General features: G+C 39.0%; 1 protein-coding gene and 1 pseudogene across 3 annotated transcripts; both read right to left on the reverse strand.

Moving 5' to 3' along the window:
• Nucleotides 1-8,755: 8,755 nt before the first annotated feature.
• LOC122645847 (protein EXPORTIN 1A) lies at nt 8,756-46,707 on the reverse strand. Of its 3 annotated transcripts, none has more exons than XR_006330525.1 (33): nt 46,425-46,707; nt 45,584-45,700; nt 42,335-42,427; nt 42,138-42,209; nt 41,429-41,536; nt 41,220-41,302; nt 33,690-33,831; nt 33,404-33,472; nt 33,224-33,301; nt 32,963-33,025; nt 32,817-32,861; nt 32,516-32,623; nt 32,330-32,428; nt 31,673-31,876; nt 30,782-30,841; nt 28,000-28,110; nt 27,820-27,917; nt 27,613-27,721; nt 24,653-24,718; nt 24,184-24,282; nt 23,986-24,066; nt 22,327-22,416; nt 20,866-20,951; nt 20,656-20,736; nt 20,385-20,567; nt 11,802-11,868; nt 11,605-11,715; nt 11,300-11,407; nt 11,088-11,225; nt 10,870-11,007; nt 10,693-10,797; nt 9,197-9,405; nt 8,756-9,126 (listed from the first exon to the last, which is right to left on the reverse strand). XR_006330525.1 is itself a non-coding variant. In XM_043839241.1 (33 exons), exons 1-32 carry the CDS (start codon nt 46,521-46,523, stop codon nt 9,283-9,285), a joined length of 3,234 nt encoding a protein of 1,077 aa, XP_043695176.1. In that variant the 5' UTR covers nt 46,524-46,707; the 3' UTR covers nt 8,756-9,126; nt 9,234-9,282. The 3 variants fall into 3 exon arrangements, 2 of the variants coding, with proteins under 2 accessions (XP_043695176.1, XP_043695175.1); XM_043839241.1 differs by having other exon boundaries at nt 9,234-9,405; XM_043839240.1 differs by having other exon boundaries at nt 8,756-9,405.
• A 15,043-nt stretch (nt 46,708-61,750) lies between these two features.
• Nucleotides 61,751-64,052, reverse strand: LOC122645561 (annotated as a pseudogene).
• Between the last annotated feature and the right edge of the window lie 8,037 nt (nt 64,053-72,089).

Here is a 72,089-nt window from a genome sequence, read left to right on the forward strand (position 1 = left end):
ACAATAGAATCTCATGTATGCAGAAGCACCCCAAATTGAACAAGACACAATATCATGTAAAGAATCAAAAGTTGGCAACCTCACTTGAAAGCATGAGAGAAAAGCACCCCAAATAGAACGAGAGAATGGACATTCCACAAATAAGTGAGTGACCGTTTCTGGAGAGCCAACAAAGCACAACTCACATCTCGAAGGTAAAGGGATCCCCTTGGAATACCAAGTCATCCGATGGGAGCTTTCCATGGATCATCTTCCAACCGAAAATAGATTGCCTAGGAAGCAATGCTTTTTTCCAAATCATAGAACGCCAAGGAACCTCTGGGTTTCTTTTCCTTATCATTTCCCAAGAAAAATTCACTGTGAAAGTACCTGTTGGGGTTAGTCTCCAAAAACACCTATCAACGCACTCAAACTGTGAAATTTTCACCTCCAATGCCTTAATAAAATTACCCTTCATGAAAGATGATTATACTTAAGGAAATCTCCACCCATAATTAGCAATAAAATCTGAAACTAGACATTTTGAATCAAAAAGCCTATCCTCCAGATTCGATAATTCCTCAATCGAATTTTCCCCCAACCACTTGTCCAGTTGTCCTTCCAAAGACAAATACTCTACCCATTTCCCACCAGCCACCGCTCCTGCTTAGATACAAAAGACCAAACTTTTTTAATTCCCGAACAATTCAATGATGATTTATAACATCTTCTCAACAAATCCGCATTATTAAGAAACCTAGCACAAAAAAACTTTCCCATCACCGAATTTCCATGTTTAATCTGCCAAGCCAACTTACTAATAAGGGCAATGTTAACATCACGAAGCCTGTAAATACCCAGACCACCCTCATCCTTTGGTTTTCAGACATTCTCCCATTTGACATTGATTTTTTTTTTTTACAGAATCAACATGACCCGTCCAAATGAAATTTCGCATCTAGCCTTCCGTTTGTTTAATCATAGATGAATGCCACCAATAAATTGAAAAGTTGTGTAATGGCATACCTGATATTACCGATCGAACCAAGTCCACCTTTCCTGCCATTGATAGTAATTTTCCTTTCAAGCCCAATAATCTACTCTTGACCTTATCCATCAAAAGAAGGAACGACTCTTTTTTTCACTCTACCCTTAAAATTTTCCACTCCTAAATAACAGGTAGGGAAATTACAAATAAAAACCCCCAAGACTTGAGAGATTCCTTAGTTTCTAGAAATAGCCACATTTCCAAAGAATATTTACTTTTATCAAGGTTAATTCGATGGCCTGAGTAATCCTGATATAAAGAAAGGAACTTCTGTCAAATTTCTGACATATTTGATGGAGGCATTCATAAATATGAAAATGCCATCAGTGAATAGCAAGAGACTAGGAACAAGAACTACACGAGGACCAGATAGTGATTTTTTTTTATGAAAAAAAATATATATATGAAAAACTACAAGTCTTTACAATAGATGAGGTAGCATCAGTATTTGTAGTGGCTTGCAGAGCCAAATAGTGATTTAATTTTACTTTCTACCAATAAATTCTTCAAACCCCTATACAAAACCACTTCCGTCAAAATAAACAAGAGAGGAGATAATGGATCTCCCTGACGAAGACCCCTTTGCACAACACAGTAACCAACAGGGCCACCATTTAACAGAATAGATATTTTTTTAGAGATAAACAATTGGTGCAACCATGCGATCAATCTCTCACTAAAGACAAATTTCTTTAAAATAGCAAGAAGGAAATCCAAAGAAAGGGAGTCATATGTCTTCTGCAAATCCAATTTGATACCCACTCCTCCCCCACTAGCCGATGAGAACATCAAATTTGCAAGTTCTGAAGCTATGCTGATATTATCTGAAATAACCTTACCCTTTTGAAAGCCCCTTTCTCATCTGACATCAACCTTGGAAGCAAAATAGGGAGTCTTGATGCCACATTTTTTTACACATTCTAGTAGAAAAAGTTCCCCATGCATATTGGCCTAAATTTATCAAGAGAAAAGCCCCTCCACCTTAGGGATAAGGGAAATAAAATAGTTGTTTACTCCCTTAGGAATAAATCCTATGGAGAAAAAAAATCTAACTGACACACAAAAGTCCTCCTCCACTATACCCCAACACCTCCTGAAATGGCCCCACAGAATCTATCTGGACCAGGTTCACTTCAAAGATCTAAATCCCACACATCCAATTTTTTCTCCTCATGTGATATAATTCTCCTCAGTCACAAGTGAAGGGACACAAGAAAGAGGCTCAGGATGATGAGACAATGGAACAGCTTTATGAAAACCTTCATAGAACTCTGCAACATGTCACTAGCTGACTCTGATCATTTATCACAGTACCATCTTCCTTAGACAATAAGCGAATCACACTTTTGCATACTTCACCTTAGTGGATAGGTGGAAAATTTTGTGAATTTCGATCACCACATCCCATCCATCTAATCCTGAACTTTTCCTCTTATAATTTTTCATGATTTTCCAAAGCCTTTACATAAACAGTCTTTACATATGCTTCTTGAGCAACAAGGAATCATCCATACCTGAGGGTCCAATAACACCCTAAATCTGCTCCAACTTTAACTTGGCATTTTGATGCTCCACCTCAAAATTAGGAAAAGCAATCTGTAACCAAGATTTAATAAAAGCTTCAAACGTTTCAGATTTTGGAAAATAGGGGAGCTTGTAACTTCAGGAACCCAAGCTTCTTTCACTACTTGCATAAAGTTCTCATAGTCCAACCAAATACAATAAAATCGAACTTCTTCCGAAATGACTAACGAGGGGGTATGGTCTGATGGTATACATGGTAAAACTCAATGTGCACAATCTTTGAAAAACGTCAACCAACTACTATTAGAGAAACTTTTGTCTAGCTAGGACTGCTGCCATATGACCTCTTATTTTGTTATTTGTCCAAGTAAATTTTTTGACCTTGAGATGGAACCTCTAAAAGAGAACAAGTGTTTGTCATAGCTCCAAACTCCACCGCTGTCCCCACATTAAATCTCCATGGGCTTCTTTTTCATGTGAAGCCAATGTCGCATTGAAGTCACCTACAATAACACTAGGGTCAGCACCCACTGGCAAGGCTATCAAATCTTTCCACAACTGTCTATGAGCCACTCTGAAACAATTTCCATGAACTGCCAAAACAAAAATTTTACTGCCACGCCATTCAACACTAAATGACAAATGTTAATCCCTTCCAATCATCAAACGCTTAAGGTATTGTTTCCACAAGACCCCAATATTTGGGACTTTATCACTTCCCTCATTTGCTAACAAATCTACTGCAAACTTCAATCTATTAAAAGATAGAGCTGGAAAATTTATAACATCTATCATCAGCTCTGCCAATCACACCAAATCTGGAGAATGTTCCTTCAAGAGAATTCTCAAGGACCTTCTCGCAGTGGCCTTCTTCACTCCTCTGACATTCCAAAAGAGCACACACATCATAACTTTCTAGAAATGGATTTCTCAAATTTGTGAGTCTGACCTTCCCCAACTCTCTTTTTAACCCTGCTTCCTTGTCAAGCTGTCAAGTTGACAGCGTCTATAGAAGGGACAACCACCACCAACCGGAAGACAAAGGTAGAGAGTCCACCACCGTAGCCTCCCCCACAAGAGACTGATTTTTTTCCTATGATGTCGAAAAGAAGCCACCACCTTTGCATTAGCCGATCTGCCACCACCGAAATTATTTCCCCTACCTCCAAAGACCACCCTGAACACTGCCTCTACCACCTTTACCTCCCCCTTCAATCGCATTTGACTGGACACAACTCTTGCGACCACCATTATTTTTCTGATCAGAGAATTAATCATCCACTTTTCTCAAGGGTTCTAAGCTGACCTGAGCATTGTTCGCATTTTCTTCTTCATCAGAATTATCCTCCGCAGTTAAATTCTGACTCCCACTCTCAACTGGTTCCTCTTCACGATCCTCAAATTCCCCCAAACATCCTTGGCCACATTTTTTTTATCCGTCCCATTCACCTCCAACCCATCTAATTTATCTACTCTACAACCCAACCCACCAAAGTCTTTAGACAGTAAAACCACCTCCTCATATACCACCTCACCCTTGTTTTGTTCGTTTCTCCCTTTTGTACCCTCTAACAGATGTTGATAATTATGATTTACCAGACCAAGTAAGTTATCACCATCTACAAACAAGGGACTAACAATTCCCTCTCTCCTATCGTCCAAAGACATCTAATGGTTTAAGGTAACTACCCCAGCGTCCAAAGGAATTTGAGGGCTTAATGTTATTGCCTCAGTGTCTAAACACACTTCTCCATCATGGACAGATAGAGTGGAGAGAAGTGGAATTTGAATTAACATCTGTGAGATTCATTCCTTGAGATGCCTCCACCGGATTTTGGCAAAGAAGCCTCCTATGTTGGATATGTGTGTCTAGCAAACCCGGTTTGACCCGGTTCATTATGTATTAAATATTTCATATATCTTTGTTTAATATGATCACATGTGATATAAAATTTTTGAGCAATGTAAGTCCATAAGTATTACTTTAAATTGGTAATCACAACTAGGATTTGGTTTGCCAACCCTTATCATATGGTCGTCGCGTTGGATATGCCTAAACATGTGTGATGTCAGGATACGAATGCGAGTACGCACATGTTGATGTGTGTATTGGCGAAGAATCTTACTTTGTCGAGTCCCTCATGTATTACTGCCAGATGTAGGTTTGGGATAGACATGTGTCACCGAGACCTAATACCTGAGAGGGTCTTATTACTGCATGATGTGAGCGTGTTCATTGGTTTACCAATGACTGCGATTCAAAAGAACTAGAGTCAGTGTTCTGGGAATGTGTAAATATTATGTGAGTAAAAAAGTTACTCAACATGGTCTCCATTGCTCGATTGAGGAACATCAAGGGGAGTTAGTCTGTGGATGGTCGGATTTTAATCAGGATCTTGTACTGTTTTATAAATGGTTTTGCAAAACTTATTTTCACATAAAATGACGTATTATACTTATGTATTTGATTAAAGTTTTAATGTTGTTTTGCAGATTTCGATCACGTACACAAACACTCAGATACGGACATATACCATTTAATGGGGTTTGGCAATACTAGTGTACATGCCCTAGATTCCATGATGAAGATGTTGTTTAGTGGAGGGTTGGTGCATATTTGTTATACAGAAATATTTTTGGGATTTGTTATTTAGTAATTAATTTATTTAAACTACTATGAGCTTGATGTCATTTATTTAAGGCCCATTAATGTTTAAATTTATTAATTATAATTTTCTCTTTTAAATTCTACTTCTTCACTAATTAGAAGCCCATCAGTGTTTCAGGTCAAACTTGAGAAGAGAGAGAATGTCAGACTCTCACTGGGAATGAGGTTCTAAATAAAACCTCATCTATTTAAACACACAAGGAGGGGGAACGTCCCATGGTTGGACGGATTTTACTTCCCTCTCTCTCTCTCTCTCTCTCTCTCTCTCTCTCTCTCTCTCTCTCTCTCTCTCCTCCCTTGCTCTCTTGCTCTCTTGCTCTCTTGAGTTTTGGGGTTGTTTAGGGTTTTGGGAAAAACAATTTTAGGGATTGGATCCAATGAATTTTTGGAGAAGAAAATTCTGGTTTGGCTTGACGTACTTCTATTGCATCAAGGAGATCCAAGTTGGGGCTTTTGTGAAGAACTCGTTAGAGGAAGAACCATCATCTGGAGGAGGAGCAACGCTTGAGGCTCAGTAGGTTAGCAGATCTTGATTTTATTTATACATAAAGTGTTATTAATTATTTGATAATCATGGAATGTGAAAGAAACCCGAATCAATCTACTTTTCCGCTGTGCATTCGGGTATGGGATGGTTCCCTTTTTCCATGGGATGGAAAGGAGATGATTTTCTCTATTCCTGTAGACCCCATATTTTTATGGGACAAGAAAAGAGAGCATTTGGTTATAAATTTTTATACCAAACCCTAATTGGGTTCTACCAGGGTTCTCATGGGCAACCATGAAAACCCTAAATTTTAAATATGGTACCCATGAACAACCATGGGCAACCCTGGATTTTCAATTATTGTGAACCCAACATGATAGACAATTGATTCATGTGTTAGATGATCCCATGGACTATAATTTGCCTTCTGCCCGAACACCTCCCAAGTCGACATACATATAGCCCCTGGAACACCCTCCTTGCTCCACCAAGCTTTTATGCCGATCAGCCCCTTGCTTCTCCCTGCAATCAGCCACCAAGTGACCCAGCTATCTGCAGAAGGTACATTGATGCATAGCATCCTCAAAAATAACACACTGTATAAAACTAAAAAGGTCCTCCGAACTAAGCTTCCCCTGTTCCACAATGATCTCCTTTACCCTTAAACCAGCAATCTCCAGCTCTACCAATACTTTTGCAAAATTTCTTAGCAAACCCAGACATGTACACCAATCCAATGCCACTAGTTGACCCAAGGCTTTGGCCATAGAAAGGAGTATCCCCTCATGCCAATACTCTATAGGAAGATCTGGAAAACATACCAGACCAACTTTGTTGTAACCTGATTCACATGAATGTCAAAATCAGGATGCCACCACAAGAATTTAATAGTTTGCTACTTGAACTGCACAGGACTCCTCCAAATTGTGGCCATACCAAGCTCAGAAACAAACTAGAAAATTACAAAGCCCTTTCCCAAGGGTGTCATGATCACACGATCCTTAATACGTTTTGTAAAAGCTTGCAGAGTAAGCGATTAAGGAGGTTTAAAAAGAAGGGAATTAAAATATGAAAATTTCTGATTGTTTTTGGCGCCAGATAAATCTTGCATCGTCGTCGCTGGAATAATATACGGCAGCAACAACAAGAGAGAGATGTGAGAGAGGATAAGACCGGTAAGGGTGCGCCGGCGTGAGTGAGGAGGGACGTGAGAGAGGAAGGTGTGCGAATAAACCTGAATAAACACATCAGTCGGATGATATTAATTATGAGTTTAATTTTGCCGGCCAGCCGGCCAACTGAAATTTCTTTTGGAAAAATAAAATGATCAACGTCCTACACAAGGCTAGAAGAAGTCCAAACCTACGGGGTTGACGTAAAAATAAAGGGTTAAACTGTTTGTAACCAAATTGTTTACAATGGATTGTTGTAATCATTTTTTTTCCTTTTTAGCCCTTAATTAAATTTCTCTCAATTTTTAAATGCAGGTCTTTTCTGTAATTTTATGTTTTCCCTCTCTCCCCCTCCTGAAAGAAATCTTCTTTAATTCCTTTAAGTGTGGTAGTGCAGCAGTGCTAGTGGAGATGTCGACACCCGGCAGTTGTTGCATCTAACGGTCCATATCAATGAGCTCAGGCCATTAGATGCAGCAACTGCCAGGTGTCTGACATCTCCACCTAGCACTGCCACACTTTAAGAATTGGTGAACGGCCCCACACTCCCTACAACTCCCGGCTTCCCTCCCCGTCCCATCCTTGCAAATACCTACTTTCATCCACTCCTCCCCGTTCTCTCAACCCACCACCCACACGACCTCTGCAACTCGAAACCCTCTTAGTTGTAAGAGATCTCTTGGTTCTTGTATAGGAATAGGTTCTCCAAAGGAATTTCGTTGGATGGTTTTTGGTTCTAACAACACTTCCCTCGCCAAGTAAAAACCCAGCCATTGCCTACACCATAACGCTAAGGTCAAAAAAAAATTGTTGAAAAAGAAGCTTTTAATGGGCTGAAAATCCCTAAAACAGAAGCACTACTGGTATACGCGACTTCCTAGTGCTTTTATAGATTCAGATCATGACAACCGACAGAGATGGTGAGCTGCCGGATAGTGAATTTTTTTCGTGTACGGTTCCTTGACCGGTGCGGTTCCCTAGTTCCTCTCACAAGAGGAGGGTGGATCCCACCTGACAGACTGTTTGGTCAGATGCCCCGGGTGGGTCCCACCCCCCTTGTGAGAAGAACTAAGAAACCGCACCAGTCAGGAAGCTGTAGACGATAATTATCCGCCTGATAGTACTTCCTCCTCTCTACCGTATGCAGACACCTGACCTTTTGAGGCTGGGTTTGAATTGTTCATTGTGTGTTTCGTTTTTTCAGTTTATCTTTTTTGGGGCTCTTTTTTTTTTTTTTTTTTTTTTTTTTATAATGTTCTGGGGTTTGGGTCTTCTGAAGAGTGGGATGAGAAGTTCGGTTGATACGTTTTGACGAGTGGTAATATGTGTTTGTCACGCTTACTATGAGTCGGGTTGGGGACTTGGACAGTTCGGTGATATTTTCGTCTTTGTTTTCTTGTTTTTTACCCCTTATTGCTCCTTGATTCGTGATTTCTATCTGCTTTCAGTCGTTGGGTGGTTCTAGTAGTACAGCTCTTCAGCTTTTCCCTAACACAAATCGTATTTTATGAACAAAGTCGATTGTTGCTTTGATTCTCGAGAGGAAAAGTGATCAGCGAGAGTAGGGGTATTTGCAGGGAATGGGCTGGAAAGGAGGAGGGAGGACTGCGGGGCAGGAATCGGCCAGGTAGCCACCAGATTTTAGCGCCTGCTGGCAAACGAATGGGGGAAGAAAGAAAGGGAAGAATGTTTCGAGAATACAAAAGTGGCACTCTATTATAGTGCCATGTCATTTACATGGAGGACCAAAGAAAAACCGGTTACAAATTCTGTTTGTAACCATCAGACCCTAAAAAAAATCCCATGCTGAGATGTTTCATAAAATTAAAAGAAAGCCATGTCCAGATGATTAATTTCAAGTGAAAAAGGATCCGAGAAAAAATGATTGAAGCATTTTCAACGATTACCAAAATACAGATTTTGCTCAATAGAGACACCACCATTACAAAATCTGCCCAAACTAGTATAAAGTAACCACTATTTTGAATCATTAAAAATATCTAAATGGGATATTACAAGAGTATACTCCCAGGAAATTTTTATCACCTCCAATTCGCAAAAGCACGATAAGGCCAGATTCTACTTGGCTGGAAAATGAAACTATATCTCTACATTAGCATCACTAGACCTCGCTCCCTGTGATGAGCCATCCCCTACTTCAACCGACAACACCATTGCCCTGTAAGTATCACCAGTAGTCCACAGACAGCCCTTAGCCCCTGGAGAGGCACCTTCACAACGCACCAATCTACCAAGGAAATGTTGGGGACGGGGAGAACAAGGAGAAAAAAAAAATTTAAGAGCACCTTCCCGTTCACCTCCAAAGAAAATTTGGGAACGATCTAAGGCACTCACTGAGAGAGCGAACACATGATATTAGCACCATCAAAGATCAACCTGTCAGCTATGAATCTACCATCTCATCCTGTAGCTCATTAGGGGCAATAAGCCCTGGAATGGTAAGCATCCGCTGGCGCTCCTTTTCTCTCTGAGCTGCAGCCTCTTCGGCATAGAGATCTTTGTTATCCTGCAACAGCCTTGAGCATTAGAATGAAAATCATATCAGACAGCCTAGAGAAATATGTAGGGATATTACTATTTCAATTGACCCCGATCTAAGTCAATCAATGATTAGAAAACAATGGACTGTAACAACAAACATAGAGATGCCACTTTGATCCTCTGGATTCCTAGGAATATGTATTCCTCAAAACCTATATGGCTGGATAGTACTCTAGGGCCACCCATAATAATTGACAAATCATTTCCCTCCACTCTCGCTAAAAAGGACCGTGTCCGGGAGCATGGGCCCCAGACACATGATGCAGCAAAATGACCACCCTGCTTCCAATGAAAGGTGGAAATTCAGCCCCCGTTGATGCCTCTGTGTGCACTCCCATTGGCCCCCGTGCTGGCGCAAGGGCCACACTCCCAGACATAAAACTCTTCCCCTTTTTGTTAAATACACAAGTACTGGGGTTGTACTAGAGAGAAAAAAAAATTGGCTCTCGCCCAACTCCAGCATTGTAAGCTTTTTAGTAGACATGCACCTGAGCCCAACCCGGATGATACCAGAGACGGGCAATGGGGTATGCCTGTTTACAGCACTCAGTAGAAAACCCGTGGGACATTTTCGTGGGAAAAAAAAATTAGTAGTGGAAACTGGAAAAGTATTTCTGCCCGATTAAACGCAGAAATAGAATTTGTAAACTTCATAAATAACTAGAATACCACTTTTAACTACTAACATAACTAAAATGGAAGATGAATCCCTTCAAGTAGAAGCAAGACAATCATGAATACAGCATTTGCTAATAGTGTATGATTACTACTGACATAACAAAAATGAAAGATGAATCCCTCCAAGTAAAAGCAAGACAATCATGAATATAACATTTGCTGCTCGTAAATAATCCAGCACATGTAAGAAAAAGGTGTCGGTGTGTAATATGAGATAGCACCAGACCAGGGGGAGTAGAGAGGAAAAACTTTAAACCTTTCGTCGATAGGTTGAAACACCCCCCCCCTTTTTCCCAGAAAAAAAAGGATGTTATTTACTCTCGATTGGAGACAAAAATTAGACAGTAAGCAAAACAAGACTGGTCTGCCTGAGCACAGAGGGAGAGCGGACACAGCTGAGTATTGAATTTGTAGGTGTTACGTATGGACAGTACATTCAAGATTCAGGTCAGCCGATGGATAATTGTGCAGTAATTCTTGTGTAACACACATGTAAGAAACAGATGCACCTTCAAGCCAACAGGGAAGACAGAAAGTGGAAGTCAAGTCTGATCCAACTACTTCATCACATTACCTGAGCTGAGAATTCTTTAGACTGCACAAGAAAATCTCGGATGTGATCCTTAAATGCTGAGAGGTCATTCCTCGACTCAAACAGTCCATTTACAAATTGCGTAACCTGAAAATCAACTTTGTTCAAACCAATGATCTATTGAGAAGAAAAGACTACACTTAAAGTTCAATTCCCTACCTCCATTGTGGTCATATTGGGAAATGATGTACCCAAAAGTTTTATGGTGTATTCACGTACAAACATAGGGTTGTTGGGATATGGATAAGGAACTGTAGAGGCATCCCACAAAGGTTCTGTTAATGATCCAGAGTCCACCTGAACAAGCATCAAAACTGTTATGATCCTGCTGGTGAAAACAATTGAATCAAAATCAGGAAATTTGAACTTTCGGTTACCAAGCAAAACAAGTGCTGCAGCACTGATACGTGCAACTTGAACCCTGGTTTATGAAATGTGTCTGTCAGAACGGCAAAAATCTCTTGCTCAATCGTCAAAAAGTAAGTCCGGTGAAACTGATTGCAGAACTCAGAAGCCTGTATAATCCATTAGAGAGTAAGAATCCACATCGTAAGCAGAAAAAGATGATGCAGTACAGTAAGAATCACACCTGAAAGTTCTTCAGCATCTCCAACAAAAGATTGAGCCCAGTTTCAGCAATATTTCTTTCAGTATGCCGAAAAGCCCAGATTATAGAATCCATTACAAGCTTCAATTGCTAGTATGGACCAACAAAAGATAATGGAAACAGATCAGCTCATCAAACAGTGGTCAAAAAACAAAATATTCCAAGAAAAAAGGTAGGTGCACAAATGCAAATGTAGTAACTTAAGAAAACCAATCGCATGATATTATGATGACAACAAAGTTAAGCATCAATCTCGGAACAACATTTGTGACGGTTCAATAACCAACCTGACTTGACAAGTGAATCAAGGCAGGAAAACAATGTGTAGCAATTGCACGCAGTAAAGAAAAAAATTTAAGGCGATGCTCTGGATAGTCTTCGAAGTTCTTTGTAATCATCTGCAATAAAAGGTGATTTGACAAATAAGAAAACCGGGAGGGCATACAAAAATGAATGACTCATTTAACACCAGCGACATATTCACCTCAAGTGTGCACTCAAAAATGGCTTCAAATATACGTGGCACATCCTCTGTCATTACACCCTTGTACCTAGGCATGGGAAGATAAAAAGTAACAATACCAAGGGGAATGGGTCACAAGCAGAAGTTAACCATAAGTCATAATTATTACACAGTGACTAGTAAAAATGCTTATGCTGCCTTCGCAATGGATTCTAGTAAAGGCTCTATTTCATGAACAATTTATGGAGTAAACAATCCCACTTTAAAAAAGAAAACCACAAAACCTAACAGCACAACTGTAATGTAATTGTGAAGCAAAGATCCAGAATGAAGATTTACAATATCAATATTCGAAGGAATGCACAATTAGACAACACCACAGCAAATAAAGCATCTAGAGTAGTCCCCATCTCAGAATGCAGTCAATTTGCCAGCAACACAATTACCAGGATCCATTGTGTTACAACCGCTTATACGTAAGTTCGAGCTGTTAAGTACGGTCAAAAACAATGTATATTAAACACCCCTCCCTCCCCCAGACGTGCAGGCCTGTACACACACGACCCTATATGTGACACGTACTCATGCCTGCACACCATCACGAGGCACCGGGTGAGAAAGTGTCGGGAACCCCATTGCACTTCCCATGGATCAAACACTTGACCTACCTGCTCTAATACAATGTTAAAACCATTTATACTAAAAGCTCCAGCTGTCAAGTAAGGTCTGTTAGAGTTTATGTCATAAGGGCACTTTGGCCACTGGTTATCATCTTATTGTCTTACATTGTATTTTTCCTAATACCATGTTAGTAAGTCAATATAAGGGAGAGGAGTCCATACTCTCTCTTATACGATTCCACTCTCTTTCTGTTCCTCTCATCTTCTCTACTTCTCTTCTCAGCTCTTACTTTCTTCTCTCTTCTCCTGAATCGGTCCTTGCAAAATTTCCAACTTGGTAACAGTCTAACAGAGCCAGGGTTGAGAGTCGACCAAGCATGTAAATCCTTTGTACCACTCGTTGGAACCCTACAAGAGTAGAGGGTTCCAATAGAGGCTATACTACATAAGAAAACACACTTAGAAGATCTAATCAAATTGTTTCATCAACTAGAAGACCTAATAGGAAAAAATTGGAGGATGTAGACGTTGTTTGAAGAACAAGAAAGCCTGTACACAGTTACAGACACCTTCTCCTTCAAGTTCTTGTTTCTCTTTCCTCCAGCAACATTTGAGAGTGGGGTTGGGTTTACTAGAATCTCCCAGGGGTTATCCTTTTATCCGCATAGTCTCGGTTGCTAAAGGAATGTATTGTTGGAGCACAACTCATCCCCTAGAAATCTGCCAGGTACCGCCAGTTTGGTTTTTTGACCTATGTTTTATCTGAAATGCTCAGTTTCTTTTTTTTTTTTCTGGTGTGTGTGATTTAGTTGTTATGGATTGGTGAGTTACATCATTTAAGACTTATTCATTCTTATGAGATGAAGCCACATCGTGAAAAGTGTATGTGATTTGTTTTTCTTCAAGTTTCTATGGTTTGTTTCCTTGCTGGAATTTTTTTCCGAGTACTGGGAAAAAAGAATTTGTGTAGAGTATACTTCCCATTTGCTTTGGACATCAAACTGGTTTTCTAAGTGCGTTTGGACATCATGTCAGAGGTTAGTGGACCTATGGAAACTTCGACTAGTGGTTTGGGTGGTATCAACCCTAGTCTATTTATATTTGAGAACCCCATCTCCCAACTATCCATTGTGAACTTGGACTACACCAACTATATGGATTGGGCTCACTCAGTGAAGTTGTGGTTGCAACGTTGAGGGAAGCATGGGTACATTACTAGTACCATTAAGGCTTCTGAATCAAGTGATCTGATGCATCTGAAATGGGAGGCCGAGAACGGCCGAGAACACAACCATTTGACCAACTGGGTGACTCGGCGAAGGTCTACGAAATCTTTCAGAAAGTCATCACAATGAAGTAAGGTGACAAGACTTTTTCAGAATATTATAAATCAATTATTAATCTCTGGGAGGAGTATGATCACTATCGGGACCCTCCAACTGTTCAACCAAACCCGAGGAAAAAGCAAAGGTATATAGGTGTTGCGTCAGGAAATCGTTCGGCGGTCCCTTGAGTGTCGTCACCTGCAAAAAGGACCAAGAGTGACAAAGGAGAACCGGTGTGGTTCCAGCCTAGGACTCTCCGATGCCAAAGTCAGACCTCGCTGCGCAAACAGATGAATGAATAGTAGTATTCAAGATGAGTTGAGGGGGTAGAGTACCTTCCCTTTTATAGTAGTGCGTGGCGGTGTGGAGAGTCCCAGTAGGTATGGAGTGGTCTTCGCTGCGGATAGAGTCCCTGAGCAGCAGGGCGTGTTCCTGATTGGTTGCCTTCCCGAGAGATGTAGTGTCCTTGATAGACTAGGTAGTTGTCTTCCAGGGAGATGTGGTGTCTTTGAAAGTTGCCTTCCTGTGGGACGTAGTGTCCGGGTGGCCCTAGTAATCTTGATGGATAGACTCATCTACGTGGTAGATGAAGTTCATGGTGTATGAGTCTGTTTACTCCACGTGACTCGATAGGCGGTGGCCTAGAGTCCTTGGCGATGTTGTCTTGTTGATGGCGATGGTGACTGCCGTGTTCGAGGGAGACGGTGCCCGGGGATGACGTGTTCAAGAAAACCGTGCCCGGGGATGACTTGTTCGGGGAAGCCATGCCCAGGGTCTTCGTCCAAGGGGGTTGGCGCCCAAGGAGGTCCACGCCCCCCAAGGGGTTGGAGCCCAGGGAGGTCCACGCCCCCAAGGGGGTTGGCGCCCAAGGGTGACCGCTCCCATGGGTGTTGGTGGATGGTGCCTACGGTTGGTCCTTCACTGGCCCTATTTTGGTTTCCTTTCTTGGTCCGAGACATGTGGCGACCTCTGATTGTTTGGAGTGAATTTGGGTTCATCAATAGGACACTTGAGAAGGAACAAGTTCTTATTCTACTTGGCGGGCTGAATCCGGAATATGAGCCAATCTAGGTGCAAATTTTGGGACAATCACCTCTTCCATCTTTATATGAGGGATGTAGCTCTATTTGCAAGGTGAGAAGACCTGAAGAGTTGCCATGGACACTATACCATATATGGAGAGATCTGCACTTTCCTCCCGCTCCCATAGAGATTAACGTATTGGAGGAAGAGGCCAGGGGTCACACCGTGGAGATGACAGAGACAGACTCAGATGTGATCATTGTGGGAAACTCAGAAACACTAGAAAAAGGTGTTGGGTGCTTCATGAACGTCCCTCTAGACTTGCACCTACTAGTATGCGGGGTGGCAGGAGAGGGGGATCCAGAGCATACACTGTGATGGCTGAAACTGAACATGTGGAGTCCCATCTAGACTACAGGTAGATCGCAGCTCTCTCACAAGGGAAGATCTAGAAACCTTTCAACGGATTATGTCACAAATGGATAGCCTTCTTTCCTCTACCATAATGCCAGCTTCTTCTGCTTCAGCCTTGCAATCCTCTACATTAGCTCCTCCCACTGCTCCTTGGATAATTGACTCTGGAGCCACCGATCACACGACTGGCATGTCTCAGTGTTATGATATATATTATTTCTACTTTGGTAGGGATAAGATTAGAGTTGCCAATGATTCCCATTCCTCTATTTCTGGTAAGGGTAGTGTTCATGTTACCTCTTCCATTTCCCTTGATTTGGTTCTTCATGTTCCTAAATTTGCCACTAATCTACTATATGTAGGTCATTTAATGAAATCCTTGAATTGTTGTGACTTGTGTCCCTTTTTTCCTTCTTATTGCCTTTTTTAGGATTTGATGACAAAGAGGATTATTGGCATTGGACGTGAAGAGAAAGGGCTCTACTTCCTTGAACCCCAAACGCCTTTTTTTTACTACAGCTCAATCTTATGTTTGTGGGCATAGCGAGAACAGCAATGTTGATTATGTGATGTTGTGACATCAACGCTTAGGCCATCCCTCTTTTAGTGTTATGAAAAAAGTTAGTACATCAATATAGGGGAGATGAGTCCACTCTCTCTCCCATACGATTCCACCCTCTTTCTCTTCTCTTTTTTTCCTCTTATATTCTCATTTTCTCGTCTCAGCTCGTATCTTCTTCTCTCTTCTCTTAAATCAATCCTTGCAATATTTCCAACTAGGGCAACAACAATGTATATCAAAACATTGCTGAGGTGATAATACCATGTAAAGAAACGAGGAAGGAAGGCAAAGGGGAATAACAGAAAGCCAGATCCACATTCCTTAAAAGGTAAAACCAAAACAGCTCTAGTTTACAACTGAAGCTCATGCAAGATAAAATATCTACAGCAAACCACTATCTAACATTTTGAGAAACCAATAAAACATACCCCTGTAACATATGAGATGTAATAGTGGACACTAGGAACGTGTGATATACAAGTCTTTTGAGAAATGAACTCTGAAACCATCAATTATATCAGCACCAAAACATCTCAACTTTGGCTACCATAATAAGCAAGTGTTCTAGTGGTTGGCTACCATAATACGCAAGTGTTCTAGTGGACACATTTTTGTTAGAATAGAGATCTAAATGAAAAACTTTAAGGCCAGTTCCTTGTTCCAGCACCATGCTTTTCATTTCCAATGCACCCAGAGTTTACCGTAGTAAGCCCATAGTCCACTCCCCAACACCCCCCCCCCAAAAAAAAAGAAAAAATACAAATATATTGAAGGCCATCTGCCTACCCAGTTGACAAGCCTTGTCTAAGCAAAATATTTCATCTCAATACTATCTATGTAGGAGACATTATTTATGCAGTCACTTTGATGCAGTAACACTAGCCTGGCTACAGAAACAAGACCCTGTTTTGAAGCCCACACCAAGGAGAGCCAGGCCTAAACTTGGCCTCTGGTTCCAGTAAGGATAGAATCGGAATTTTAGCAAATATTTAGGGTATATTAGTAAACTGAAATTTATTATTATAGAGTACGTAAATAGATATAAACATGTACCTACCAACCCCTCACCCAACTGATTAAATGAATAGAAGTTTTTGAGTTTCATGATTGCTGGTTGCTCTCACTGGAGATCAATTAGGCTGGTTCGATTGATCTTTCTTCCCCCTTGCTTAGTTTCAGCTCCAGGTTTCAAATCCCAGGTGTGATTATTCCTTCTCTTCTTCTTCTGCTTCATTTTCTATGCCTGGTTTCTATTTTTGAATGGATACCATAGTTATCTAGGCGACACCATGGCGTCCAGGCGGAAATCTGGGGGTATGGCGATGGGATGCCTTATGGTATGTAAGAAAGGCGACCGCCTTGGAAAGGCGACCGCCTTGGTCACCAAGGCGTCTCCTAGGCGACGCCTTGTGAGCAAGGCAGTCGCTTTTTGGTGTTTTTTTTTATATTTTTGTTTTTTAACTTTTTTTATGTACTTTAAGTTATTCTAATTGAAAAAATGTCATTGGTTGTAAATTTTTGGTTCCATGCTGTGAGAAGCATGGAATCATATGTTAAACTTACAAAAAAAAAAAACAAAACCAAACCTAAATACCAAACTCGATTCACCTAATCACCTTAAAGGGACATACCAAAATCAAAAAGAAAAAAATGAAAGAGAAAAGAAGCAGCGCAGCGGCGACTTGCAGAGACTCCGACAGAGCTCAGCTCAGACCTTCAAGGCCTCGACTCCTTCTCAGTCCACATCCTCCACCGGCGTCCGGCGAGGCTAATTGTAAGTTTCGTGTTTTTTTTTCCCTTTTTCCTTCTAAAATCTAAACCCCTTTCCCCTATTTAAGTTCTAACTTCTAACATCTCCTCTCCACTGACACCCCCATTTCCAGCATCCACCCCCACCGGCGACATCTCCAGCAGTCCAGCTTCCACGGTCCCTCTCAGTCCCAGAAGGTTCCACTGTCGTCCGGCAAGGCAGCGACATCTCCAGCCTTGTAAGTATTGTGCTTTTTTTTTTGTCTTTTTTTCCTTCTAAACCTAAACCCATTCTAACCTCTCCACTCTCCATCAACGTCTCCATCTCCAGTGGTCCAGCCTTAACCTCCACCGGCATCCGGCGACATCTCCAGCCTTGTAAGTATTGTGCTTTTTTTTCCTTCTTTTTTCCTTCTAAACTTAAACCCCTTCTAACCTCTCCACTCTCCATCGACATCTCCAGCCTTGTATGTTCTTTTTGTTTGTTTCTAAAGAGGACCGTGGACTGTGGAGTAACAAACAGTTCCTTTAACTTCATTCAATCTTGTCTTTCTTTCTTTTCCTCCTCTTTTTTTCACAGAATTGAATGATTTATTTATTGGACTAAAATGAAGTGATCACAAGACCAGAACTTGTAAATATTTCATATTTATGAATGGTTTTGAACTTTTGATTGGGCCGCTCTCTTGGCTGCATTTGGGTGGACTAAAGAGAGAGGTCTTTTCGTTTCGTTTTATCTTTCCCTCTTTTCCATGGAGGTCTTTAAGGTTTTTGTAGATATGCCCTACCCTTAGCCGACATGTCATGATTATGCTATTTTGCAATTCCTTGATTATGTACTTCAATTCTTTCATATTTATTTAGGATACAAGTAGAATTATATAAAAATTAATATGCTATTTATGCCTAATAAAATGGTTATATTAAATTTAAAAAAACTACAATGCCTTGTTCGCCAAGGCGCTTAGGAAGGCCCTCAAACGACATGGTCGCCTTGCCGTCTTGATAACTATGATGGATACCCTGTTTTCTAGTCTGGTTCAGCTTGCTTTCCTAGTTCGTATCTCCTCTATAACATTATAATTTGCCCTCGAAATTAGTAGTTACTCATCAGTTGCCAATCTCTTTAGAATCTGCTCTTGTTTTCCAGTTTATCCATCACCTTATAGACCTATCATACAACCTACTCTGTTCCTTATTCTTTCAGCAACTGACCACCAATTAATCCACCCAAAACTTCAGTTTGGGTTTGTTAAATAGACGTGAATGATACTATTGCTTGTGTTAACAGTCCAATTCACATGATATTTGAGAAGTTACAGCCCCTTCTTAAGTTCCAGCTTACCTTCTCTTCTTTCTAATTTCTGAATTCTGTAAACCATTTACTCATAAATACAACCCTCAGGTAGTGTTTTATAAATACATTGATTAATCAGGCTATCTGAAATTGCTTTAATGTCTGAAATTTATCCAGTTTCTGATCTTACTCAAAATTTCTGTTCAATCCCGGTTCTAAGTGTGGTCTCTACCTCTGTGATCTTCTACATTTTATTCTAGCCTTTAGAGCACACTATAGTTAATGTACTTTTGGTCTTCCTGCAAGTTAATAAGCGTAAAACACTTCTTTTACTAACATTTAAGACATATAACAAACATTTGGAATTTCAATTTACAAAAAAAAAAAAAAAAAAAGAGAGGGATATATTTTATCCCCGATGTGAGAATTAGAGTGAGATTTCTTACTCCCCACCTCAATCAAACAAACGGGTTGCTCAGCTTGATTGAGTTCCTGGCTAGTAACCTGAGAAATTACATGCCCCTTGAGGACTCGACGGTTCATTTCCAGGCTGATTTTAAGTCCATAACTGGCTTGTCAAACTAGAGTCGTCACCTTACCCATGTGACAGCAATTGTTTGACCCCCCCCCCAAGTTTTACTCCCATATAACAAAATAAATCATTCCAGACCTCCGCCTTAGTCCATCTTAGTTTGTCCTCAACTTCACAAGGACTCGCTGTCTTGTGTCAGGTTCCTTAAAGTCATTGTCAATGATTTATTCCTTATAAGAATGCCAACTGATCCAATACAATTCAAACTCCAGATTTCTCTGCACAAGTTCTTATGAATGGGGGTGCAAGCCAAGCTGATATCAGACTCAACTTTGAACCTCAAATACCTTGCTCAATATTCATACTGGTATTAGATTAATTCTGCTTTAAAGTATATGATAATTCTAATGTGGACAGCACTGAAGTGGTGATTAGTTCAATAGAACCTTTCACCACCAGCAGTCAAGACCAAAGAAATAAAGAAAATTCCTCCACTAGCAGTACAGACAAAAGCAACTACATTTTCACAGTAATTGTCACTCCAATTGACATATGTCCATTTTGAGAATCATTTTCAGAGACCATTGAACTGCACTCAAATTGTCGATTGAATGGTCCACATCACCCCAAGGACCAGAGGTCCTTTAAAATCATTAACTGTTAATCGACTGCCAATCTGAGCGAATTAAATGGGATTTCCTGGACCAGACAGTTGAATTGACAGACCTGGGGTAGTTTGCAGTAAATGTATGTTTTATTATTTTTTCCCCCTTCTTTGGGTGGATGGGGAACATGATCGCAAGGAGATTCTATTTCTATGTCAAGAGCTCCAGTGCCACAGAGAACAACTTCACAACACGGTCAACAGTGTTTCTTGCTTAACAGCAACACCATACATATAGTGAAGTTAATAGTACTGTATACGTAACGTAAACCAACTGGACTATTCCGATCATTGGACCACCAGCCGAAAGGCCAGAACAGTTGATGTCTGGTCCGGTTTTAGAGTAATTTCCTCTAGTTGATACTTGATACACATGGGAAGAATAAGTTGGAGGAAACTACATGGTTAGAAGACTCACTTATTAATGATTGTCGCAAAAAGTGACAAGACCTCAGACTCCCTGGCATCTGGCAAATTCCTAGCATAGTCACCCAAAACAGGATCCATCATTGGTGGAACAAACTGCTTTCCAATTTGAGGTTGATCTTCAGCTTTGTCCAAGAATGTCTCAATGAGCTTTAGAGTTTCCCTCTTGACCGACCTGTTACAATAAGCAAATAATCCAAATAATAATTAAAAATTTTCAGGATTATGTAGCACAAATGACTCAATCCAAAAGTCACCCTTACCTCAGAAGTTTTACATAGGAAGTTTTAGAGGCAAAGGGCCCTCCTTCGGCAATACTGTTTGAAATAAGCTCACTATACATTCTGTAGCAAGCATCAGATTAATATGAGAATAAGAAACTATTAAACAAGCAGAACAACCGAATAGAAAAAGTGTGTTTCATAAGTCAGAACAGCATCAAGAATAATACAGCAGTTTGAAAAGGGATGCACCTGTACACATTGAGCATGTCTAGAAAGATCAAGGATATCTGGGACAGGAAATATGTTCCAAGCGAACTGGCAACACTAGTATTTGTCTGGCAAGTAATCAATAGTTTAAATTAGTCAAAATAACAAAAAGCAGCACAACCAACAAAAAGGTTCCCCACCAAATTATTACATACATAGAAACCCTAATTGAATTTATCCACCAGACAATACATCGAACCCTATAATACGCCAAAAAGGAAGTCAAAGCTACTGATCTCCCAGAATAGGTAGGAGCAAAGATTGTTTCCACACCAAATAATGCAAAAAGTATCACATTGGTTAGAGAAGAAGCTTATTTTAAACTATTAGTTGTCTTGAAATATGTTTGATTCTAACGACATGGACTGCCTTGAGGAATCCGGATAATGCAAAATCGACCTCGAACTAGGGAAACCAGCGGAAGATTGGTTGCAGCAAGATCAATACAATAAAAGGAATAAATTAAATAACTGAAACTTTTTTTTATTGCTATTCTCTGTTTACATATGAAGAAGAACATCAAAGGTTAGGAAAGAAAAAGAAAGGGATATGGAAGGGGGGAATAGGATCAGCTATCTCAGCCCATCATCCTCTCACCCACAGTATCTCACCTTTGCCGCATCTCACAGCTTCATCAATAGCTATTTTTCTTCAATCTCTGTCTCTTTTTTGTTCAGCCACATACATGTATTTATAATAAAACAACCCAATCCTAATCTAAGTAAGAAACTAATAAATAAAACCTATAATTTCTGAGAATGTACCCACAGCTTGGGCTGAGATTTGACAATGTTATCTTATTCCCCTTCTACTCCTCTCAACCCAAACTTGAGCACCATCACACTGATGGATTGAGAGTTATTCAAGTTCTCCTTACTATTTTCTGGGTTTTAATGTAACTGTACTGTCATCTCTATTACAGAGTTAATTGACAAGAAATTTTAATGCAACTGTACTGGCAACAGGAGTAGGGTTGATTGTTGATTGGTAAGGTGTACACATAGGCCTGATGAAAATAAATTTCAAGAATGGAATATTTCATGTGCCAGCTCATGTACATTGATTTGCATTGTTCTGATACTTTTAACCTTCTTTTCTTTCTGCCTTTTTTTTTAGGAATTATCAACCTAAGATATACAATTCCCTAAACTCAACATAGTAGATCAGGCATCAGTGGGGACCCATTGTCATAACGTGTAACTATCCCTGGTGTTGCATCAGGCTAAAATTAATGCAATTTAACTTAGTAAACAATAACCTTGCACAAATGAAACATTTATATGATATAATAAGAATTTTCACTTTTCACGTCTTCACACTGCATAACCGACGGATCCATACTAATTGTACAATTTCTAACACTACCCTTCCAAAAAAAAAACTTTGCGCAATAGATATACAAGTTCAGCATAAAGGAATGAGTAGCATGCTATACAATAATACCTGCAATATGTTAAGTACAGTCCTAATCACATCTTGATCCTTCAGAAAATCTACGCTCTGACGTGCCTGCCCAATAATTTCTGCCCATTTCTGCAGGAAAATATTAGTTTGAGTCAGTTAAGCAGCAGCACTGGCTAATGCAAAAGTAAACAAGATGAATTGCAACACATTAGCAGTAAGACAACAGAAAACAGAAACAACATGAAAGTATCACAACTTCTAAGAGATGTTAACCCAGTCAGTCCAAAAGGGTAGACATATTGGCCTAGAAATCTTTGTTCATAGGACCGTCTATGGTGTAAATTTGGACATGGTCAAAAGTGATAGCAACCAAACCAATATCATTCCATTGGGAAGAGCTACATTGGCCAACAGAAGAAAGTTAGAAGGGGTTTTCATTCAAGTGGAAGAAGAGATCAGCCAATTTTCTCTGGCTGATGAGCATTAGCCTGCCAGAGGTGGGTAGGGTTGGCAGAAATTCTCCATATGTAGGCAACTACCCTGTTCAGTAGTCCCGACTGGGGGTTTTTAGGACTTGGCCTATTGTTGTTGTTGTTGTTATCGTTGTTGTACTACATGCCTTTTATCACCTATATTCTGTTGCAATAAATTTTTCTTTGTTATATATCAGGAAAAAGAAGGGGAATGTCGGAAGTTTGTTACATTAGTGTAGGGCTCAAAATTGCTTTAGTAGTTGAAAATACAGCTGTGTATTTGATGTCTCACTCTTTTTTGGATATGATTTTCTGTTCTTTGAGGTGGCCATGGTAGTCTTGCGAAAGTGAGGTTGGAGTAAAAGGCAAGGCAGACATCAGGGGTAAAGTTGTTATCTTCTGGTTCCCTTTTTAGCTCTCACTTTTCCTTCAGTATCCACTCCTTTAACTCAAAACCATGGTTCAAGATTTCACGAAATATCGCCGATATATCGGGATATTTCGGAAATCTCGACAATACCGAGACGAAATGGCAAGGCGAAATGGAAAAAGTTTATATTTCGGTGATATTTCAGGATATTTTGGGATTTTTGGGATATTTTGGCGATATTTCGTGATATTTCTTGCGAGTCTTGCACTCTTGTGAGTTGTGAACCTGTGACTTTGTGTATTGACTATTGAGTATTGAACTATTGACTATTATCGAGTTTATGAGTTATGAGTTATGACTTATGAGTTATTTTTGTTTCATTACTTTGTTTAAATTTCTTATATGTCTTTTAGTACCTAATCAATGTGTATTTAATTATTTATACATCAAGGTCGGCGACCGTATACTGTCAATCATGGGTGCAAACCCAAAACACCACTTTGAGTTCATTTTTTTTTGCAATATAAAGGTTTATATGTGTTTATGTAGCTTACATAAGGGTGTACATGAAGTATTAGGTCTTAATATGGCCAAAAACCCACCGAGATGGAGTGCCGAAATATGGCAGAAAAAATACCATATTTCGGCGATATTTCGGTTTATTTCGGATATTTCGGCCATCTCAACCAGCTCGAGATACCGAGATATCGCGAGATTTTAAACTATGCTCAAAACATATCTGGTTTCTTCTATGTTATAACTTTGCAGCTCTGATTTTCTTCTCCAAGGAAGTGGTTATTAATAAATTAAAAAAAAAAAAAGAGAAAGAAATAACCATGAAGGCTAAACATCTACCTGATTTGGAAGTTCCATCAACCTTTGCAAAAATTCATCCCTCTTTTGTGGATCAGATTCAGCTTGAATCATATTACCAACCTAGAAAGACAAGCAGCAAGTGACCATTATTACATAACAATCACACTATCCCAACATAGGCACATAAAGGATTAATCCTAGCTACTTGGAGCAAAAAATAATATGTTAACGACATACAGATTCATAAAATGTATGGATCTGGTGAGGCTCAAGATCTGCAACAGTGGTCGGAAGGCCTGTCAACAGTTCAGAAACAAATGGCTCGTTTTCCCCAACCTGCAAATCGAAGGCGATGCAATCACAGCACAATCTGTCAGCCCATATAACATAAATAACTCCATATCCGGGAAAAATTAACAATCCTTAAAACATTATTAGCAATAATGGACAACTAATTATTAGATGAGAATCCTACTGGTATTACTGATTCAACACAGAAGACGGTAATTATAATAAGATGGTCGGTAAAGGACACAGGACAAATTTGCAATAATGAGAATTATTCTCAGCCAAATTCTTAATTGAAATTATTATTTACATACTGTCAAGATGCTTGACACTTCACCGACAACACCCCCCCCCAAAAAAAAAGGGTGCAATCACCACTATTTCTCAATTCACTGTAGTAAACTGGGACAAAAATTACCTGTACTATAACAAATTTGCGCTTGCACTTTTGAACAATCTTTAAGAATGTGTCACAGGCCATATCCTGAAAGATAAATAGGGGTCAGTAAACAAAATGCGACCATGAATAACACATGCATACCCATCCTTGTAAGCAGTAGGCTCATGCATGCATGCAAGGGGGCTGACGAAACTTGACATCAAAATAAGATAGAATTATAGAAAACCATGAATGAAATAGATGAATGGTTGCTCATGCACCATGAAGATTATCCGCAATTTCAGTCAAAACCACCAAGACTTCGTGAACTATTTTAGTTCAGACAAAGGTTGAAATGAAACTGGGTGCGACTCAATAAGAATGCAGGGTTTCAACTGAAATTATAGCTTTTTGGCTGAAATTTCGGTTTTACTCAATTTCAGTATAAAACAATGCATAAAAAAGCATTGTTTCGATCAAAATTGACCTATTTCGTGAGTTTCAAGCAAGGTTTAAAATCTCGTCTCGGTGTTTCGGTTTGACCGAAAAATCCGAAATTTGGTATTTTCCCTACAATGTTTCAGTTGGTCATTTCAGTGGGTTTTAGGCCAAATTAAAGCCTGAAACTTCATGGAAACCTTACTTTAGGCTATATAAACACATGTAAATGTTCAAATTGCAAAAATATTCACCCAACGTGGTGTTATGGATTTTCACCCTTGATTGGGAGTATACGATTGAATCCTAATGTTTAACTTAGTTAATTACACACACGCATTGTTTAAGACTTAAATACTAGAGAACATAATAATTAATAAGCAATTTAAACAAGTAAATTCGCTGCCTAACATAAAGTCACTCATAAGTCATAATATTAAGTACATAATTTAGATGGCATCAATATACTCTCCTAATAGCAGTCAACTAGTTGACTCAAGTGTCCACTAATAATAATTATTGCGCCGTCCAGGATCGATCGCATTCATTGTCCTCTGAGTGTAGGACATATGAATGTCACATTACATTTTGGGAGAAGAAACAAGTATAGTCCTCCACAATTGCATGTAAATTGCATCATCGACATGCTGAAGGTAACCTATCCTAGGATATGAGTCACCAAAGTGTGAAGAACTACCCACTGATCCACTATGATATGATGGCTCTAGGAGCATGTACAGGTACGATTGGTGGGTTGGGTAGGAGAAGATGTGTTAGGAAGCTTCTTTTTTTGGTAACAAGTTCTACAAAGCTTCAATGATGTGTTTTCCAAGTGATTTCGGCGACGATGCGGTGAAAATTTAAGAAGAAATCACAAAATAGCAAAAACAAGTGGAAAAAATCGAAATGGGAGCAAAAACCAGAGTCTAGAGAGCTCACCCGAAATTTTGACATAGGCTTTGCCTTTTTATAGTTGGGTTTCGTAACATCTATCTGAAATTTCGGCGAGATGTTACAAATAGTCAAAATTTTGACATCTCGCTAAAATTTCAACCGAAACTTTGCATTTTTTTCAATTCGCTGTTGCATATCGTTTCGACTGGACTAAAATACTCGAAATATCTGAAATTTCGACCAAAATGAAACGAGATTTTGAACTATGGTTTCGAGGGGGTTTGCCTATTAGAGGAGGAAAACTCAAAAAGAACCCCAAAAATTGGTATTTTTTGCCAAATCACCTACATTTTTTTTTATGAAACAAAGTGTTGATGATTACTAACGCATCTATAGTAACGATTTGTCACATTTGAGCAAGATTTGTGTAAGATCTAAACTTAGAGGTAGACCCTTTGTCAAAAAGGTTTTGAGCCTTCACAAAACTCAATGTGGTACTAACACAGAGAGGAATGGTTTCGTAGGAGTGTTTTAACCTTGGTTGTATACTTGTACTTGACTACTTATAACACTTGTAACACTTTGACGTTGTGTAATATTAAATGGTTTTTCTTCATTCCTAATGCATATTTTAATTATTCTTATTGAATTCCGTGTGTTCTAATACTAAATTATCTAGAATAGGCTATATTTCAGAACGTATATATCAAGATACAGCGTAGACTACGAACCTAGGGTATGAAACAAAACTACCATTTTGGGTATGTTTTTTTACAATCTCAAGGTCCCAACATATTTAGAAATGCTCAATTAGGGTTTCATCACAATTTCGGGCCAACATATGGCAATTTGACCAACGAAATGGCCAGATCAAACATGCTGAGTTTCAGTTGAATTTCAGTGGAAACCTGAAGTATTTGGTTTCAACCAAACCGAAATCTCGAACCTTGCATAGCAAGTGATAGTGTCATTGATCAGGATAAAAGAAAGTCTGTGATAACACAAGTTCAGGATAAATTACAACAGTCAGCTCAACTGCATATCTTTCTCCAAAAGGACAAGCTTTTTAAATCATTTCTATCAGTGAATCGTGAAGATCCCAAATGAATATGGGGATATTCATACTGCATGAATATGAGACTGTTTCTTAGTTTCTTTATCAAGTGAGCATTTTTTTATAAATCTAATGTTTATAACCTGGTTTACAAGGTTTTATCCACTCACATAAAATCTGTGACCTTGAGACTGATTATACCAATCCTGTTCCAGCCATCCACTTTATATATGCCATATCTACTTGTAACTCATAATGTTCATTGTCCTTCGAAAGTATGAAAAGAAAATTAGTAAGCGCTCATGGCTGTCAATGTAAGTGATTGTGTGCCGTTCCATTTTATTTTTTTTTAATAACTTTCCACTATTTCTTACCCTTTAAACACATCCACCTTGCACCATTATCACCTTCTGATTGACAATAAAATAGCTTGTGATGAAGTAGAAAAAAGCATGGTTAAGAGTCGACCACTAAGCAACAACAAACAATATGTGGCCCATTATGCACAGTTTTATCAAACCAATGATTGATCTAGGTTTTGATGACGGAAAGTGAAAATAGAAAAGTACCTAAATAATTATTTTAAAAAAAAAAAAGGCCAGCAAAAAGATACCTGAACTCCTGGATGTGTTTCATGCATGAATTCAAACAACTTATTCACAACAGTTTTCAGGAACTTCCAATGAGCCCTTAGGAACTTCGGGTACTGTCCAACAACATACCTGCCAATTGAAGGAAAAAGACAAGGGAGGGGGAACTGAGTAAAGTAACAGGTAAAGTATTATTATACGAAGGACAAGCATTTATCAAAATATCTTACATAATGTTACTTGCTATGACAGCCTTATTGTCTTTTCCCTTAGTAATTTCACATAAATTGAGGAGATCCCGAATGACCATTACCAGAAATCTATTTTCCTATGAAAATACAGAGCCAAGAGTAAGAACAGGCAAACTTTTCCCCTTTCCAAGACTTCACACTGAACCAAACGAAGCATACCTGCTCCTCCGCCATGGACCCAGATATAGATCCTATTGCCCAGCATAATGTGTTTAAGTTGTTCCATGACCAATCCTCACCATTCAGTTGCTTGCTTAACTTCTTCAACATCTGAGATTCCCAACAAGGAAAATTCAGCATTAGTAGTGATACTAGTAATTCTTTCCAACAAATACCACGAAGTTTGCACAAGATTAACTAAAATGTATCAAGGGTCTATAGAAGCCACCTAATTAATAAAAAAAACACACAATCATTTAAATTTGAATATTGAGGCAGATGAAAGCAATTTCAGACAACACATAAAAGGTGGAAGGTGGTATTAAGCTTCTAAGTCTATAAATGCATGAAGTAAAGAACGATATGGATCAAAGACCCAAAGCAACTTTATAAAATTTACAGAAATAATCCCCTTATCTTGAAGGATAAAGAGATTACTAGAAGAAATGAAAGCTTAATGTCATAAGATTAATCTCAAATACAAATCGCACATTAGAAGGCACTTAAAGAACCCAACCTCTCCAACAGTCCACGTGCCCAAACATCAAAACAAGCAATACATAAATTTACCATGACCTCAAAAAGGCTCGTTGTTTAATTTCAATAATAGAGAATCTAATTTCCAGCAGCAAATGTGCTTTCTAGTCCTAGACTGATCTCTTCCGTTACCAATGGTTTTCTTCTTACCAATAAGCAAAAAGAAGGAAAGAGCAGAAGAAAACAAAGAAGATTAAATTAAAAAAATAAAAATAAAAAGGCCAACTACAGCAGTAGCCTTGTTTTAATTGGAGAGGAACCAGACCTCCTTTCCAATAGTTCTAAAGTCAGTTCCAACTCCACCATATATGCGCTTACTCCAGACCCTCTAGTCATTTTTTTGGGAGAGCCACAGTTCATCAATGTCACCATTTAACGACCTTTCCATAAGCTTTCCCCAAACAATATCTTTCCCTTTTCCAACTCCACCCCCCCCCCGGACAAAATAATTCCAATTAATCACAAGAGAAATAAAATAGCTTTTGATGATGACTGATCAAATTGACAAGAAGACAAAAAGAAAAAATAAATGCTATTTCTATGTGTACTTCATTAATCACTCTCTCAAAGCTTGATAAATGGGAAATGAGCTTGATCCCACCCGAGTGGTGCAACTTATTTATTGTTGTACACAAGATCAATGGGCCTTTCCCATGTTACTTCTCCTTTACAACAAGTTGAAAAAGCCACAGTAAGGATAAACCACCATCTCCCACAAGATTGTGAAGGGACTAACTAACCTACGTACAATTTATAGTAATAGAAAACAAATGCATATAAAATATATTCAACACAAAAATAGCTTGGTCAAGAAAACTTGGTAGGCTCAGAACTGGGCCAGCCCGGACATGCACCCCGGTTTGGTCTGAGTGTGAATCTTTAGTGCCAAACACTGTACCTCGTAGTTAACAAGATTGTGAAGAGACCAACAAACCTAAGTGTAATTTACAGTAATAGAATCCTAACATATGCATATAAGATATTTTCAACACAAAAATAGCTTGATCAAGAAAACTTGATAGGGTCAGGGCAGGACCAGCCCGGACATGCTAGGCTTGAAGCTGACTGTGAGGCTTTAGGGCCCAGCCTGGCCTGGGCATGGCATGAAGCCCCTGGACCTTAGGGCAGGCTGGCCAAGCCCGGCCCGGAAAATTGCAACTCTTATCCACTCTTTGACCTAAAAATGACGCCAACACAATCATTTCCTGTTCATCTTCTCAATAGTTTTATAATTTGACAGAAATATATAACAACTGTTATCTCATCAGCACCACTAATTTTTCCTTAACTCTGGCATATCAGAGTTAACCATATCACCAGGATGCAGGTGCAGTTGTCAAAGCCTGACGGACTCAGAAAATCTTTAAAAATAGGATTTGGAGACTCCCAGGGGGAGGAATACATCTTTTTTAATATGACCATTTTGCCTTTACAAGATCCATTATAAAGCGGCCTCTCTCCACAGGACCTCTAATTCTGCCATATAGCGGAATGATGTAGCAATTTCAAACCATCGGATAGATGGGACAGGCTGGATAGGCCACATGCCACATGCCACCTGCCAAATTTCACATTCAATTGTAACCATCTATTCCTCCTGTATTAGCATTTATTGCCATGCATGTCCATGCAAATGTACCGTGATCAATACCGTGCACTCTCCCATTTCTTGGATTTATCGAAGCTTTATGCAATTTGGCAGACATCGTTTGGGCTGCAAAATGGCATGTGAGCTGGGGACCTAGGGGTCCACCCATCCACAACATTTGGGCCCCATCTAACCATGCCACGTGGCAATATAGTTGACTGTAGAGAGAAGGCTGTCTCCTTAAATCTGATGCTCTCCCTATCCCTTTCTTTTTCATCTTTTCTTTTTCCCTCAAAAGAAAACTTTTTGGCAGATCACAACCCTGTTAAACCCGTCACATACACATGGCTGAATCCGTGCCCACACATATGGACATGTTATTTGTGAGGAGAGTGACGAATCTGGGTAACATAGAAAGTTAATGATCCACATGGGTGCTTTCAAAGGTTACATATTGGCCTTCATCAGAAACTGCTTATTTGCACTCAGCATTTTTAGAAAGCATCACAGTTGGAGTTCCATACACCGTGCTAAAATTTAATTAAAAGAACAAGATGAGATATCCAGTAAGATACACCAAATCACTACTATTAGTTTGATAGAAAATAAATAGAATAAATGAAGAGTTTACAATAGAAAAGTATTGTTATTCAATACCTGCTGTTCAGTATCTTCATGATCAAGATGTGACAAATAGATCAGTGTTTCCCTCATGATCTGTAACATTGAACTGATCAAACAGGCAACAGAAACATACTACAGAAAATCCAGAAATGTACACATCAATACTATGATTAAGATATTGGTGCATAAGTAATTATAGGGAATATAATTATCATTTTATAAGATCATTAAGGGCCCATTTGGTGAGAAGTGATGCAAATATTTGAACAAGAACAAAATAGAAAGTTTTGGAATCACTTCACTTCTAACCAAACAAGACCTATGTTATTCTTCCACTTAGTAGACAAGATAATTTACATTACAAAACGCACATGCCCCCAAAAGAGAACTTCCAGATTTAGATCCAACCTCATCTCACATTGCACAAGTATTTAACCAAAAAAAAGTTGGCAAGCATAGTAATCTTTCATATTATTCACAAACCATTTATATATATATAGACCAAATGTTCTCTGTGTCGGGGCGCAAGCTGCACCCAGACACATGGTGGTGGGCGAAATGACCACCCTACCCCCCTGAATGGCAAGCCCATGTGCCTGGGCGCAGGCTGCGCTGCGGCACAGAGAACATCAGCCATATATATATATACACACATACACACACACAAACTGACAAACATATATACTAAAGAAAAACATAATATCTCAGCAGTATTAATTTGACATGTTTGCCATATTATTCTATAATTTCTGCATTTATTTCATAATAAGTTTATATAAACAATATCAGAACACCAAATATGAACAACAGTACTTTAATTGACAAATATGTAAATCACGTGCAAGCCTTATACACTAATCACCAACCCTCTAAGCTATATATCTTGTGACTAGATGTAAGTCAGTATCTGGAGATTGCACACACCTTATATTGAACAAGCACATCATTGTCTTTCATGGTTTCACGGACAATATTCCCATTTTCATCCTCAACAATCAAAACTTCTTCAGGTTTTGCCATACGACAGATCATCAACATTCTTAACTTTGACATTGGAGGAGCATACATCTGTCTTCGTTGGAGAAGTTGTTGGCCAAGGCCATCGACCATACCAGGAAGCAATGGCATCTGCAGAATCAGTACATAAAAAGTACACACAATAAGCACAAAATTTTTCAGAAATCAATATTTCAGAATAAAAAATAAAGTACCCCGCAGAAAACGAAGACTAAACCTTCAAAAAACTGATGAACACAATTAATATAGAAATGAGCCATAGAAGCATGAATGTAACTGACAACAAATGCCAAACAAATAGCATCTTGTATGTAAGAAATGATCTCCCAATGCCTAAGCAATAGAAACTGCAGGCTTCCCAACAAGAATAAGGCATTACAAAAAAACAAATGAACTTTCACCATATCAGCACAAAGATTCAGAGAAAGTATAATATCAAAGATGTATGTACCATATAATATCTATCAATTAGTAAAATGTATATCCAATTAGTAACCATAATAAAGAATTTCTACAGTTCATATTGAATTCATTTTGAATCTCTAATCTTGAAACTATGCATACCTGAAGCCCCATCAAGCCAACAGTTGCTACAGGATTGTCCGGACTATGTTGGGTCTCAAAAAGTTCTAAGACTAAGGAGTTCCAATAGTCCAAGCAGACCTGCACAATCATATTTCAAGGAGTAAACATTGAGTTAGAAATACTGACAAGCAGTTAACAAATGCACATATATGTTAATGTAATTACCTTGAAAACTTCAGTGTCATCAACGTACGAGATGCCAATGAGATATTCAAGACCCAATAGAAGAGCAGATCTATTTTCTGGATTTGTTTCAAGTATTCGAATATGGGACTGCAAAAGAAAAGGTGCAGTTGGCACGTATTCCCACATTGCATTTTGTTCAGCAGCCAAACAGCATAAATGACAGTGCAGCACATAAACAGTTCATTCATTACAAATAATACATGACAGCATGTAAGCTCTTCATTGAAGGATGCTTTCTGTGCAAATAAAGCTAAACTCTGTTCCAAACACAGAAACTTGCCTTAAATAATGATGTCAAAAATAATGCCAGGTTCTGAATAAATGCCTGAGAAGAAGGAAAAAAAAAAAGCAGCCCGTTAGTAACACAGACAAAAACATCAAAACAATTAAATGCTGACAGAAATTACAAAAAAGTAGACAGCTCACCTGCTCCTCACTAGATCCATGGGCATAAGCATCAGGAATATTTGTTCCCGGTGGAAGAATGGTCTACAGGACATAAAATGTCAGTGCAGAATTCAATGAAGGTCATAGTAAGTCAGTGAAAAGAATTACTGGACGCAACTTGTAAATGGAGGGAGGAAAACACATTGAATTAACAAATAAATCAATGAAATCAGAGATGACACATCCAGTAATTTTAGATAAGAATCTAAATGAATTTAAAAATGCTATTGCAAAATATACCTGTAATTGCACCACGAAAATGTTATACATTTTAACATATTGTGTATTATAGTAGTCACCAAACTGAAGGGCTGCAACCTGTAAACATAAAGATGTTAGGTTTGCACTATCAAGTATTTTTAAGTTCAAAGAAAGATGGTAAGAAACAAATGAGGCGAAGAAAAATGAGACACTGCATACCTCTGTTAAACACTGGAGAGTAAGATTCCGATATACTGCCACCGGGAAGAAATTTAGAAGTGTTTCAAGCTATCATATGCAAAAAAAGCCAATAGGGTATAGGATTAGCAATGGAAATTGAAATAAGTGGAAAAAGCGGACCAGTGAAGGTGTCCTTTATTACATATAAACATCTCTTACATGTCAAAATAAACTCTTTACAAATTCAGATTCGCAACATACAATATCTCTAGCTGTGAGAAAACTAAATTATACAACAAAAATCTACTTTGATTAGTGCACAAACCAGTGGGGACTCAAAAATATAGCCCAGAGGAATCCACGAAAGGAAAGCATGTAATGTAGCCAGTGTTGCTCGAATGAGTTCAGTCCTTTGAGATGCCGCAGAGAGCACATATAAACATAATTCGTGAATGAGCTGAAACTCGCTGCAAACAAACTTATCAATAAGTTACAGTACATAAATAGGAAGCATTTAAAACAATAAGAAACTGTACACAATAAAACCCGAAGAGTGATCATGCAATTGTAAGTTGAGAGAGCTGCGAACAAATAACAACTACTATATTTGCAAAACGGAAGTATCCACTATCAAATGCAAGAAAATATCATCCCAAATCAGTAAGCACTTCCACATGGTAAAGGTCCTAAAAGATACTGTTGATCTAATTTAGATCAACAGTAAGGAATTAGTCCAGAACCCCCTCCCTCAACCCACATGAAGCCAAAAAAGGAACCTCCAGGGTACTCTTAACTTGCCATCTACTATGGACAAAGCCTCACTTCCATTCCTTGATTTAATAATTGCTTGTTCAAGATTAGAAGATCATTCGAGATACATTAAGGACTAATCTTGTGTATAATATCTAAAGCCAAGAGTAATGCATTCTAAGAGATAAGCTAAGATCCTTCAGGGTTGATGACTGTATTATTGAGGCACTAGCTTGAGACAAGAGTGTTGCGGCTTGCAGCTCAAGCAAGATCATACCCCTTGCGCTTGGGACTAATATGCCAGAGGCACACAACCTGTCTGCCACTGGTTGGATTGCTAGATAAAAGCAAACAAATCATAACCCCTTTCTGTTTTACAACTGGACCCTTGGGGCTTGCTCTGGTTGAGTAAATAAAGCCTGCTCTGTAATTTTGAAAATTGGTTTGACCATGCAATTTAGGGTTCGTTATCTTGCAGATAGCTAATGCACTAAAGAACTTACATTTGTAATTCTTTTTTCTTTGATAGTATATTTGTCGCTGATTATTTGCGACTTTGAAACTGTAGTCTTGTCGTCACACTATTTTAATTTGGACTAACCTTTATCATTTATGGGAATACTACATTACTACCTATCCCCAAAAAAAAAAAAAAAATACTACCATCACTTCTAAGTGATTTAATACTTAATATAAATTTGTTTTAAACAAAACTTACTATATATTTTTTTAAACTGCACCTCACATCAGTTAGGCATGTGCTTGCCTTGTGTTGAACAGGAAGCCTTTGGCACCTTGCATGCACCTCCCACTTTTTAATAACTCTACAACAAACAACAACTAACTCAGCCTTATCCCAACTTAATGGGGTCGGCTACATGGATCCAAACAGAACACAGCAGGGAAAACAGAATTCTAACCAAAAAAGGAAAGAAAAGATGGGAAAAGAGGGGTGGGGAAAGAGACGAGGAATAAAAAAAGATAACAGAAATATGAAAGATAGATGAAAGAAATAGAAAAATAAAAGGTGAAAGACAGTAAGAGGAAAGAGGCACAGCCCAGCAAGTTAGGAAAAACTCAGCTAAATAAGGTCTGCAACACGAATCCTTGCCCTCCAATAGGCTCTATCCGAGGTCATACCAGGCACAAGACCTAGACTATGCATGTCCTTCCTCACCACTTCGCCTATGGCAATTTTAGGTTTGCCCCTATAGCTCTTTTAGCTCCTTCAATCTGAATCTCACTCATTTGCTCCTCCTTACTGGGACGTCCCTAGGCCTCTGTTGAATATGACTATACCACCTTAAATGACTCTCTCGGAGCTTGTCATTGATTGAGGCAACTCCCAAGTCTGCTCTTATACGTTCATTCCGAACTATATCCATCCTTGTTTTTCCACACATCCATCTTAACATCCTCATGTCTGCTACACAAAGCTTATCAATATGACACCTCTTAACTGCCCAACATTCTGCCCCATTCATCATGGCCGGTCGAACAACAGTCCTATAGAACTTTCCTAATGCAGCACCAAGTAGGAAGAAGAAGAAGAAGAAGAAGTCCTAAACTTAGGGCTTAATTAGGGAGCCATAGCTTATGTTTACATTCCAATAATTTCCATTCCATACTTAGTTTATTTTCCTGTTTTTAAAATTGAGCCAGTTCAAAATTGGTTGCATCCAATTGGTTCAATTGGGTCAATTTAAGTTATTTAGCTAAGTGTCTTTTAATTTAAGTTATTAGAGGTAGATAGGTGAATTTACTGTTTTAAGTTATTAGCTTTAGTTTTAATTCCTTCCCTTCGGACCCTTCCACGATTTATCAAGGAAGAGGTTAATTTGTAATAGGATTTGGCCTAAGGCCATACTTTAAATAATAGAATATCGTGGAGGCTCCCCACAGTTTATTTGAATTAAAAAAATCGTGTTTGCTTGGCGGCCATTGCTGCTGCTCCTTGGCTCCTTGAGAGTGTGTGCATCCTTGTGGATCTCCAGGTGGAAAAGGATTGGTGGAATCCAATTGACTCCTTACGCCATGACGGCTAGGAGGATCTTCTTCAACTAGAAGGTGGTTCTATCCTTCTATCACATAGCTGCTGCCTCCATTAAAGACCAGCTGCAACTGCAAGTAAGTTTGAAGCACCATCTCCATTTTCTTCCTCCCAATTGATCCCCCTTAATTTTTATTTGAATTCCCTAAACCCTAGTTCAGTTACAGCCCCAACCAACCATCAAAACTGATTCATATTTCAGTCACAGTCCCTTGACATCATCCCCTCCACTCGATAGTCATCTCAGCCCTATCCAGCCATCTAAACCTAAATTCCCTCTTCTCCATTAAAGCCCTATAAACCCTAAAATTCCCAGAGTCTTTTCTAGCCATCAGAATTAGCCCAAATTCTGGTCAATCCTCCCTCTCCCTGCCAGTAATACTTGATCCTAAGCCCAGCCCTTAAACCCCAATTAAAACCCTAAATTTGACCTAAATTCTAAAACCCAAACCCAAACCCAAAACCAAAACCCTAACCCTAAAATTTAATTTTGTTAATGAAGCATCATTCTACCTACATTAATAGCTTCCCCTAGACCTGCCCATCATTATCATATATCACATTCACTCATTCCCCTTACCTAACCCTAGTTTTGAGTCAAATCAGCCTACTTTGCCCCAATCGGCTGATCAATTTCAGAACCATTGTTCACCTGGCCTCTAGTAGGACTGCTTCCTATTTAGAGCTACATTATTTCCTTTAAGCTTTAAAGGAATACGTAGGAGGTCACACAGCACTCCGGACGCACCTCTCCACTTCATCTAACCCACTTTAATTTTGTGAGAAATATCATCCTCTATGTCACCTTCTTTATTTATGATTGACCCCAGATATATGAAATAATCACTTTGCGGTATCTCTCTTTCCTCAGTTCACGTCATATCAATACTCATCATAGTGTGACTACAATTACACATCATATACTCCGTCTTCGTTCTACTAACCTTAAAGCCTCTTGTTTCCAAGGTTGACCTCTAAAGCTCTAACTTAGAGTTAATCCTTTCTTTTGTCTCATCCACCAAAACGATATTATCAGCGAAGAGCATACACCAAGGGACCTCGTCTTGAATGCTCTTGGTTAACTCGTCCATGATAAGCGCAAAAAGGTATGGACTTAAAGCTGAACCGTGATGTAACTCAATCGAAATTGGGAATTCCTTGCCCTAACCTCCCACAAATCTCACATTAGTCACCACGCCCCGTACATATCTTTAATGACATCCACATACTTATTGAGGAGGCTCATGGAAAGATATAGAGATAACAAGAAGGATCTCCATATGGTCTTTATCGACCTGGAAAAAGCCTATGATCGAGTCCTTAGAGATCTAGTTCTAGTGAAGAGAGGGGTGTCAAGTAATTTTCCCACAGTTTCATCGTGTGACTCATTAGCTTTATGCTTCTATAATTGTTACACTTTTGGGTATCACATTTATTTCTGTAGATCGGTACTACAATGCTTCTCCTCCACTCATTTGGCATCTTCCTAGTGTACATAATCCAGTTAAACAAATTGGCTAACCAATAAACCCCACAACCCCCTAGGGTTTTTCAAACTTAATTGGAATCTCATACAGGCCTGGTGTTTTGCTTGTTTTCATCTTTCTTAGAGCTTCATTAACTTCTGCCACAGTAACCTTACGTACATATCTATGACGTGTGGAGTCTTGTTGGATAATGTACTCACCTGGGTCATTTCTACTCAACCTATCCCCATTTTGTAGGTCACAAATATATTCCTTCCATCTCTTTACAATGTCATCATCCCTTACCAAAACTCTTCCGGCATCACCCTTTATACACCTCACTTGATCGAAATCTCTATCTCTTCTTTTTTTATAACTCTAGTTGACAAAATTCAAGAACAAAACTAACAAGGAGACAAAATTCAGTCCTACCACTACCAACCTAAACTATTTGAAAACTTCAAGAATCAAGATCTGCACATCCTAAAACTGCTTTTTCTTTTTTAGCAACAGTACCAGGATAAGAAAGAAATCCTGGCAAGAGAGTAAAGAACAAATAGTATATTCCTAGTAAAAGACGACAAACGAAAACAAAATCAACTCCACATAGCTGAATGGACCAACATAAAAAAAGACAATCTCATAGCTCCTTCAAAGACTTACCTTTGACAATTATACAATCTAGGGAAGGAACTGGGGTATTAATGGATACAGAAAATTCACATAGTTCAACTTCGGAAAGCATGCCTACATTTCAAAACTGGGATGGCCCACATTTCAAGCCATAACAGCAGTCTGTTGAGCAAGGTGTTGTTATTGAACAAAGTGTCGTCTTGCTGTCAACACCCTCAGTCGTTCCATACACTCACCTAGACACTCACTTGGTGGCCTTGGTAGCTTAAGGATGCAATGTTTGAATCAAGCTAAGTGAAGATAGCAAGTTTCTTGTCGGGGCAGTAAATAGATTGCCTTACATCTTCGCATTGGTTTATCGGATCCTCAAGTGGTAAACACGAGACTTGTTGGAAATCAAGTTATATGGAACTTGAATCAGGATGATTCGATATCTGAGTTGAAAGTTACGGCACGAACATTAGACATGTTCTGTGAGCTTCAGGGGGGTTTGGGAGATCGGTGAGTGGATGCAAACTTAGTCCCACATCGGCTAGGGAGGGAGATCCTGAGCAATTGATAAAGAGTAGCCTCCTCTACTTGGTATGACGCGTTTTAAAGCCTTGAGGCCCATTGGGCCAGAGAGGACAATATCATGCCAATAGAGGAGTTGGGTCGTTACAGTGGTATCAGAGCAAACTCCCGACACCGGTGGTGGGGCCACAGCGGGGACGCTGTGCCCGTAAGGGGGGGAGAATGTAACGCCCCAAGAATACGGCTTAGTACCGGCCTGCCTAGGAGATCGTTGAGGTGTCCCCACCAAGACACGGCTGAGTACCAGGGGGTTTGGGAGATCGGTGAGGGAGTGCAAACTTAGTCCCACATCGGCTAGGGAGGGCGATCCTGAGCGATTGATAAAGAGTAGCCTCCTCTACTTGGTATGATGCGTTTTAAAGCCTTGAGACCCATTGGGCCAGAGAAGACAATATCATGCCAATAGAGGAGCTGGGTCGTTACACAAGGCGATCAACAGGGGCTGATGCAGTCAAACAGCTATGGATCGAAAACCTCATTTTGCAGTTTTTTGAAGTGTGGGGCCCATTGTAGGTCACACCAATGGTTTGACGAAATACAACTAAAGAGAGGTTTTTGGGTTATTAAGAGTGGTGTAGAGTGACATGAATATAGAGAACCCCCACTCAAGAGGAAGAGGAAGAGAGTCTCCAAGAAGAAAACCCTAGAAGAGATCCTTGAAGCTACTCATTGAAGCCATTGATCATCATATTGTGAGAAGGATTCTTCATGTTTCACAGTGAAATCCTCAAGGGTTGAGAATGAAAGAAAAGAAGAGGTTGAGAGCAAGCCGAGGATTTTGTGGGAAGTACAAGAAGCTTTCAAAGTCATCATTGAGTTATAGATTGAAGGTCTAGAAGTCAAAAGGAGTTGAGTTTGAGTAGAAGAAAATGAAGAAGCAACTTGGATGTAAGTAACCTATTTGTTTTGTTTTCTTTCATATATGTGTATGCTTTGACTATAGATAAGGTGTATGAGGAAATACCTCAGTCAGTATTGTTCTTAGATTGGGGGCATCTTTGTATGTCATTTTGCTCATATCATTGCAGATATCAAGTGGGTGCTTGATAGAGGGGCTGATGCTCCTTGTAGCGGGTGTAATGTAGACCAGTCACAAGTGATAACCAGTCCACAAGAGGATCACAAACTTTAGGTCCAGCAATAAATACTCCGATCGGTTCTCATATTTGCAGAAAATTTCAGAAGAATAAAATAAAAAACAAGAAATTGAAGAAGAAAAGAAGATAGGGCAGTCTCTCTGACCCAAGTCTCTCACCCACGGCCTCTCACCAATGGCATCTCACCATACTCTCTCACAGCGCAAAGCACAAAGCTATGTTTTTTTTCCTCAATCTCATTAATCAAATTTGTGTACAAGGCTGTAGCCCCTTACAAACTTATATAGAAGACTCAAACACTAAAAGGGAACGGCCTAACCCAATCCAACTAATAAGATAACATACACTGATTAAGAAACTAAAATAATGAAAGAAACTGACTCAAAATAGGACTCTAACAAAACTAATTAATTAAATCCCGTTTTCCTACTTTCTACCCAAATTTTAGGCCCATTAAAGTAGCTCATTACAAAGAAACCCCATGGGATCAAAGGCCCAACACATACATAACCCAACCTAAAGCTTATTTCCAATAAAATAAGCCCCCTCTAGGTGACTTATCTGCATCAGGATACTAAATCAGGGTTCATGCTCCTTGTAGTGGGTGCTACTAAACTGGGGGTTGGTGCTCCTTATAGTAGGTGCTACTAAACTGGGGGTTTGTGCTCCTAACAGTAGATGCTGCTGAATTAAAGTGTATTGTTCATACACCCAAGCTAGATTTGGTTGTACAGTAGCCATTTGCACCATGGACGTAGCCACAATGGTGAACCATGTTATATCTTGTCTTATGGATGCTTTTGTAGTTTGTGCTTTGTGATGACCGTAGGAATCTGTGCATGCTCGACTTGTGAGATTCCTCCCCCTAAATGGTGAGAATTTTTTGAGAGACCTTGCATCACTGATTCACCCACCCTTCTCAGTGGCGGTGTGAGTTCAACACAGTCTCGGGGTAATATTAGGGTAGAACAGGGATTCCAGAACCATTTTCAACATAGAAGAGCTACAGGTACACTTCTTCCTAACTAAGCACGACAAAGGATATGACACAACGATGCTTTTAGTTGGTAATTATATTTTCAACCATATATAATCAGAGACAACGGAAAGAAAGTGGCAAGAAAGAATACATCACATAAAATTCTTTAGGATACCAATACTCTTTATCGTCAGTGAAAAATGGCACCCTAAGCCAGAAATTGGTTAGATTTTGACAACAAAAAAAGCAAGCATCAGCAAAGACTACATCAAAGCTACATAATTACGAAGCATATCAGCACAATTACCTGTTTAATGACTGCTTAAGTTCCTTGATCTTCTGTTGAGTCATCTCCCCCCTTGAGAAATCAAAAACTTCTTCACTTAAAAGCTGCAAATCAAAATATCATGTCATCAGCATATGCCTCAGATACCATCCAAAAAGAACAAGGAATAATTTCCTTTAATATAACCATGCAGTCCTCACCAAGTCTTTGCAAGAATTAGGAATAAATACCTTTAATATAGCCATGCAGTTTTCACATATGGTTTCACTAGTCTTTGCTGCTGAGACAAGATCCGGAATAAAGCTTTGCCATTTGGCTGGCCACTCATGTTTCAAAATCTACATTTTCAGATGGAATAAAAGATATAAACCAAATTGATGAGTAATTCCAAATACAAGGATCAAACACATTTAAAGAGTTCAACTGGGCAAACTAATCCGAATCCATAATAAAATCTTGAAGACAGAAAGCTTCTTTATTTCTTCAATTTCCTTTTTTTTTTGTGTGTGTGTGTGTGTGTGGGGTGGGGGGGGGGAGGTTGAGGGAGGAGGAAGTAGCGCAGAGAAGACTAAATATTAATCACATATTTGACTAGAGCAACAACATTGGACACAACCGGGAAGGTTGTTTAAAAATACAAACACAAAATTGCATACCAAAGAACAAAATCGCACCCTACCCTGCAAACTTATCCTTTAATGTTACTTCAGTTCAGATTAGAAGAAAAAAAATGACATTGCAAATAAGAGAAACAAATCACACTGTAGTAAACTAGTAAGCATCATTAAATGCAACTATGCATGACTTAGCATAATTAAATGTGAAAATAGACAATCAACAAAGCAAAAAGATTAACACAGGTCTGTAAATAATCTGGAGTGACCCAACCCACCAAGGTGGGGGGGGGGGGGGGAGACAGAGGGAAAGAGAAGATATTACCTGGACCAAAATAATATTGAGTTTATTGACATAAAGCCTTTCCCGCCGAAAAGAGGCTTCATTACTTGAAAGCTATATGAGAAGAAACATCAACAGTGGAGGTAAATAAAGGTAGCAAAATAAGAAACCTAAATGCAGAAAACAGTAGTTATTTTTAAACTTAATCTCAGTTAAAAATATTACAGTGAAACATATACCTGTACAATGACCTCTGATATGTAATTTTTCATTCCATCTCGTTGTTCCACTGGCAAGGCATTCCATCTGTATTTGATGACACCTTCCAGAACCTATACAAATAAAGCAACACAATACTTCTAATTTCAGACATACCATACAGATGGCAAGATATCAATGTGCAATTTCAGTTAGCAGCTCAAATTCCTAATATCTCTATGAGTAGTCACAAATATTTCAGGTCATGAAAAATAATGCAGTAAAATTATTCATATATATTCTCCAAGGTTGCAAAGGCATTAAACAAGGGCATACGCAGTGCATGAGGCTCCCGCCATTGCGGGGTTTGGGGAGGGTCATAATGTATGCAGCCTTACCCCAGCTTCGCAGAGAGGCTGTTTCCTGACTCGAACTCAGGACCACTAGGTCACAATGGAGCAACCTCACCGTTGAGCCAAGGTCTGCCCTCAAGGTTGCAAAGACGTTGACGAGGAAAAAATAAGCCAGTGAGTATTGAATCTAAGCTCGAACCCGGAGACTGCAGTTACCACACACACGCACACAAACATGGTGCAGAAACAAAGTGTTTAGAAGGAAAGGAGATGCTCAAAAGGAATTGGGTTGAACTGGTGGCAAGATAAAAGAGTTTTGCACAAATAAGACACGGCCTTAAATAATGGAATGATGGAACAGGATTTGTGTAAACAACCCCAAGCAGCCTATCAGTCTAGCTTCTTTCTGTACCTTTTTTTAGCATGTAAAATGATTAGTGGTAGTTCTTTGAGTGTTAGGGGAAGACAGGATTCAATTCTCCCTCATCTTTTGGGTGTCAACTTGCCTAACCCCAGGCAATAGTAACCCCAGACCTTCCAAAACCCTTTCAGTAGAGATAACCGTTACCTCCAGATCCGGTTTCAGCAAGCTTCAACACCTTCCTGGTATTTCGTTTAGGACTGCTACTGAATGATTTTAAGACGGTCAGGGATTACAAATTTCCTCGTGAAATCCCACTTTGATTGAAGTCTTCATGAGAGAGAACTCTCGCATGAATCAGATAATTTTCTACCGCCCCTTCCTGTTGTTCGATAGCTAGAAGAAGATATATTTTGGTAGCCTCACTTAAGGCCAGGTTTCTGAATAATTATTAAGAAGCCCCACTGCCTTAAATTGCATCTGTCCCCAAACCTTTCTAAAATACTAGATTGGATCTGCCCCTCAAATGAGATAATGGTTCGGCCCCAAGATTTACTTTTCTTTATTTCAAGAGGTCCTAGAGTTCAGATTATTTACTGTTTTACTACTGAACTCTTAATTTGGGTTATTTAGTATTTCTTGTGGGTGCATAGCGATCCCAAAACAGGCTCTCGTGACCTGGGATTGCATCACCATCATTAATATTTAGCATACGCTTCCAAGTCCTAGCTCCACAACTTGTCAAATGGCATGCAAGACTAAAAAGAGTGTACCCAGTGCACGAGGATCACACCACTGCGGGGTCTGCATAAGGACATAATGTACGCAGCCTTAACCCCACTTAACGGAGAGGCCGTTTACCGACTCGAACTTGTGACACTGTTGCAACGGCATGCAAGACTCCCAGCCAAAATTCATAATCCGAACTCCAGAGTTAAAATGTTCCATATTCTTCCCCCCCCCCCCCCCCACCCCACCCCACCCCACCCCACCCCGAAAGAATAAATAAATTTGGGCAGGTAAGAAGTTCCTCTCCGACATTTACATCTCACAGGGATACAAGACACTCTGCAAAGCGGGAGTAAGACTGTGTACATTATGACCCTCCCGGACCCCGCAGTGGCGGGAGCTTCGTGCACTGGGTACACCCTAATAGTTGGAATTGGCAAAAAGGTGTACTAGAGTGTGGCATATGTGCACATTCATAGTTGTCTAGGAGACGCCTAGGCAGGCACCTTTGTCACTTTGTTAGTATCATATTGCGTCCAGGCCCACTCCAATGCCTTGGGTTGCCTAGACGCCGTGACAACCATGGGCACATGGGGTCAGAATCTAAGTAATCGAACTTAGGACTAAGTTATTTGGGTTAATTTTGAGGCATCTTCTTTTATTTATTTATTCTAGTAGAGTTCCTCCATTTACTAACCCTGGTAGTGTAGGTCAAGGATGGTTCACTAGAAGTCATTGTGAGTTTAATCCAGTTTTATTGTCAGTATGAGTGTCCCATACTGAAAAGAAAAACACACTTCATGTCTTTTTTTTCTATAGGATTATCTAAGTAGAAGTAAAAACTAAATAGGATTCTGTGAATATCCGCCATATAAGAATTCTGCAATTCAGTTTTTGGTTTAGAACAAAGATATCTGGCTTCCTGTTGGAATTCTATGGTTTGATGGCTGCAATAACCTAGTTGTTGGCAGGCTGTAGCTACTCTGCAGGTACAGCTTTCATCTTCTTGTTTTTTACTCTCATATTTAAGATTTAGGATGGTATATTGAATTCTGGGATTCTGTTCAATAGTTCTGATTCAAGAACATAGCTGTTTAAGTTTATTTCTTTCAATTATTGATCTGCTCCCCACTGTATTCAACCTGCACTATCCTTTTCATTGTTTAAATCATAGTTATCAAGGCGAGAAGGTGACCATGGCATTTTAGAGGGTAAAAAAACAAGGCGACACCGCCATGGCGCCCAAGGCATCCAAGGTGACCAAGGAATCTGGACGCCATGGCGACGCCTTGATAACTATGGTTTAAATGGATTCATTTTCCAAACAAAACCTCAGTTATTTGATTTTCATTGAAGTTTGATCGGTATCGCTCATCTATAACCTATGGTTAGTAAGAATACTCAAACTCTTGAATTGAATCCAAGATCTCAATACTTTGAATTAAATCCAAGATTTCATCAAAACTTACAGGATCTCATTCGGGAATCAGTCAAAACCTATCACTTTGGCAATATCTACAAATAGTCTTTAAAAGTATTCTCTATCAACTGGCCACCTTTTGAATTTTCACATTCAAGAATAAAGATAAACCTCACTCATCCTACCACAGTAACCACACCCCCCTAGAAATTGAAAGGGGAGGGGGAATACCTTGCTTGACCTATCTCACCCTCCAAGATCCATTCTCATATCAATGTCCATCCAAATGGCTCAAACCCATTGGAAAGAACAAAAATGCCTAATGAAAGGTAAACCACAGCATTGACACTATAATTTTGTTAAGTTTAGACACGTATATATCAAATATTAACATCTGATAAAAGAATACAGTGGACAATAAACCAACCTGAAGTGCAAAGAACTTAGTGTTAAGGTTTTGTGAGCTTTGAAGAATGTGAACCACTTGCAACCACATCTCGGGGTTGTTTTGCAACTCCCTTAAAATCTGGTCTGCAGCTGTCCTCTGCCACCAAAACAAAATAGCAGGTAAAATTAGCGCAAACATTTGATAGTTAATACAATTCAAAACACAATCAAGAAAGAAGCTTTCAGTAAACTATAAATCCTGGTACTAACTCTGTAAAAGAGGAACTAATGTAATATGGAATTTCAAGAGAAATGAGTCCGCAACACTTAATACAACAATTTTACAAAGCAGCACCTTTTCATCATTAAACCAGCGACTCAAACAAATTACGACCCTAGGAGGCTAAACTGGGAGAAAGGAATTGGCTTTTCAGGGATGAAACTTCAGCAGTATATACAGTAGTTCAAACTCACTTCCTTCTGAGAAACATAATTTTCAGTAGAAAGAAAACCTAAAAACCTTTCACTAACCTTCAACCTTATTTGGAAGAGAATAAGAATAAAATTGAAATTACCTCGTCAAAATAAATACATGGAAAATTCTAGAAAGGAGAAAACACAAGAGAACTGAAGATTCCAAGGAAATCTTCACACTCCAAGATAGTAGCTATGCAAATGTTTCCATCAGAAGAGGGAAAACGCATTCTATTCCATCTATAGTAAAATACAACTAAAGAAACAACAAAAAGTAAAACCACAAAACCCCTTCCCACATCCATGAGACTCTCCAACCAGTACTTCGACACAGAAACCAAAAATAGGATCGAGAGCTTCATTCCTATTAACAAAACAATCGAAAAAATAGAACCAAACTATCTCACCTCCTCCTTAGATCCCGTCCCATAGAACGCCGCAACAGTGGCATCGAGTAATGCCACATCGATCGGCTGACTCAAATCCCTGAGCTTTTCAGCTGCCATCGACGAACACCAACAACAACGCTACTCTAAAGAGTTTCACGCCTTCAATAATCCTTAAAATCTCCTCCAAATCGATCTCGAAAACCCTAGCAAACAACACAGACAGGGAACCCTCGTAAACCCTAATTCTCCAAAAGAGGTTGAACTGAGAGTTCCGGAAAGAAGTGATAGATGGGTTGAGAGGGAGAGAGAAAGAGAGAGAGACTTTGAAGTGGTTGTTTTCCCACCCCTTCCCTCCTCTTTTATTTGTTTATATCGCTGAGGTGTTTGTGTCCCGCACTCTCGCTAAAATCACTAGAGAGACAGAGAGACCTGTGATACACTGTATCAAGTTTTTAAGGTCCTCGAAATCTCTCGTCCATAAAAACAAAATGAAGCAGCAAATTAGGGAAAAGGAGGCTATAGGTGGAAATGCAATGCACATAGTTTTGTAAAAAATTACAAGAATTACCATTGAGTCTAGAAAAATTATCATGATCAAGGATTAATTCTCAATTTCTTGATGGTAAAACTATTTGGCATCTTTTTCTTTCGTGTTCATTATCAAATCGTAATTAGGCAACAGAGGTTCTAGGATTGAGGACGGAGTATCTCCCAAGCTCCATCCATCTTTCTTTTAGTTTTTTCTATCGTTATTTCTTCTGGATTGTAAGAGATCGTCACCCTCATATTCAGTCTAATCCTAACACCATTTTATAGAATGTTAATCGTTGCATCACATATCTTAATCTATTCCCTTGTTTAAATTCATCATCTGATGTCACCATCCTTTCACGAACTCCACCCATGATGGGTTATCTAAGCATGACTAATACTAATTCTTTTACAATTATCATTGATGGATGGAAGTTCTAATTGTGACTCTGGAGGAGGTTGGGTTGTAGTGATTATTCATAAGGAAAATTTTATTGTTGCATGTGCAAATTTTGACTTTGCAGGGATAGTGCAAGAGACAGAAGACAACGGATTACTCCAACGGTTATAGCCATAGACCATTTGGATGCAATAGAGACTCTAGGATTGAGGACAGAGTACTTCCCAACCTCCATCCATCTTTCTTTAAGTTTTTTCTATTACTTGTTAGTTCTTATGGATTGTAAGAGATCGTTGTTGCTTTTCTCATATTCAGTCTAATCCTAACACTATGTTACAGAATGTTAATTGTTGGATCACAGATCTTAATCTATTCTCTTGTTTAAAATCATCATCTGATGTTGCCACCCCTTTATCAACTCCATCCATGATGGATTATGTGAGCATGACTAATACTTGTTCTCTCACAATTATCATTGATGGAAGTTCCGATTGTGACTCTAGAGAAGGAGGTTGGGTTGCAGTGATTATTCATAAGGAAAACTTTATTGTTGTATGTGCGAATTTTGACTATGCAGGGATAGCGCAAGAGACAAAAACCAGGGGATTACTCCAAGGATTGCAATGCATGGATCTGGGGATCTGGTGATCTGGTTGACTACACCTTCATCCCAATGGCCTTGAGAGATTTTCATTGTTTTATGGGACATTAAATCTATTTTGAAATCCTTTAAAAATGTCTGTTTTTATAAACATGATAAATTATATATTTCTGTAGCTCATAAATTAGTAGTAGAAGCTGTGTATGGTAGGAAACATTCTCTTTATACTAATGATGTACCCAAGTTTATTCTTTGCCATAAAAAAAAAAAGATTAATTCTCAATTATTTAAAGGAAAAGACTATTAGGTTGTACTGCCCTCTCACAGTCTCTCTTCTCTCCCTCACCCTCCCTTCTCTGACACACTCTCTCTTCGTTCTCCCTGCCTCCCAAGTTGATCAACCATCTTATACCCCTTAATAGGTAGGGCATGAAGATACCAAGGCTTTGACTGTGTTCTTAGAAGATAAGAGAATAGAGAGTTACAATTAGCTTCATAGTTAATTCAATTATTGTATAATATAAAAGGTTTTTTATTTTCAGTGGTTATTGTTTTTTGGCAATCTAAGTTTTTCTCCATTGCTCTACAACCAAATATTTTATGTTAGTTGCACTTGGTGTTTTTCTTACCAACGTAGATGGTATACATGATATGTCTAAGTCGCTTATTTGTGGTAGCCTTTTAGATTAGCATCGGGTATGATCCCTTTGTTATTTAAGCATTTACAGTAGTTGACTAATTTAGTAGGTAATTGCATTTATGATAGTATCGCTCTGATTTTTTATCAACACCTTCATTGGATGTGCCAATGTTTTTGTAGTCAAGTGTTTCCTATTATCTACCCAATGGAATTTGTTGCCGCCAAAATCCTGCCAATGATGTGGTGATCTACAAAAGGTAGAAGGGCACTGAAAAGACCCGAATCGAACTCTAAGGGGGGACTCTCCGATGCCAAAGTCGGTCCAACAGAACAGTAGGTAGAGTAAGTACAAAAGAGTCAAAGCCAATAATGGTTATATGGCTTACCTGGGTCCCTTCACCTACTATTTATAGTAGAGGAGTCCTCCAAGGCGATTTTACTTTCGTGGTTCACTTTCACTGGGAGTCTTCCGAGGTTGCATCGGAGTGGGATTGTTCTTCCCCCTTTGTGAGCAATCTCCAACAAATAGTAGTTATCCATTGGTTGTGCAGCTTGGCTGGATAGGGGTCAGGGTCCCCCTATCTTATACGGTAAGATGGTGACATCATCGTCGTCATCTGCCCTGTTGTTGATAGCGCCGGTATCCATGTGTCCTCGCATCATTGGTCAATGTCCGTTTGCCTCTATCAGAATTAATCATAATATGGAGGGGAGATATGGCGTATCGATACTGCTGATTTATGAGAGTTATATTACTAGCCTTACCTCTTTGCTATTTAAGACCGTACTGTTTGCATGATGTGTCACACAGGTATTTATGTAAGATACTTGATAATATGGGCTAATAGGTAATTATACACGAGTCAAATTTATCAAGATGATATAACAAATCGTACTATGTTATTAGTTTGTACAAGTTTTTTTTAGTCAATGTGGAAGGTAGACAGAGCACATCAATGACAACATTTTAGATAGTAGCATTGTGATTAATTTCTTAAGTAGATGTAATATTTGATTGGTTTGATAGTGCAATATTTATGTTAACAAATATATATATAAGATGCATGTTTGGTGACTACTTATTAATTATTTTTTGATAATTTATAAAAATGATCAGATGACCCGATGTCTACGGCTAAGTATTTTCTATTTTCTACACGAGTGGGAAACTTTATAACATGGCATATCTAAATTGGTATGAAAGTCTATGACCGTAGTAGCCCTAATTCTCTTGCAGTTAAGCTTAACAACTATACCTTCTTCGCAATGTGTTGCGGTGGCATTTATGCCAATACTTCTACAAAAAAAAAGGCATTTATGCAAATATTTAATGTTATAGATGTTAGATAGTTGTATACCTTTACCCCAAAAAAACGATAGTTGTATACACTTGTTGCATTTTGTAAAATATACTGGTGAAGTTTTTACACACCAAGTGATTAAGTACCTTGTTACTTGGAAGAGAAAAAGGATGTATTGCAATGGTTACCTTTCTTTTTCGATGTTTCTATGCTCAAGTGCTCTCTTTTTTTAACACAAGGAATTATTGGACGTATAAGGCATAAGTTGCATATCTAAATCACCCATTTATGATGGCCTTATGGATGGATAAGCATGATCATTTACTATCTAAGCATCGAATATATCTACATGATTTTGCATTGTAGTATTTACGTAAAATAATTAAACAATATATTTATAAAAAAATAAATAAATAATATAGTGCTAGTAATTATACATTGATTCAATTTAACAAAAAAGTTTCGTATAAATGCTTTGGTCCTCCATGTGGTAAGACACCCTTATGTTTTGTGTTATTTATGGATGTCCCTACTGTTTTGAATGAGGGGGAAAAAGAGAAAAAATATCCAAACTTATGTCATACCTTTGTATATATCTTCACCACATCCACATTAATCCTATCCATGCATCTAGATTGTGCTTTTGCACAAATCTTATGAGGAACGGGAGAAATGACAATATGACAACGTTAATTAATCCACATTAAATTCTATACAATCCTATCCAAGCGAAGCACACAAATAATAGTTTTCAATTGTTTTTATTTGAAATATAATCCTCAATGATAAGTAATAAAACGACCCCCAACATACAACCTAGGATTCAATAGTTGCATTCAATGACAAACTTAGCTATTCCATATACAACGACAAAAATAGGGTGCATTACAAGTATATATGTTTTAACTACTTCTTATGAGTTTCAAGGTAGTCTTAATAGAGAAACAAAAAAACACGTAAGTGACCATTGGTACCATATAAAACAAAACATAAGTTTGCCCATTCTTCTTAGTTGTGAAATGGGTATTGTCACAGCTCATCACCAACCTCAATTAGAAGGAGAATAAGTTAAGCAAGAACAAATTCTCAGTGTTGATGAGCTTCCTACTCCAAATAATCTTATATTGCAAGTTAGAAGTATCACAAAAATATTAAGGGAATGATTTTCTGAGCAAGCGACAGAGATTATGCTGGAACCCTCTCTCTGTATATCTATCTCCTCACATGAAACGACATCTTTGTATGCTCTTTACAAAATCATTCTATTGCTCCTCATCAGTACGCTTCCTTAAGTTCCTTGGTCAAAGAACCCTCTCCCAAAATATTATTAACAATCTCTCTTCCCCAAACCATCTTATTATCTGGTTTAAAGTACACCTTAATTATGTAAACACCTAACATTGTAATCATGAGCTTCTCACTAAAGATAAATTTTTTAGATTAGTAACTTGGACCCTATTGCCTAACTAATAGGAAAACAGCTGCTACATTAGTTATATTTTTTTTCTTCAGGTGCTAGCTGTGTGATGTTAAATCCATATAGTGCAAAGTGAGTGAGAACAATCTAATGAAAAGTAAAATATATATATATATATAAAATATATATATATATATTGTAGGGGCTGAAATCAAAGAGATACTCGATGTAGAATGCACATCATTTAATAGGAGAGAATCAAAAGTTATATTTATTTTATGATTGAAATTAAATTTTGGATCCGTTATTGGTATTCATAAAATTACAAACGATGGAATTTATTACTATTATTTTAATTTTTTTAAAGTCTTTTTATGATTTTACTAAATAGTTCAGCAAAATCTTTGACGAAAAAATGTTTCAATGGTCCAAGGTAGTAGTAGTAACTAACTCTATACCTAGTTACCCATCAACTTATTATGATTTAGAGGTAGAAATCCATTTGTAGATTCTTTCCCATGATCTCTCACGAAAAATGAGGATTACACACATGTTTTTATTTTGTCTACTATGAAAATGTAGAGTTCACATGTATTGATATCTTTTTTAGACCACTAATAGGTGATAGTGTGCAGATTCCTTTCCACGTTGGCAACATGGGAAACTCTCTCTCATTGTTTTAGTATGGAGGGACATTTTTACAATTATTCTACAAATAGTTGCTTAAATGTTCTTCAAAATCATAACTATAATCACCAATGTAAGAAAAAAGAGAGGATTTCCCTACCTCATGAGGGCTAATCCATTATACACAGTTAAGTCTAATTTCTCTCTCTCTCTCTCTCTTATATCTCTCTTACTTTAGCACAGAATAAATTCAAGATAGCTTTCAGGCTCAGTCTTGTTCTTCCTTGCTCCTCAATGATTATATTCCTAGTGAGATTTTGTATTTGTGAAGCAACTGGTTACTTAGGCTTTTCTATGTTTTTATTTTATAAGAAAGAATGCAATCCTTTCTATTGTTTAATGCTCTCTTAGTGTATGACACGAGGAGCAAAAAAGAACAATATAGGAGGTATATGATTGGAAAATCCAAGACTATGGGACGATGCATGCCAACACATGGATAGTTGAAAAGTACAATAGTATATAATTGAATTTGAGTATGAATTGACATATAGCCAATCCATAGAATTTGCTAGATATGGAATAATTAAAATTACTATAGCACTTTTCCACATGGCACCTGCTAAGAGCATATACAAAATATACTATATTCTCTTGATGGGTACATCTAATTGTACTATGTAGAATGATGATTCAATTTTGATCATTGGATAATACAAGCAATGGTCTGGTTTGACCTTGTGTAAAATTTCAATCCGAAATTTAATCGTTTACTACCAAAAAAAAAAAAATGTAATCATTTACCATTCTCATATATGTCTATGTGCATTCGTCGATCATCCAAACATTTGTATACACCCTTTTGATAGCCTTAATTTTTCAATACTTTAGTTTGTCACATGACCAATTCTTTTTAGTTGGAACATGACATGCAAGAAGAGACTTATTGGGTCTACATTCTACAAAAGTTTAGCTCTATCTAATTTATCACATTGCTTAAAATGAGTGCTCGTCCTTTTATTTTTGTAGGCGAGAAACTCAACTCAAAAAGGCCTCATGCAATTATCGATTTTTCGAAGTGTTTTATGCAAAAGGATTCTTTGAATATGAGGTGTAGGAAACGTCAATTCAGATGCCATTTTCTATTCATCTTTCAAGGAGAGAGAAAAAATAATTAAAAAATACAACATGAGTAGGTGATGTTTATGAAAATCAATAAACAAATCTCTAAACCATCTATTTTCATATTTTTTAATCAAAACTGCTTATTTTTTTATTTTTTAACTTAAAGTTGGGAGAGTAAACAGTAATATCTAGAGTACTAGTGTATATGCATGGACATATATGGGATATAAGCTAATCCAAAAGAAGATATTTGATTGAATTAGACTATGAAATTTGAACGAGACTAATCTAGACTATGTCCTCTTTATCCAACCATCAGAATGGACAAATCATCTGTCCATATGATAAAATAAATACTTTGTGACATTTGAAAAATAACAAACTATTGTGTTAATAATAATTCACTTTTAATTTGTATTTATTTGTTTTTTGGAGGGTGGGGAAATGAATAAGCTATAGAAACTAGTGATATTTATAGTTTTTCTTGAATTCTTTTGGGAAAGAGAACACCACATGATCGTGTAATGCACGCCGCCCCAGACACAGGGGTGTGCAAAATGATCATCACTCCCCTAATTATTTTCATCTTTTCAAGGTTTGCAACAATCATTATGCGTGCCCTTATGCCTAGGCGCAAGGAGGATCTTTATCCCCTCAATCTACCTGTTTCTCAATTTCCTCAATTCCATCTAATAGGGGGGTAGAAATGACCACCCTACCCCCTACCTAAACACACTGCCCAGGTGGAGTCCGCCTCCCTCTATTAGTGGGAATTGAGGAAATTGACATACAGACAAATTGAGGTGATAATTTTTCGCGTAAGGATGACGTGCTCTGTGCTATCGAGTGGCGTTCTTTCTCCTATTTTTTTAAAGATATATATATTTTTTTGGTAAACATTTATTTTAGAATTGATGTCATGCAACCCATCTGTTGAGACCAAAAAAAAAACTCGCAATGGGTCGGTCCTCTAGAAGCACCTCCTAATGAAGGTACCGTGTAGATTTTGTCTCTAAGAAGAATGCGTGAATTCTAAGCTGAGAATTGGGTAAAGGCATAAAGTCTACTGTGTCCTTTCATGGGACGGATCTCACATGAGGCCCGTTTTGACAACCATCGGATTGCAACAAGCTAGACCGCGGCACACCGTAGATCTCTGTACAAAGATCACGTTGTTTGAGGGATTCTGTTTTCTTTGTTTGGGTTGTGTTTTTTTTTATGTTTTTGGTTGAATTGTTTGGGTTGTGATTTACCACAAAAAAAATTTGTTTGGGTTGTGTTCGGTTGTCAAAAACTATGGAGTTTATTATTTTAGAAAGGCCGAGGTTTTGAATAAAATAACTGATCATGGTCTGACCATATATACTCTCATAGAGATCCAAACATACCCTTGTTAAATTGCATGAGCTATTCTCCAGGGTGCCCAACACGCTCAGGGGGTATCCAGTTGTTGAGCTATGCAACACGTATCATTAGGTATGCATCGAAATGCGTATGACATAGCCCAACCGTTGGATGCCCTCTGGGCATTTAGCTCCTTGGAGAGGAGCTGGATCCTAACTAAACACACAAATACACGCAACAATATCACCAAAAGTTGAACATCAAAATTAAGAGAAGTTTAGAAACTCTTAATGCAAATTATAACCTAATTTTAAAAACCAGACTAGATCAATGAACCAAACCAAGAAAACCATTTTATTTGGTTTTAGAGAATTATTTTGACCAGTTCGTGCGGTCCGACCTTGGTTTTTGGAACTATTATGAAGGGTGTCAATATCAAACCGGAATCATTTACTGAAACCGTACTAGACCATTTAAACCAAATCCGTGAAACTGTTTAATTAATGATTTGGATATGGTTTCAAAATTGAGGCCGTTTAATTAAACCAGTTTAAATTGAACTGAACCGTTTAAATTGCTTAGCACTCTTAGATGTACATAAATATATAAAAAATAATAATAATAATAAATAATCTAAACAAATCAAAATATAAAATCGTTTAATAAATGGTTCGATTATGATGTCAACATTAAGACCGTTTAATTAAATGGATTAAACCAAATTGTACCGTTTATCGAAACCGGACAGTTTAACAAATATATATGAGAACGCATGACGCTCGTGAGTCGTGACAATAAAATTTGAAGTATTAGCTTTTGGCATGGTTGTACTTAAAGCTCATTTTACTATTAAAATTGATCTTATTTTAAGATATTTAAATAAGCAAAAGGGTTATTTAGCTCCATAATCCATATGGCATATTATCTGTCCTTCCCACCGATTTGTTGTAGATGAATATAATAGCCTTAATAGGGAGTGTATTGAAAAAGCTATTTTGTTGAGGTTCAAGTCAACAAATGGCTTTTGTCAGAGTGTACTTTATATGTGGTCCTCAAACATAATATAATATATAGGGGAAGTGTTTCTTGTAGGGGAGCGTGGCCCCTATGAACAGGGGCCAATGGGAGGAATTCGGCTCCTCTGGTGAGCATCCAATGGCGGAGCTGCTTGCAACGTATTAGGATGTGTGGTTGACCCCACCTTGGCATGTGCAGAACAGTCCCATTGTTGGATGCCTCACTGAGCATTCATTGGGCGTGGGCGGGGGTGGGGGTGCTCATTGGAGAGAAGCCCAATGCCCCAATCTAAATGAGAATGTGCGCGGAAGAATCATGGGGATGGAATTTTCAAATTTCATAGGGATGTTCTCCCACATAATTCTTTTTCCCTAATATATGTGGAAAAAAAGAATGATGTTTGGTCACGGACCCCTACACCCAAATACATGGAGTGGCAAAATGACTACCCCTCGCCCGCATGTTGGATGCCTGGACACTTATTTCCATTGGTACAAGGACCATGTGACCAAGCAACATTCTCTCTCCTGTGGATATAATACAAGGGAAGAGGTTTGCTAAAATGGTACAGATTGTTATAATTAAATCTATCAATCCCATGGTTCTTTTGACAGCGACATGTCACAAAGTTTATCTTTCGAATCAACTAAAAAATTCACATTGTTATAGGAGGTGAATCCTATAGTAAATACGCTAGCCAAGAAGGGTGCCAAATTGAAAATATCCAATGTCTAGTCTACATGCCTAAACTTTCTTCAATCAGATGTAATCTGGGATGCCCAAAAAAGGTCAAAAATATTGGTTCCAATGATTAGAACATATTGTTTTTTTGATTTTGGTAGTGACTTGAGTCTTCTGTTGATGGCAATGCCGAAGGTGGAGTCTCACGGTAGGATTTGATATTTTTGGAATGTTTTTTTGTCAGGGTATGCCTAAATGTTTGTATATGTACATATTTTCCTCTATTTTAATATAGAATTTTGTTGACCTTAGGGAAAAAAAAGAAAGAGGCTTGTTGCCAGGTTGTGTTGCTTTTGTATCGGCACATGGGCCAATGGGAGCGTGCAAGCATCCAAGGAGAGGGCAGGGTGGTCATTTCACTGCCCCATGTGAGAGAACACAGGAGGACACGGCTGGGCAGCTTTGGTTTTCCCATAATATAATATGCTTTGGGTCTCAAGCACATTAGCGGAAAATTATCTTCTCAATTTGTCAGCCCGTCAATTTCCTCAATTCCATCTAATAGGGGGAGATGGACCCCACTCGGGTAGTTTGTTCGGGCAGGGATAGGTTGGTCAGTTCCTCCCTATTACATGGAATTGAGGAAATTGACGAGCAGGTAAATTGAGGGGATAAAGATCCCACATTAGCTTGGTGATGATGGTGATCAATTGATCACTATGTGGTTATGGGCCAAATGGATAGGATTTAAGTCCATATGATTGCTGGGTGGAATTGGTCAATTGGGCTTAAAAATAGCAGAAATGATTTTCAACATGTTCGGATCCAACCTCACCCGGCCACCCCCCTAGAGCCAAATTCATCACTTCCTTTAATAAGTGCCATAGTAGATCGGTAGGGATCCATTGTAACTATCATCATCCATCCATGGTCAAAATTTAAGGTGTCCTCGCATCATTTTAGAGATTTAAAAGAAGTTTGAGATTAACATGGTTGTACAAAAGAAAAGGTTTTTTGTTCGAATCCTTAATGGAATTCAAAATTAATATTTAAAAAAATTGGATGCATTCATATTTTTTTATAGTTTTCATGGGTGGTTCAAACATTTGCCATGTGATAGTTCAATTGGGGACCAAATTTTATTGGTAGATAACCCCAAGGTCCCATGCTCATATGTCATATTTTAACCCAAACAAAGTTTGCCACATTGCCAACAAAGCTTTGAAAATTAGGACTATAGGAGAATATACAATAATGGCCAAAGTACTATAGGCATGTGTCGACATACTAGGGGATGCATGCCAGTACACGAGGAGATATATGATTAAAAAATATTTAAAATTTTGACATGTAACTAATCTAGACTATGTGCTCACCATTCAATGGTCAAAATCGCCACAATTCAAAATGATACCATAATGTGGGCAGTCGAGGAAGCCCTTCCTGTGTGGGCAGCACAAAAACACCTTTGCTCTTCTTTTAACATTTTTCTTCTCAAGAGAAAAGACAGATTTATAATTTTTTATTTTTATTTTTATTTTTTTGATATTGGCAAACACACAAACCACACACCACACACCAGTACCCAAAAGGTTAACAGAATTTTAGGACCACAGAATGGCGGAGAGAGAGAGAGAGAGAGAGAGAGAGAACTTTCACAATTAATAGTAAAAAAGAAATGCTAGCTTGTTTGCCCCAAGGAGAGTTGAACTAATGACCTCTTATTTGTGAGGTGTTGGTCCTTGCCAACTGAGAAACCCCCCTGGGGTGAGCTGCAACAATTCCATCCAGCTGCTGCCCTGTTTCTCTTCATCACCACCAACTACAGAAAACCCTTCGACAGAGAAAAAAATAGCATAGAACAAAGAGATGCTAATCAAATGTTCTATCTCTAACAGAAAAAATTAGCTACCTTGTTTGCAGCCATATTAAAGATCCAGGTGGAACATTGAGCATGAATAGAATCCAGCAAGTAAATGCAATGATTGAAGTTAGCCATCAGAAAGAGTCATATCAATGAAAGCAGAGCTAGAGCTTTTTCATTCCTAGCATAGATGCATTAGTCCTGAACTACTAAGATAAAGATTGTTTTTTTCCCCCCCTCCCTCTTCCATTTTCTGAGAACAAGGAATCCATGAAAAGAATTAGGCAGTACGAATCATGCAGTTACCAAAAAATATTTCATCCAAAGAAACAAGGGGGCTACCCACGGAAACATGGAAGAAAGTTAAAATGTCTCCCCCCCCCCCGCCCCCCTTTAGATGTAAAAGAAGGCTTTCTCGTCTCACAGGCAGGAGTGAGCTTTCTCACCATACAATGACCACTACGAATGAAGGACCAACGACGATGAAGGAGGAGAAGGAGGAGGAGCGGAATCAATTTTTTCAGGATAAAACACATATAGTGCTTGTTTTAATGTGATGACATTGACCATTCGTGACTGGAGAGGCTTCTCTCCATAGCCTGTAGAGCTTCTCTATACAAATTTGTTTTCTGCCATACATGGCAGCTCAGTTGGCACTGAAACTTTGTGGAAAACCGTCCAAATCAGCCTTTACTAAGGCGAGAAGTATCAGCTGAGACAAACATTGCTCCATGATAATAAAGCTTTGAAAGAAAAGACTCATAGTTTTGAAAACAAACTGTTAAAATGCAAAAGAAAAAAGTCAAATAAGGTGGGTCATATGGTTGAGATGGACCATAAAACAACATACAGGACTGATAAAAAACAACCTACCAAACCAAAGGATGGAACTGTTGGATCAGCCATCTACATTGCAGATAACATGGCTTGTTGAGAGTACTTTTTCTTTCAGTTATTTAATTTTAGTTGGCATGAACCACATAACAAATATGATTTAAAATTAATGAATCAGAATTGAGGAAAAGAATTGATCTTTCTCTTGGTGAGCTGTAAGGGTGGAAAACATGCAGGTTTTGAACCAGCTCATTTATTAATTAGAGAGGGGTAACCATGCACAAGGCAAGCTCATTTGTAGTAGGATGGATTAGCATAAAAACACAAGGAGACTAGTTCTGTGGCAGAATGCAAAATACATTCATTTTTTTTATTGAAAAATGCAGGAGCAACCTCTCACACATCCATACTTTTTTGGTTTTTTCTTTTCCGAAGAAAAAAAACATGTCTACACTGTTCACAGAAATTGAATTGAGAACATTTCCCAAATTCACACACAGGAGGAAAAAAGTAAATCAACTTCAATTTTTTAAACATGTAACAAATAATTTTACCATAATAATAAAAACTAGCCCCCTCATTCAAAAAAGAAAAACAAAAAAAATCTAGGTTAATTAAGATCATACCATTAGATTCAAGATAAAATGTCCTATATCCTGCTCATTTGGAGAGATGCAGCACAGAGCTCCAAAATCGCAAGATACTCGAGAAATCTAGGCTAAATAAGATACTTGTGCAAAAGAGGGGCTACAGAGGCAACCGGATCTTCAACATTACAGCAGGAAGAGTAAAGCTTGAGATATACAGCACATAATGAAGCAACCCTGGATCTCAGATACTCCTCCCAAAATCAATTCTAGTACCATACCAAACATCATTTCCGATGAAAGCAATGGAGGGAACTAAGGCTAGTGACCTTCGAAGAACAAAAAAGACAACCTTAATGAGCAGTTGTGAATCTCATAAGCTGACCTAGAGACTGTATGAAGTGGAAGCATGTCAAGCATGGGTGTAGCAATACTGTAAATCAAGTGAAAAGCAAAAAATAAAAGATGAAGAATTATAGAGTAGTGATAATTAGATAAGCTATGGCTTTTCCTTGATTTGAGTACAAGCTACAAGTAGCAATATCTCTCAAAACCACCAACCAAAAGATTAATAAGGCCAAGTAACAAATTGACTTCAATTCAAAAAAGCAAGTATAGTCAGCATAACAGACCAGCATACCTTTATATATAGGCTACAATGGTTTAGAAAAATAGTGACCCCATGACCTTTCAATTGCCATGCACATATTAGACCCTCTTTGAACAAAATAGGAACCTTCAAAATTTCAAACTCTTACTATAAACCCAAATTTACTCCAGTTACAAATTATGCAACTCCTATGAGAGTTTCCCAAATAAAGAAGGTAAAAACTTAATTATACTCCCTATAAACATAAGTCTACAACAAAAAGTGTGTCAGAACCTGTTTACCTGACAGCCTCTTAGTATTTAGCCATAAACAAAACAACTTGAATTTGCTAGATTTGTTGGAAAACTAACTAACTAAGCTTTCAAAAAATCATAAGTTACACCAAATGGGCACGTTCTAATCTTCCAGAAAAGCCCCAAAGGTAGGTGGCATAACAAAATAATTACTCAAATAATGCTTTCTTTCTTACATACTTTCTCGATTAAATCACCTCAAAACTTCACCCGTAACTTACACATCAAAACTCTAAACTGTCTACCCCAATCCTAGCTTATTCTTGTAGCTGACTCTGAGGTTTTTCCATACTATCTACTTACTACAAGACCAATTACAACCCCCCCTCCTAGATTCATCTCCTACCTTCACAAAACCCTTGTTTTTATTAATCCTAGTCTATTTCCATCAACTCTTGCAATACCCCCCAAAAAAGTTTAGCTTTAGCACTATTTTACATTTACTTTCAACCCTTTTCTGAGAATAACAGCAGCTACTCTCTATTCTAATTAGACAAAACAGAATGCAATTCTAGGGGTATTGGGTGCTTGATTCTACTTATTGCAGTCTCATTTGTTGTGGGAACTCTATCCTATTTCATTGTATTTGGCCTCAACAACAGTGTGCCAAAGACTATTGAAATGCACACTGTACCCAATTGTATTATATGAGTCGTTCCCCGTTCCCACAGGAAACTGCAATGAATATGTTCCAATGTTTTTATAACATGCTCCTCGGGATTTGATAAGTCCCCATCGACAATTATGAATTACACCCATGGCAAGTTTTACATGCTAACATTAGAAAATAGCATATTTTTAGCTCTAACACCTCTAATGATAAGCCATGTTAGAGAAAAAAAAAATGTTAATAATCAGTCAATCTTGATTCCATCAACCGGTATCGACCATGAATCACTTGTATTATACACAATTCTGTTGCAATAAAATGGCCAAAATACTATGGTCATGGAGCACTTTAGCTCGTTGGTAACATGAAAACAAAGTAGCAAATAAATGACCAACTTAGTTATTCAAACCAACAGAAGGACAATTTGTTTCCACAACAAAAGAAGTTAGATGAAGGGGAACTTTTCGTGTCACACTCTCAATTCCAATAAAGCCCACATTCATTAAACAGATACATTTTCCAGTACCTATCAGGGATAGATGGATCAGAAATGAGTATTGGATTGGTCAACACCGATAATGAAGCAATCCTGAGTCATTTCAGCCTGCTATTGGCTGGATGGCTCCAAACTTGGGTAAAATGGCATTCCCAGTGCCCGCCTAACTCATTTTGAGAAGGTTAAGAGCCAATTTGGATCTGTCCCAGCTGATACCCAGTTAATTCAACATCAATCCCTCAAATCTATGAGTACATATAACGTTTCTTGTGTCAAAATAAAATCAAAGTGCAAGATCCATGCAAAAAAATTTAAGCATTGTAACATCTGTAGAAACTGTATCACAGCATAACCGGTTTCAAGAGATAAACTATATTAAGAAAAATTAACTAATTTGTTCAAAGTTTCACCTGTAAGAAGGACCATGGAATCTTTGGTTCAAGATGTCCAATCCCAATGAGGCACAAATTAACACATGAAGACAAACCAAACATGTTCTGAAACTAAGTCATATTGAAATACATTGATAGGATAATAGCCTCATGAAGCCTCGGCAACAGGGGGGTCACTCCAAACTTCTGCAACAACTTACTGAGGGACTCGGTGAGCAAACCTCATACTTCACCTTTCCAGAGGGGGAGAGAAAGACCTCAGCCAGTTCGAGCTTCTCTGATGTAAGGCTTGTGCTGTCCATGGTCTTACTAAGCACCTTCAATGCAAGCTGAACCGCTTCTTCTCTACTGATGTCATCCTTATAATCCTGTTTAAGCATTGACTGGGCAGCCTGGTTGTTTGCCCCAATTGCTGCTGCTTTCCAACCACTGTAATTGCCACTTGGGTCGCTCATGTATAGCTGGAAGCCAAAGTTCTTATCCCAACCTGCAAACAGAAATGAGACACCAAATGGGCGAAGCCCACCAAACTGTGTGTACCCTTGCTTAGTATCACATAGAGATTGAACCAGCTGTTCGACTGGCATTGGTTCTTGGAAAGTATAAGTGTACCGCAGAGCTTGGACTCTGGCTGTGTTAATTAAGATGTTTGCATCAGACATTATCCCAGCCACTGCACAGGTGACATGATCATCAATTTTGTACATCTTCTCGGTAGACTTTGATGTTTGGAGAAGTTTAGAGGTGACCTTCTTTTCCCCAACTAAGACAACTCCATCTTTCGATAATACCCCAATAGCACTTCCTGCATTTCCAATGGCTTCCATCGTGTATTCCACTTGGGAGAGGCGACCTTCCGGCGAGAAGATCGTAGTACAGCTATCATACCTCCGAGACATTTTATGAACTCACTCTTAAAAATACAGAAAGCACCATGTATTAGCACATCCACCCAAAAAGAGACAAAATGAAATCTTAATAAAATGGTCACTGAAATAGATGGAAGCAGAATGATTACAATTCAGAGCCCCAATAAAGTGAAATTCAACAAAAAAACCTCAACCATACCTAGCATTATGGACTAACAGTCTTATGCTGAACCATATCCCAAAAATTCCACTATAATAAATAACAAGCATCTATAGCACTTTATCGGAACAAAGCACGTCTAACAAGTCAATTTCATCTGATGGTAACATATTTCATATGATGACATTACCAAAACTTTACCTTGTAAATCATTCTGTGCAAAATTGCCAAATGAACAACTAAAGGAGGGCCAAAAAGGTTTAAAGAGGTCAGAACATGCACACCAACCTTATATCTCAGGGGGAAAGAAAACATGTCTCAGCCTGTACAACAATGAATAGACTTGAGGACACTCTCAATCTACCCAAGGTTCCCTAGTTTCCCTAGTTCAAAATTTTCATACACACATATATATATATAATTCATATCACAAGGGAATCACTCAATACCTCTAGCCTAGAAAGCCAACTAGTTAACTGCTTATGTTCTTCTTGCTCAAATCTTTCTTCTAATAGTCAACATCCCATAACCATTCATTCATAGGGTGAGCACATCTAACCTTGTGATAAAGGGGCCCAAGAGCCAAATTACAAGATCTGTTGGAAGATAAGGTTCATCATATATGTATAAACAGTTCAAAAGTACATGAGAGAGTACACATTATGTCAATTGACTAGAATCTGAACCATAAATATTAATTATGTGCTGAACAAACATTTAACACTTTGAAATGTCAAAGATCAAGGAACTCAAGTACATTCACAGAAGCAAAATGTTGATATTTCCTTAATTCTTTAAATACAAAATAAAAAAAGGTGTAGGAAGGCCTAGGGCCATTGCATATATAGCAACCAGATATACTACTACCGTATTTACCAAAGTGATTTAAGAATCCAGATACAGTACCAGGACTGATAGAACCCAGACACAATAAAATTAAAAGGTCCATACATTCATAACTTCATGACTTGAAACAGACCCAGAAACAGAGAGAGAGGGCAGGGTGAGAACCCCGAGTACATATATCGGATGGGTTTCAGAATTTTGTGAATTACATATTATCAAATGGAGTGGTGAGTTTTTACGAAAGGTTTTCTACAATGGGATTCTATTACAGCGTGATGCATCACATTTTACGGTTCATGGGGAAAAGAGAAATCGGGAGTTCAAGAGATGAAGAGAGAAATTGGAGAATAGAGAGGGAAAGCCGCAGAGATAGAGAGGAGCATACTGTTCTCTGCTAAGCTCTAGCAGCGGTGAGGGTCTCTGCGAGAAAGAAGTCTGCCTTCTGGGAATGAGCTCGTTTATGCTCCTCTCTTGCTAAACGAAGCGGTCCTTTCTTGCGTTTGAAGCAAATGTTTGAAAGATCCATACCGGACATTCAAACCGGTTGGACCACCTATGATTTTAGCATTTTAAAAAAAAAAAATGGAAAAAGAAACTATTATATTTGTTAGCATATTAGTATTCCATTAATCAGAGGTTTAGGGATTTCCTGAACCGAATGGAATTGTAGCGGAACGTATGATCGAATGCGGCTTGCAGTTACGAGCAGATCACGAACACGAACAATCCCGAAAGATTTCTCCACGAAGAAGAACTCCACTCCACAAAACCCTAGGATAACACAGAATTTGAAAGAAAGGGAGAGAGACGACTTCTCAAAAGATATAAAATTAATTGTGATAGGGTTTAAGCCTAATAGTCATTTATAGACAAAACCCTGGGCGCCCCTCTCACTTGGTCGACTTCCACTAGAAGTCTAGACCGAATAGAAAAGGGGAGGGGTTGGTCACTTAAGTGACCGACCCCTCCAGAGCTCTGGTCTCGCGTGGCCAGCCCCTTGTGGGCGCACAAATTGGGCCCAGCCCATTTACATTTACATCTCCCATTCGCCCACACAGGGCGCATAATTTTAATTATGCATTCAAACTTCTCTCATTCCGCGTTATCCTCCATACAGGTAATGGGGCGTGCGACCTGTCGAGATGGTACAAGGTTGGAGTACTATATCAAACTTCCATCTGGCCAATATAGTACATCACTCTCACAAGTCTCAAAATACCACAAACGATCCACTTACACCCGATCTAACACTCTCGACCCCTTATGATGAGCAGTGTTAATCCTTGGTATGTAATGTACTCATGATTGTGTCGATCACAAATACGACACGTCGCCCGAGCAATGAGTCACATAACAAAGGTGTAACGTCAAATGGTTTTCCCTGAGCCCCTCATGTCAATCCAAATATCCCCAACAGCTTTCCAAATCACTTCCCGCTAGACTGCATCATCCATGGTCCTAAGGAGAACGTCAAAGTAGCGTCATTGGGTGTCTTTTTCATGATATTGTCTCAGGTAATAAGGGTATTGTGGGATTAATATAATCCACGTGGCTCACACAGTGACGAAGCAGGGATCTATTCGGTCACTCTCACAATCGATCGTCATGAGCACATGCAGTATGATATGCATGCTATGGCGTAACTCCCACTAGGGTGGGCATATCACTCGCAATAAATAAACGTCATACAGATCTTAGTCTAGTCGCTTCTCTAAGCGCCTAACCTGAGTCTCTAGCGCAGTCACCCTCATGGTTTTTGTGTAAAACCTCACATCTGGCTTCTAACAGGCTACTTGGAAGTGTGGTGTCTTCCAAGTGCGACCAAGTAAAGGTCTCATCTTAGCTCTAACTAAGGCGCCATAGAGCACACATGCTCATGTGCTCATCTCGCTCGGTACACCCCAGCGTCGAGGCGAATCACCCGTGTGAGTGGGTTGATTTTAAGCCTGGTGACATCTTTACAAACAATGAATGTATACACACAAGATTACTTAAACAAATATATGCTCATCAATAAATGTAAGAGAAATACAGATAAATGTCCATCACAAACAAAGTGTTCTCAAAGCAAATACATATCAGATCCGCCTGAGTCCCAAGTTCCTAACGTGAACTAGGAAAACATCTCTGGCAATGGGCTTAATCAACGGATCAACCAACATATTGCCAGTGGAGATATGCTGCAGAACCACTTCACCTCGCGCTACCATGTCTCGAATGTAGTGATACCGTATGTCAATGTGCTTGGCTCTACCATGGAACTTGGGGTCCTTCTCAAATGCAAGCACTTCCGTGCTGTCACAGTGTATAAGCACAGCGTTGTCTGAGTGAGCAGAAACACTAAGTCTCTGCAAGAACCTCCTGAGCCAAACAGCCTCCTGTACTGCTGCCGAACATGCGACATACTCTGAATCCATCGTGGACAGGGCGATGTAGGTGTATTTCTTGCTACCCCAAGTGGCAGCCCCGCCTCCTAAGACAAACGCATACCCCGAAGTGGACTTGCGCTCATCTCTATCACTAGCTCAATCAACATTACTGTCGCCTCTCAGCCTCAAGTCTGAACCACTGAAGTTGAGTGAGAGGTCTGCAGTGCCACGTAGGTATCGAAGTATCCTCTTAATTGCCTGCCAATGAGCTGGCCCTGGGTTACTCTGGTAATGGCTCACCATGCCAACGGCAAAGCAAATACTAGACGCGTGCACATCATCGCATACATCAGACTGCCTACTGCCGTTACAAAGGGTATTTTGGACATTTGGTTTCTCTCTTCATCACTCTTAGGGCATTGGTCTAGGCTCAAAGTGCATGCCTTATCCATTGGAGTGTCAACGGGTTTCGAGTTGCTCATATGGAACCGCTCCAGGACTTTCTTTATGTAAGTCTCTTGAGACAAACTAAGAAATCACCTAGTGCCATCCCTCACAATCTTCACGCCCAACACAAAGTTAGCCTTACCCATGTCTTTCATCTCAAAAGTAGAGGACAACCACTCTTTAGTGGTGACAATCATTCCAATGTCATTTCCAACCAATAGGATGTCATCAACATACAATGATAGGATAAGAAACCTTACCTTAGACCGTTTAACATACACACAGTGGTCCTCTTCAATCATGTCAAAACCCGCAGTGGTAATGGCATGGTGAAATCTAATGTATCACTGCCTAGACGATTGCTTAAGGCTATAGATGGAACGTTTGAGATGACATACTTTGCGCTGATGTCCCTTCTTCTCAAAGCCCATAGGCTGAGCCATAAAGATCTCCTCGTCCAGTTCTCCATTGAGAAAAGTAGTTTTAACGTCCATTTGGTAGAGCTCCAAATCCAACTTTGCGATAATGGCTAGAATGAGGCGTATTGAGGCCATTCTCACCACAGGGGAGAACGTCTCATCATAGTCTATACCCTCCTTTTGGGTATATCCCTTTGCCACAAGACGTGCCTTATACTTGTCAATTGACCCATCTGCCTTTCGCTTGACCTTTAGGACCCACTTGTTCCCGATGGCCTTGCGCCCAGGTGGAAGATCAACTAACTCCCAGACTTAGTTCTTACTTATATAACTCAACTCATCTTCCATAGCAACTTGCCACATTTCCTTAGCTGGAGAAGAGAGTGCCTCACTCATTGAGGCTGGCTCATCCTCATCCCTCGGGACACAGATGAGGGAAACGTCCCCTTCAATCTTAAATGACATTGGGAAACGTGTCCATGTGCGCTCTTACGCGTAGAGGGTTCTTGACCCGCAGGTTGTGCTCTTTCATTTGGTAGCGCACTCCCACTGGGCTGATGATCACTCTCACCCTCTTTGGCGATCTCATGATGAGTGTTTAATTCCTCACCCTCGCCAAGAGTAGGTGAGACGCTTTCATCAGTCTCTATCTCAAAAAGATCAAGGTCTCTGCCTGCGTTACTAATGCTAGGGAAATCGGTCTTAAGAAAATTCACATCGCAGGACTCACTCTCTGTCATTCCTCCATCTTGATGTTCACCGTACACTACATAGCCTTTCGAGGTATTGGAATATCTTATAAAGATACTCTTTTTAGCTCTAGGGTCAAGTTTTCCAAACTTATGGGAGATACTATGAACATATCCTACACATCCCAATGGTCGTATATGCCCCAAAGTGGGCTTTGCGCATTTCCATAATTCATAGGGAGTGGAGGGAATTGACCGTGATGGCACGCGATTAAGGACGTAGGCGATGGTCAACATAACATCCCCCCAGAAAGATATTGAGAGATTGGCCTGCGCCATCATCGATCTAACCATATCTAAAAGCGTCCTATTCCTCTGCTCTGCTACACCATTTTGTTGTGGTGTGGGGAATAGTTAGCTGCCTAGTGATTCCTTTTTCCTTACACATCTCTTTAAATTGATCGGACAAATACTCGCGTCCTCGGTCAGTGCGCAGAGTTTTTAACCTCTTACCTTGTTGATTCTCAACCTCTGCTACAAAGCGTTTGAAGCAATTTAGCACTTCGTAGCGGTGAGCGATCAGATACACATAACCATATCGCGAATAATCATCGATAAATGTGAGAAAATAGGAAGCACCATGACGTGCCTTCATGTTCATTGGTCCGCAGATGTCCTAATGGACATGCTCTAGGGTTTGGGTTACCCATTTAGCCTTTCCAAAAGGCCTCTGATGGGTTTTACCAGCTAAACAGGCCTCACATGTAGGTTAGTTGACTTTAGCGAGTGAGCCAAGAAGGTCTTCTCCAGCTAACCGTCCCATCCTATCTTGACCTATGTGTCCTAGTCTAGCATGCCAAGTAATTGAATCTGGACTAGTATTAGAATCAACTACAAAGGATGAAGAGGAAATAATAGGAATTATCAAATCTAATTTAATAAAACCATTCTCAAGCCTACAATGTCCAAAACTACTACCATCTAATCGTATCTCAAAGAGTCACCATAAAAAATAAATGAATATCCTAAAGTCAATAATGCAGTAACTGAAAGTAGATTATGCTGGATTTTTGGTGCGTATAGCACATCATGAAGTAGCAAGATGCGCCCAGTGCGCAAGGTGAGCTGGTAGGTACCAACTCTTCGAACTACTTCACATGTGCCATTCCCCATGTAGATACTCTGGGCACCATCCAGAATCTTTCTATAATCTACGAACCCTCCTTGATCTCGCGCTATGTATCTTGTTGCACCTGTATCCATAATTCAATCAGATTGGGTTTGGGAAACCAAAACGTGTGTACATACAAAAGTATAAGGAGAGAGAGGCAAAAATGGTACTTGTTTCACTTCAGTGCAGTCACAAGCGAAATGCCCCATCTTCTGGCAGTTATAGCACTTGACCTTGGTGATATCTTTCTTTCCACCTCGCCTGCCACGTCGGCGCTTGGTGGTCTTACGCCCAGTTGGCGCAGCTTTCTGAGCTTGATCCTGATTCCCAGTGGTCCTTTGTCTCTTGCACTTAGACCCATTCTTGCGCTGCCCCGTTTGGGCGATAAGGACATGTGATTGGGTCGCCTCTAGGGGCTCCACCTCTAGTTCCACATGAACGACAATCTCATTAAATGTCTTGACAGTGTCGTTATGTGTTAGAACTATCTTCATCTGCCCCTAAGAATCAGGCAACGTCCTAATGACAGCCTGTACTTGCTGCTCATCGATAAGGTGTACCCCAACATCATCTCATTTTTAGATCATGTCTTTTATGACCCTGAGATGTTCAACCATAGTGTGCTTGGGGTCCTTATGGTACATCTCAAACTTTAAGGTCATGGACCTAAGTCTGGTCGTGGATGTACCGTCACAGTTGAGCCTTACCTGATCCCACATGGACTTGGTAGTCTCGCACTTCTCATACTGGCCTATAAGATCATCGTGCATCGTGTTTAACATAAGAAAGCGCACAGTACGATCTCTCTTAAACCAATTATCGTAAGCCTCTTTTTCTTGACAGTGACCGGCGATAGTACCCACTTCGGGTGGGGCCATCTCAGTGGTCAGGTGTTCTAGGTAATCTTGCTCATTAAGCAAGAACTTGGCCTTTCGGTGCCACATGTCATAGTTGGTGCCATCCAACTTGTTGCCTTGGTTAAGGTCGGCAACAACAGTCTTAGAAGTCATCACTATAATGTGCAAGGGAGGACATTTAGTATACATTCATACACAAATTTGTTCAAGAAACCCTAATTAAAATTAATGGTACCCTTCCCCACACGGTGAGACAGAAAACTTCGCTAAGCTGGTAATCAAATTTCATAATGTGTGGGTCTGGGGACGTATAACTTTAACTGATTTCGAACAAATGTAGGAGAAAAAATAAGAATCTCCTAACCATAGTTTAATGCGCCATACACACGGGTGCGCAAGGGACTCACACAAGAGACCCAAATTTGGTACTCAAAGTGATATGCCGAGTCGGTACATGGTTGTGATACGCAGTGCAATAGCTCCCATTACATGGCTTCTCAAAAAATATTAAAATTACAATCGGCTCTTTACATACAAGATCCCTACTACAAACTACCGGCGAGCACTGCACTTTGTATCACTTCCAGGTACTAAATCTAACGCACATCTATCCAAATAAACACGTCACTCAAAGTAACAAATCCATCCCATGAAGAAATAAATAATAAAACACATGGTTGCATGGGATGGGGTGTTTAACAGCGATACCCTAATGGCAGCGTCAAACCAGTCCGTACCGCAATAGGGGGAATCATATGTTTCTTTATTAAAAAAGTGGCCTTGGGCGATCTCCAATACGCATGGGAAAAAATATAGGACTATCTCCCATTTTTCTCCCATGGATCTCACAAAACGATTTCTCAGTAATGGGGTTGCACATGAAATAAATAAAATACCCCCCAAAAATGAGAAACCTTGCAGGGGAGACCCCCAAAATTTGTTAAAGGCCACAAGAACAAACCATGGACATTCATATTAATTGAACAATCCACATATGATATGCATTTCAATAACATACATGGTTTATCCCAAAATCAAGAAAACCAATCACATGCATATAAGACATAGCTATAACCAATCAATCAATCATATCATATTGTTAGAACCAAAAGTATAAGCCCAATTAGGGAAAAAAAAAGTAAGGGGGTGGGTGAAGGGATTCCCACTTCACCCATCTCCTTCCTCCCAAAAAACCCTAAAACAAAACAGCAAAAATCGAATCTGCCCCCATATTTTCCTTTTTTTTTTAAAAGCTTGTCATGGCTGCTGTAGCCATATGCGTGCAGCAAGACACAAGCATATGGTAACAAACAAATCCGTGGGTCCATCCATCCACCATGTCCCCTTGTGGATGTTCATTTTTTTTTTTTAATAACAGATCGCTCAATCCAACAAATCATAAAGCAATAAAAAAAACAGCACTCACGGATAAAACATCCATAAAAAAATAAAATTTAATCTTCTTTTTTCTCTTCCTCTTCACCTTCATTCCCATTGCAGCAGCCGTGCTTGGCCACTGCCGAGCATGGCTACTGCTCCCTTTCGTCGTCATTTTTTTTTAACACCCACCTACTGCCAAAAAAAAATAACCGAAATGATTACAGCGGCCGTGCTTGGCCACTGCCAGTATGGCCGCTGCCCACTCAACTTTCCTCTTTTCTTTTTAATAAAAAAATTGCAGCCGGGTGCGGCGCGCCTTGCGCCAAGGTCACTGCCAAGGAGGGTCGATCGATAGGCGAAGGGGAAGAAGAAAAAAACTGTGAACAACAAGCCCTAACAGTCTCTGATACCACTGTTAGCATATTAGCATTCCATTAATCACATAGGTTTAGGGATTACTTGAACCGAATGGAATCACAGCGGAACGGATGATCGAATGCGGCTTGCAGTTATGAGTAAATCACGAACATGAACAATCCCAAAAGGTTTCTCCATGAAGAAGAACTCCACTCCATAAAACCCTAGGCAACGATGGAAACCTTAGGATAACACAGAACTTGAAAGAGAGGGAGAGAGACGGCTTTTTAAAAGATATGAAATTAATTGTGATAAGGTTTAAGCCTAATACTAATTTATAGACAAAACCCTGGGCGCCCCTCTCACTTGGTTGACTTCCACTAGAAGTCTTGACCAAATAGAAAAGGCCCTCCAGAGCTCAGGTCTCGTGCGATCAGCCCCTTGTGGGCGCACAAATTGGGCACAACCCATTTACGTTTACAATATTATTATTATTAAAAACTATAGGTATGCACACTAGGAGAAAGATCACCACTGTTCCAATGGTTTGAAAAGAAAGGTTTCCTAATAACCTAACTAAATTATCATCATAACAGTTCTCAAACTTAGCTAAGGAGAAGTTAGATGTTGAGTCTGCTAGCTCTAAAAAAATGGATAAACATTTCCAAGGAATATTGACATTGTTTGGAGTATTTAGGAAGAGACTAATGTCTTTAGTGGTACACCAGACTTCATTTGGTATGGTTCCT

Source organism: Telopea speciosissima, chromosome 11 (genome assembly GCF_018873765.1).
Source record: "Telopea speciosissima isolate NSW1024214 ecotype Mountain lineage chromosome 11, Tspe_v1, whole genome shotgun sequence".
Classification (NCBI taxonomy): Eukaryota; Viridiplantae; Streptophyta; class Magnoliopsida; order Proteales; family Proteaceae; genus Telopea; species Telopea speciosissima.

Excerpts from the sequence above, each read along its gene's own strand:
- LOC122645847 (XM_043839241.1), bottom strand. The coding sequence starts at position 46,523 with ATGGCAGCTGAAAAGCTCAGGGATTTGAGTCAGCCGATCGATGTGGCA. Across the intron at positions 32,429-32,515 it reads ATGACACTGAAGTTTTCAAG|GTCTGCTTGGACTATTGGAA; the intron begins GTAATTACATTA and ends ATGATTGTGCAG. Across the intron at positions 20,952-22,326 it reads CTGTACTTAACATATTGCAG|ACAAATACTAGTGTTGCCAG; the intron begins GTATTATTGTAT and ends ATTACTTGCCAG.